General features: G+C 43.5%; 3 protein-coding genes across 14 annotated transcripts; all 3 read left to right on the top strand.

The window, feature by feature from the left end:
- The first annotated feature begins 4,059 nt into the window (after nucleotides 1-4,059).
- On the top strand, nucleotides 4,060-29,451 carry LOC311127661 (far upstream element-binding protein 3-like). 12 transcript variants are annotated; one of them, XR_014613129.1, is made up of 18 exons: nucleotides 4,064-4,222; nucleotides 7,844-7,955; nucleotides 11,123-11,156; nucleotides 11,892-11,941; nucleotides 12,086-12,157; nucleotides 14,401-14,458; nucleotides 14,943-15,105; nucleotides 17,508-17,606; nucleotides 17,824-18,031; nucleotides 18,287-18,387; nucleotides 19,076-19,217; nucleotides 24,507-24,667; nucleotides 25,352-25,425; nucleotides 25,614-25,690; nucleotides 27,031-27,102; nucleotides 27,217-27,347; nucleotides 28,035-28,405; nucleotides 29,119-29,451. XR_014613129.1 is itself a non-coding variant. In XM_084159515.1 (18 exons), exons 1-18 carry the CDS (start codon nucleotides 4,124-4,126, stop codon nucleotides 28,041-28,043), a joined length of 1,749 nt encoding a protein of 582 aa, XP_084015641.1. In that variant the 5' UTR covers nucleotides 4,064-4,123; the 3' UTR covers nucleotides 28,044-28,181. The 12 variants fall into 12 exon arrangements, 11 of the variants coding, with proteins under 11 accessions (XP_084015637.1, XP_084015641.1, XP_084015643.1 ...); XM_084159515.1 differs by lacking the exon at nucleotides 29,119-29,451 and adding an exon at nucleotides 26,363-26,431 and having other exon boundaries at nucleotides 18,269-18,387; nucleotides 28,035-28,181; XM_084159517.1 differs by lacking the exon at nucleotides 29,119-29,451 and adding an exon at nucleotides 26,363-26,431 and having other exon boundaries at nucleotides 28,035-28,181.
- Nucleotides 29,452-35,027: 5,576 nt separating this feature from the next.
- On the top strand, nucleotides 35,028-38,842 carry LOC311127130 (PR domain zinc finger protein 12-like; the record flags this gene model as incomplete). The annotated part of the gene is made up of 5 exons (XM_084158894.1): nucleotides 35,028-35,247; nucleotides 36,933-37,123; nucleotides 37,368-37,523; nucleotides 37,888-38,002; nucleotides 38,406-38,842. 5 exons carry the CDS (start codon nucleotides 35,028-35,030, stop codon nucleotides 38,840-38,842), a joined length of 1,119 nt encoding a protein of 372 aa, XP_084015020.1.
- A 4,391-nt stretch (nucleotides 38,843-43,233) lies between these two features.
- LOC311127259 (exosome complex component RRP4-like) lies at nucleotides 43,234-48,644 on the top strand. Its single transcript, XM_084159062.1, has 9 exons — nucleotides 43,234-43,390; nucleotides 45,323-45,424; nucleotides 45,613-45,658; nucleotides 45,764-45,853; nucleotides 46,288-46,353; nucleotides 46,568-46,636; nucleotides 46,740-46,916; nucleotides 47,119-47,247; nucleotides 47,487-48,644. Exons 1-9 carry the CDS (start codon nucleotides 43,263-43,265, stop codon nucleotides 47,565-47,567), a joined length of 888 nt encoding a protein of 295 aa, XP_084015188.1. The 5' UTR covers nucleotides 43,234-43,262; the 3' UTR covers nucleotides 47,568-48,644.
- Nucleotides 48,645-71,798: the final 23,154 nt, after the last annotated feature.

A 71,798-nucleotide genomic window follows, 5' to 3' on the forward strand; every position in this document is an offset into this window, starting at 1 on the left:
TACTAGACCTTAGTGCTGCCTTTGACACCATCGATCACCACATTCTTTTGGAGAGACTGGAAACCCAAATTGGTCTACACGGACAAGTTCTGGCCTGGTTTAGATCCTACCTGTCGGAAAGATATCAGTTTGTCTCTGTGAATGGTCTGTCCTCCGACAAATCAACTGTACATTTCGGTGTTCCTCAAGGTTCCGTTTTAGGACCACTATTGTTTTCACTATATATTTTACCTCTTGGGGATGTTATTCGAAAACATAATGTTAACTTTCACTGCTATGCGGATGACACACAGCTGTACATTTCAATGAAGCATGGTGAAGCCCCAAAATTGCCCTCGCTAGAAGCCTGTGTTTCAGACATAAGGAAGTGGATGGCTGAAAACTTTTTACTTTTAAACTCGGACAAAACAGAGATGCTTGTTCTAGGTCCCAAGAAACAAAGAGATCTTCTGTTAAATCTGACAATTCATCTTGATGGTTGTAAAGTCGTCTCAAATAAAACTGTGAAGGACCTAGGCGTTACTCTTGACCCTGATCTCTCTTTTGACGAACATATCAAGACTGTTTCAAGGACAGCTTTTTTCCATCTACGTAACATTGCAAAAATCAGAAATTTTCTGTCCAAAAATGATGCACAAAAATTAATCCATGCATTTGTTACTTCTAGATTAGACTACTGCAATGCTCTATTTTCCGGCTACCCGGATAAAGCACTAAATAAACTTCAGTTAGTGCTAAATACGGCTGCTAGAATCCTGACTAGAACCAAGAAATTTGATCATATTACTCCAGTGCTAGCTTCCCTACACTGGCTTCCTGTTAAGGCAAGGGCTGATTTCAAGGTTTTACTGTTAACCTATAAAGCGTTACATGGGCTTGCTCCTACCTATCTTTCCGAGTTGGTCCTGCCGTACATACCAATACGTACGCTACGGTCACAAGACGCAGGCCTCCTAATTGTCCCTAGAATTTCTAAGCAAACAGCGGGAGGCAGGGCTTTCTCCTATAGATCTCCATTTCTATGGAACAGTCTGCCTACCCATGTGAGAGACGCAGACTCGGTCTCAACCTTTAAGTCTTTACTGAAGACTTATCTCTTCAGTAGGTCATATGATTGAGTGTAGTCTGGCCCAGGAGTGTGAAGGTGAACGGAAAGGCTGGAGCAACGAACAGCCCTTGCTGTCTCTGCCGGGCCGGTTCCCCTCTCCACTGGGGTTCTCTGCCTCTAACCCTGTTGCAGGGGCTGAGTCACTGGCCTGCTGGTGCTCTTTCATGCCGTCCCTGGGAGGGGTGCGTCACTTGAGTGGGTTGAGTTACTGACGTGATCTTCCTGTCTGGGTTGGCGCCCCCCCCCCCTTGGTTTGTGCTGTGGTGGAGACCTCTGTGGGCTATACTCGGCCTTGTCTCAGGATTGTAAGTTGGTGGTTGGGGATATCCCTCTAGTGGTGCGGGGGCTGTGCTTTGGCGGAGTGGGTGGGGTTATATCCTTCCTGTTTGGCCCTGTCCGGGGGTTTCTTCGGATGGGGCCACAGTGTCTCCGGACCGCTCCTGTCTCAGCCTCCAGTATTTATGCTGCAGTAGTTTATGTGTCGGGGGGCTGGGGTTAGTTGGTTATACCTGGAGTACTTCTCCTGTCTTATCCAGTGTCCTGTGTGAATTTAAGTATGCTCTCTCTAATTCTCTCGTTCTCTCTTTCTCTCTGAGAACCTGAGCCCTAGGACCATACGTCAGGACTACCGGGCATGATGACACCCTGCTGCCCCCAGTCCGCCTGGCCTTGCTGCTATTCCAGTTTCAACTGTTCTGCCTGCGGCTACGAAACCCCTACCTGTCCCAGACCTGCTGTTTTCAACTCTAAATGATCGGCTATGAAAAGCCAACTGAGAGACCTGAGCCCTAGGACCATACGTCGGGACTACCGGCCGTGGTGACTCCTTGCTATCCCCAGTCCGCCTGGCCTTGCTGCTATTCCAGTTTAAACTGTTCTGCCTGCGGTTATGGAACCCCTACCTGTCCCAGACCTGCTGTTTTAAACTCTAATGATCGGCTATGAAAAGCCAACTGAGATTTATTCCTGATTATTATTTGACCATGCTTGTCACTTATGAACATTTTTGAACATCTTGGCATGGTTCTGTTATAATCTCCACCCGGCACAGCCAGAAGAGGACTGGCCACCCCTCATAGCCTGGTTCCTCTCTAGGTTTCTTCCTAGGTTTTGCCTTTCTAGGGAGTTTTTCCTAGCCACCGTGCTTCTACACCTGCATTACTAGCTGTTTGGGGTTTTAGGCTGGGTTTCTGTACAGCACTTCGAGATATTAGCTGATGTAAGAAGGGCTATATAAAATAAAATTGATTGATTGATTGATCTTCACATGGTCTCTCCTATCATTGCTATGCGGATGACACTCAACTACTTTTCTCCTTCCCCCTTCTGACACCCAGGTGGCGACAAACATTTATGCGTGCCTATTAGATATCTCAGCTTGGATGTCGGCCCACCACCTCAAGCTCAACCTCGACAAGACGGAGCTGCCCTTCCTCCCAGGGAAGGCCTGACCGCTCAAAGACCTCACTATCACGGTTGACAACTCCACAGTGTCGCCCTCCCAGAGAGCAAAGAACCTTGGCGTGACCCTGGACAACACCCTGTTGTTCTTTGCAAACATCAAAGCAGTGACTCGCTCCTGAAGGTTCATGCTCTACAACATCCATAGAGTACGACCCTACCTCACACAGGAAGCGGTGCAGGTCCTAATCCTGTTACTTGTCATCTCCCGTCTGGACTACTGCAACTCGCTGTTGGCTGGGCTCCCCGCTTGTGCCATCAAACCCCTGCAACTTATCCAGAACACTGCAGCCCACCTGGTTTTCAAACTTCCCAAGTTCTCCCATGTCACCCGCTCCTCCACACACTCCACAGTCAAAGCTTGCATCCACTACAAGACCATGTTGCTTGCCTACGGAGCAGCAAGAGGAACTGGCCCTCCCTACCTTCAGGCTATGTGCAAATCCTATACCCCAACCCGAGCACTCCGTTCTGCCACCTCTTGTCTCTTGGCCCTCCCACCCCTACGGGAGGGCAGCTCCCACTCAGCCCAGTCCATGCTCTTCTCTGTCCTTGCACTCCAATGGTGGAAACATCTTCCCCCTACAGCTAGGACAGCAGAGTCCCTGCCCATCTTCCCGAAAGCACCTGAAACCCTACCTCTTCAAAGAGTATCTTAAATAATCCCCCTCCTCACCTCGACCTCCCCCCCAAAAAATAAAAACTTTCCTGAATCAACACTTGCACTTGACCCCCCCCCCCCCCCCCCAATTCACCATGGTGATGTCACGATGGAAAGCTGAAACTCCCACCCATGCAAACCTGCTAAAGGTCCTGTGTAGATTGTATTTTCAACCAGCAACCACAGGAAATAACACTGATCAAATGTTTTCACACTTTTACAGTGTTAGTTTCATCAGCTGTTGTACAATATGATAAAAAACACAGGATAAAACGAATTTTTACTTCACTGGGTCTTTAAAGACACACATCAACTTGTACTTATTTTACTATTAAAAACATTCCTAAGATTATTCCAAAACATATAAACACATTCACACCTAATTCCTAATGTAATCAAACATTTTCATATTGCTCAACAAGCACTTTAAAAATCACTCAACCACACCAAGGTTTCCACTAGTTAGCACAGCCACAAAGTCGAAATTGTCTATCTCGTAAAAAGTCATAAAAACCTAAATGAGCTGTTTGGTCTTAATTCAAGGTTAGGGTTAGGCATAAGGTTAGCCGTGTGGTTAGGGTTTAAAAAGTAGACATTTTAGAAAAAGGGTACTGACTTTGTGGGTGTGGTAACTAGTGACGACCCCATACCAAAGATATATTTATACCGTCTGACTTCCAAGCAGTACTTCTTCCGGTTAAAATTGTCACGCTATCTGTCAAGTAACGCGTGATTTCAGAAAATACAGCTCTCCGAAACGAATAGTTCTGAATCTCGCGGTATCGTGTAGAGGGAGGCTTAACTTCCTCTTCCTGAGGTCGGTGCGTGCGCTGCTTGATTTGCTCGCTAGTCCGAAGTTTGTTTTTGGTGTGTTGCTGAGAGCTGCTGTAGGGATGATGATGATGGCGGAGCTGGTACAGGGACAGGCCTCCGTGGCTCAGCCTGGAACGAAAGCAGATGGCTTCGCCGACGCTTTACACCGGGCCCGACAGGTAATTCATTCCGACGAAGAGAAACCGAATGATTTCAGACGAGAAACGAGCAAGGCCATTCGGTGTGGTGGAGGAGTGCACTTTTTTTCTTCTACCAGCAGTGTATAACCCCAGACCCCTCTTTACTCAAAAAAAAAAAACTCCTGTATATATAGCTAGCTAACTGAAGTTAGCGACACAAGGTCCAAGTGCTAAGAGTTTGCGGGCCAAAAGACGCCCAACAATAAACAGTGAAGTCAAAGAACAATAAAATTAATTAGGCAAAGTGTGATTGGCGCAACTAAGAAACCCCTTGCATGAAACTGAAGTGAGAGTAACTTTATTAAACAAGGCATAAGCAACAAACTACAACCTGTTGTAAAGCCACGGAAGTTTAAGCTAGTTAGCACCACTAGCTACTTTACCACCACACTACAAGCCGATATCAGCTTTGGTTGTGGCCTAGGTTCGTGGTGAAGCCAGCATATCAGCTGATTTCAGCCACGCGCTGTCAAAAGTTAAGAAAAACGTAAACTATGTGTTAAATTTGCGAGTGTTTACAAGGCAATTTAAAACACAGTTGACGTTTTTCTGTTAGCAAGCTGACTTTTGACAGCGCGTGTCTGAAATCTGCGGATATTCACCACGATAAATTATAAGTTAACTACACCGCTGTATGTTAAACAACTTCAGAATTCAGTAGTTATAGCTAGCTAACGCTGGCTAGCTGCTAAACTATCGAGTGATTCAGTCTAGTAGTAATGTTAGCTAGCTAGCCTCGATTGTACATGTTAGCTAAGCCTAGCTAGTTACTTAGCGAACATGCGAGGAAAACTAGCTAGCATCGCAACGTCAACAACTAATGTTAGCTAGTTAGCCACCTAGCTTGCTGGAATGTTATCGCTGAACTTTTCTTGTTTGCAACAGGGTGTTAGCCAACTACTGCATTGCCTAATAATATCGTCTCTAACTAAAATTGTATTGGGACCTTATCACTCAGTAACGACTTGCTGGTTAGCTAATGTTAATACTCCAGTCTTGCGATGGAAGCTCATTAGCTAGCAAGCTAACATTATCTAGTTAGCTAGCTAACGAGTTGCAGCCTAAATATTACTTACGCATTGGTTGAACTAGCTACTTCTTGACATCTCAAAGTTAGCGTTAGTTATGTCATTTGGGCCTATGACCAAACGCACTGTATGTAGTTGATCAAATCATTTATTGGTCTGTAAACCCCCACACTGCCATATAATGTGTAGACTACAATATTACAATTGACCAAACCACACCACGACTGTGCAAATTATTCCATTTAAAATGCCAGTAGCATGCAAGCAACATAGTGAACGTTTCCTGAGATTACTATTCCAATCTATCATTTCAGGAAGTAGGCTATTGCACACAGTGAAGGAAAGCTCTGCCACACCGCTCCCCATTCCTTCCTAGTCAGTGTCTGCACTCTGGGCCGAGTTCTTGTGAAGCCTTGACACCCAGGACAAAAACACACCTGTTCTCACCTTATCATATTTCCTGGGCCCTACGAAAGTGTGCTGAACAAACTGCATATTTCAACTTAATATTTCAAAAGGAACTATTGGTCTTCTTTGCTTTAACTGACACAAACACAGATATTCATAACATATTCTCCCTGACAGGCAAAGACACTATCCTGCAAATAAACCCAGATGAGCATGTGGCATAAGCACATGTCTGGGTGCTCTAGTGTCCATTTAATAATGCCTTTGCTTTCTCTCCCCCCACTCTCTCAGCTGTGTGCTTATCCCAGGAGCTACAATCGCATGTGGCTTTGTACTCATGCATCAGGCTTGTGGGTCCAGTGTCAGTTTTCCTCAGATAACCGTGGCATCCAGGTTTCCCTTGCAGCTTCCCTATAGGTCCCAGGTCTGTGCTTCTGGGAATAGGACTGCCGTACCATTTGCCCATTTATCTTTTATGAACTCTGTAGGGGGAAAAATAGAACTGAGCCAGTGGCCAGGACACTGAACATTTTACTGTCTGTCTGCAAGGAGACCAAAGATATCAAAACACTGTTTCTATGAAGTGCTTCCTTTAAGGAGAACTCCACCCCAGAATAGCCCAGCCCTAGAACGTTATATTTTCTACGAACAGCGGATGTGTACAGATCATCTGTAGGCCCTATATATCGGTATCTGGTATTGTGACTGAACAGTGCTGGCATTCAGTGTTGCTGTTGAGTTGCTAATCTCTCTGATAAAGTAAAAACTTCTCGTTGCTCCTTAATTCAAGTACTCCTGAAATTTCAGCTCCATACTTATATTATGATCACATAGTGAGACTAGTCTAGTCACACTTGCCCCTGTCATACCCATGTTTTTGTGTAAATGTTTAGATTATCTTGTCAGTGTTGTTTTTTATATAATCTTGATGTTCAGCTGCATATTAATGTGAATGTTCATGTTGGACAAGTCTGCTGTGATAAAAAAAAAATACAATAGAAGAAAGTTAATTGTTGTCTTTATCACAAAATCAAAATGACTAGGACATCAATGAGCTTCCAATCTCTTTGATACAAATATATGCACTGAAATAACCATAACCCCATAGTGTAGTATGCAGAGATTGGGTGAATTTCCCCCTGGCTCTCCTCCATCATATGGAAGTGTTTGCATGGTAGTTTCAGTGCAAACAGGCCTCTCACCCACCCCGAGGGGATGTTCCCTGAGCGACAGAATATCCTCTGGCATTTCTTTCCTGGTGGACCTTGCCTGCCCCAAACCCCCTTGACAGTCAGCAGCAGTTGTCCTGAGAAGACTCGCCGCATTTGCCTCGTTCTACACTACTAGGCCCAAGCCTTTCCCCGGGTAGTTGATTTATTGTGTGCAGCTCACATTGCTGACATACCACCCCCAACATTCCCCAGAAAGAAGGTTTGGCTCTAGGCAAGAGGTGGAGCCCTCACTCAGCCCCCTCCGTGGCCCCCTACCCATTTCAGCTCTGCCTGGGATCAGGATCCATGTTGGAGGGCAGTTATTTTTTTCTTCTCACTTCCACGGCAGGCAGGCAGCTCAGTGTGGCGGCTCTGAAGTTGATAATGACGCCTGAAGGTGTTGCAAGGCTCCAATTGTCAGCCTTTAATTGGAGACATTGTATTTTCATATTGCAGAAATTACATCAATTTTGTGTAATTTTCTGAAACTATATACTTTTTGAATGGAGAGAGGTGGTTGCGGATGAGGGGTTTAGGAGAAACGGGCCTCAATGCTTTTGTGCAGCGTTTAGATTTAAATGTCTATCTCCGAAGAATACATGTAGTTAATTGGCGTTGGCAAGTGGCTAATTTTGGGCGAGGTGATGCAGGCAGTGTTTTGTAATGTGCATGTGTCGCAGCTAGTTTCGGGAGGTAGTTACTGCCTTTCAATTGCATTCAGTTGTAGCTGACTTGGAGAGTAAAAAATGGCTCCGTGTTGACAACTGAAATAACTTGATTCGCTATGAAAAGTAGTACTTCATTTTGGGTAATAGTTTGACCTTGTGACTGGAAAATAACGGTCAAATATAACCTTTTTAATGTAACTAGTTTATCTATCTAGAACAGGTTGTGTTGCTATCTGTTTGTTCACTCTAGCCCTCCCCCTCTTTCCATCACTCTTGTCTCTTCAGATTGCGGCTAAGATTGGAGGTGACCAGATGCCCCACATGAACAACTCCTCTCCAGTCCTAGACCCCTCTCTCTATGGCTACGGAGGCCAGAAGCGCTCAATGGATGATGGAGGTAAGCCAGCGGTGGCAGTGGATCTCAGTGGATGAGCTCAGTAGTGACGGCACTACATAATGATAGATCCTTTGACACTTTTTAATGTATATTCAATGTCATGTAGCCTAGCCTGTTTGTGGAAGTTGTAGCAGCTAGCCGGTATTCATGTTGAGCAATGGGGCCCTGTGGATAGCACGGCTGTTGAGGAATGACATGGCATTGTACTAGCAATGGGCTGGCCACGATCTGGCCTGGGCAAATGGGAGGGGGAATGTGGAGCTGGGAAGAGTAACCACTAGCCTGGAGTTAGGAAGTGCTTCAGACAGTCGGAGCGCTCTCTCCTCCTCGTTCTGTGTTATTTCAGGGCAGGATTACTCTCCACCACCACAAAGTTAATTAACTGTTAGGTCAGAAAAGGAGCGGATCCCTAGTTACCCAGAGGCCATTGATGGGATTTCTCATTCCAACCCTCCCTCCTACTGCAGTACAATGCTCTAGCTGCTACAGATATGATTGACACTGGTTGCGTGAGAAATCACGAGCTACAGGTTACATGCCTCCAAAGCTGTCGTGGAGAAAAAAAAGTGCAGCGAGCAGCAGCAAGTAAAACTGGTTTGTAAGTCCACCAAGTAGAGAAAAAGGAACTGTGCTTCTAGAAATGTAGATAATGCTGATTGAGCTTATTTCACTTGTTGCTATTTATAAACCAATTCCTTTTTGTAACTATTGTCGTTATTGACCGATTAAAACATTTGCATAGACAGCACAACTGATATCTGGAGTTCATTGGTTATTGAGTGAGCCCAACATTAATGAACTTGCTGCATTGGCTTCACATTCACGCTTCTATTACTATGGCAGTGGTTATAGGAATTGTGATTTCCAAGGTGTTAGTGTTTTTGTCCCATCTTGCTGCAGAATCAGTTCAGCAAATGGGCTGCAGCAGTCCAGCCCCTGAAGGAATTGCAGGGATAAGATGAGACCAGTTCATGGGCGAAAAAAGCCTTGATGTGGAAAATTCCGTTCTTACAGGCCCAGTAAAAGCAGGAGCAACATACGGCAGCTAAACCTTATGTAAGGCTTTACTCATGACTTAACTTCAGCCTCTCCAAGAGGAAGCTGTTCTGTCCAAGCATTTGAAATCGGGATTTTATAGAATAGGAAAGGGCTTGGCCTAATGTAATAAGGGGCTGAGAGAGGTCTTGTCTGATGGTCACGAGTCAGTGTAATCAAGGTTTACTATGCATTTTTGCTTTGAAGCCCTCTGTTCACAATTCAGCTCAATTCTGTTTGGGCTTGCCGTTTCAAACCTGGCAAACTAGAAATGTAACAAATATTTGCATCTGCTTTTTCAGTTAGGCACCTGAAATTGTAGTTACCCCGTAAGGGTGGGGCTTTGCAGAATGGTGCAATGATGCGTGTGGCTACCCGTATGCACCCAAAATGCAGATGTGAGCAATTTCATGTCCATGAAGCGGAAACTCCATTCAGTTATTGTCCTCTTATCTTGTCATGGTGTGGTATGATATTTTAGCTCCAAATGCATTGCTGAATAAGTTGTGTGCAATTCTGGTGGAGGTTTGGCTGGCTAACTCACTTGTTTTCAACACTTTGCGCTTTTTTGTTTCTCAAGGTTACACAATTTGAAATGTAATAGTCGGCTGTTACACTGTATAAATATTATATCTGTCATTACCATTAACACCATTTTAGGCTAAGCGCAAGTCCTTTGCAGTGTAATGTCATTGTGTGAATTGACACCACATCAGACACTTAATAGTTATAGGCATTCTTAGCCAGCAGATCCGACCCATTTGCTTACAGCTGCACTATTGTCCGACAGCATTCCTGTGTAGATTAAGACACCACAGAGCAGGCGCGAGATATGGCTCAGAAAACTAGCAGTCGTTCAATCTTCTCAGTGTAACAGTTGGGAGAATGGGACAATTCGAAGTACAACGCATTTCTTATCCCTGGATTGTGGTACTTTTCCCGAGCCATATCTTGTGCCGGCTCCGCGGTGCTGTCCGACCCTAGTGCAGCTTTAAGCAAGCGGGTCGGACCTGCTGGCTAAGGCATTTCACTTCTTTACCTCATTGCATTTCCATCAACCAAATATGTGCAAACGACGTAAGCTTTAGTGAACGTAGATATGAGTTTATGGTGTTCCGTCAGTAGCTCCATATCCTTTAAGCCCACTGCATATTGCTACCTGTCAAAATGAAAGTCTGGGCCGATAACCATTGACCCAGGTACTACCTCTCTGAACGACACCCATACACATCTCATTTCCATAGCAGTGCACCCCCCTGCTGTGTGTTGACACTGACACACTGGAAATTGCAAGGGACCTCACGATACAATATAATCACCGTACTTGGGTGCAGATACCATATGATTCTATATGCATTGAGATTCGATATTTTAAGATTTGATGTTCCAAACATATTGCTCACTATGTCTGCTGCAGAGCGACAAGAGATCATGAGAACATGAAAATAAAAGTGCTGAAAACATGTTGACTCACTGTTTAAAAAGGTGGAGGACAAGCTATAGGCTGAAAAATACTGGAGTTTTGGTGCAGGTACAGCTGTCTAGCGCTAGCTAACGCTACCAAACAACATGTATTTTTACTAATCAATACTTGGAGTCAAAGTATCGATTTACAATATTGTCCAAAATAATATTACGATATGTAACTGTATAGATTTTCCCCAATCACTACTGGATTGACAGAACCATCTCCATCTGTTTCCGTCCAATCCACCTTGTCACTCCTCAGTTCTGCAGCAACAATTGTTTTGACCTTGTTTTATTCAGTTTTGCAATGATTTGTTGGTGTCATGTAAATGATTTAGTCCAATGTTTAGTTTATTGAAAACATAATTAAATTTGCACAATGAGCACTTGTCAGTTGTTAGCTAGCAAATTTTAGCAATATTAGCATAGACGTGATATCAGTCAAAACACATCAAAACAAGACATGGTATCAAGAACAAGATCAAACGAGCCACTTACGATTCACCACATGGCAGTTTCTTGTCATTGTTGCTGGCTATCCAGAACCAAAGCACATGGCCTTCTGCCCCTTTGAAGCGAGTGAATGGTTTTTGTGATGTCAGCTAACCTGTCTATCGTTTTGCCCTTTTCTCTAACCCTCTCTATTCTTCCTTGTTGTTTCTCAGTAGGTAACCAGCTGGGTGGAATGGTACATCAAAGGTGAGCCTTATCTTCTCAAATGACTATTTGTATTGATGTGAACTTAGATATGGGGGGGGGGGTAGATATTGATTAACAGTAGCTCAATCAAGTTGCCACCCTCACTACTGCCTGTGTATCCAGTAACACGTCTCAGATAGGCCAATGTCTTGGCCTATGTGTTCTCCATGCAGCTCTGTGGTTTATCTTGTTACCAGACTTGGCACATAATGACATTCATTTAAGGGGTAGCTCTCCCCATCTAAGGTTTGTCAGAGGTTTTCATGCCTTAAAAGTGATCTCATCTCAGGGCTCCCGAGTGGCGCAGCTGTCTAAGGCACTGCATCTCAGTGCTTGAGGCGTCACTACAGACCCCCTGGTTCGATTCCAGGCTGTATCACAACTGGCCGTGATTGGGAGTCCCGTAGGGCAGCGCACAATTGGCCCTGCGTCGTCCGGGTTTGGCCTGTGTAGGCTGTCATTGTAAATAGGAATTTGTTCTTAACTGACTTGCCTAGTTAAATAAAGATTTTTAAAAAACATGTCGAGCAGAGTCCATGTTGTGTAGAGATCTGCAGGCTTCAATCCAATTGAATGGGGAATATGGGCGCCATCTAACAAGATGGATATTTGCTTTGGGGGTGAACTATCCCTTCAAGCTTTGAGTATGAGACGACTATCCTATCATTTCTAATTCGGCCATACATCACAGCAGATATTTACCCTTTTGTCATTGATTGTCTTTGTCTCTTGCAGGGCTATTATGACAGAGGACTTCAAAGTGCCTGATAAGATGGTTGGATTCAGTAAGTGAAGCTTTTGGGCAGTTGATAACAAAAGCTATTGGTTTACTCCAACTTATAGTACTCACATTTACTCTTTAGTGTCATTTTAAGCTAACTTGGGCTGGGATATTGACCTTTTGTAATTCCCCTCTCACCCACACTCAGTCATTGGAAGAGGAGGAGAGCAGATCACGAGAATTCAGTTAGAGTCAGGCTGCAAGATCCAGATTGCTGCAGGTAAGTTCTGCCTAAAGAGACACTGTCCCATTATGCTGTAGTCAGTTGTGTCGGTACTTCACGGAGTAGCTAGTTAGGTCTTTCCTCTGATCGGTGATAGCCAGAAGCACACCCGGAGTACGAGGCATGATAATGATATACCCTGCTCAACAGGTTCAGCTGAGAGAAACTGAAGCCTTGTCAAATCCCAAACATACGCCCCCAATGAATTCCTTGATGTGGTATTTTGTAGTGAAATTAGTATGTGACTTCATAAACATTCATAAATAATAAGAAGGTAGCACTTAGGTTGTTAACATGGAGGTTTATGTGCATATGTGGGTCTTTCTATAAACTAGGGTACCAGTGAGGATTTCCTGCAGTGGAAAACCCTTTCTCATGTTTTTTTTCTTATCTTGCGTTTATGGCAGTCTTTGTCGTTTTATATATGTATTATTTATCAGTTAAAATATATTGAATTTGATCCTGGTAAGAATCCCGGATTTAGCTTTCGTACAGTCTTTTTGTCTGGCTATCTCCGAAATGCGATAACTATACTGAGAAAAAATATAAATGCAACATTTTCAAAGATTTTACTGAGTTACAGTTCATATAAGGAAATCAGTCAATTGTAATATTCATTAAACCCTAATCTATGGATTTCACATGACTGGACAGGGGTGGAGCCATGGGTGGGCATGGGAGGCCCACACACTGGGGAGCCAGGCCCAGCCAATCAGAATGAGTTCTTCCCCACAAATGGGCTTTATTACAGACAGAAATACTCAGTTTCGTCAGCTGTCCGGGTGGCTGGTCTCAGACGATCCTGCAGGTGAAGAAGCCTGATGTGCAGGTCCTAGGCTTACATTGTCACATGTGGTCTGTGCTTATGAGGCAGGTTGGACATACTGCCAAATTCTCTAAAAAATCATTAAATTCTCTGGCAACAGCTCTGGTGGACATTCCTGCAGTCAGCATGCCAATTGCACGCTCCTTCAACTTGAGAAATATGTGGCGTTGTGACAACCACATTTTAGTGGCCTTTTATTGTCTCCAGCACAAGGTGCACCTGTGTAATGATCATGCTGTTTAATCAGCTTCTTGATATGCTACACCTGTCAGGTGGATGGATTATCTTGGCGAAAGAGAAATGCTCACTAAAAGGGATGTAAAATCCATATGTGTATGGAAAATCTCTAGGATGTTTCACAGTATGAAAAATGTATGCACTCACTAACTGTAAGTCGCTCTGGATAAGAGTGTCTGCTAAATGACTAAAATGTAAAAATGTAATGTTTTATTTCAGCTCATGAAACATGGGACCAACACTTTACATATTGCGTTCATATTTTTGTTCAGTGTATGTAACATTGAGTGTTTTCTTATGTTTCAGCTTGTAAACTGTTTTCATGGGCACACAAATCTAAAATAATGTATGTGATAGCCAAATCGACAGCTTCTAACCAATACTTAAAACCAAAATCTATACTGTCATTGACGTGGTTCGTCAATAGTTATGCATAATACTTGAATGCGCATTTGATGTCCAGCAGTTTAGTTACATTGTGATATTTTCACACTTCAGTTGATCCAGAGTGACAAACAGCTGTTGTGATACAGCACGCGATGCAACAGCCAAAGTGCAGGAAAAACAGTGTTCGCAAGTAATGTCCAGAATGTTTTGGTGTCTCATTCGTTATGTCGATGAAGACAGTTGTGCCGTGATCCACGATGGGTTGAATATCCCTAGCAAATTGATCATCTGTTGTCTGCTTGATTTACAGCAGTGTCTCGTTAGATTTAACAGAAAGCTTCATGTTTTCGTATGTTTCTCTGCTTCTGATTGGACACGGTCTACTGTGTTCATTTGTGTAGGATAGACTGTTGCGCAACACCTAACGCTATATTCCTTTCCATTATTCTGGATATTAGAATGACGACAAATGACATAGTAGCCTAGTGGGCTTATTCACAATATGATCAGGTTATGAAATGACAAATACATTTTGGTGTCTTACACCTGCTATTTTAAAGGATATTTATAGTCCTAGGCCGATGTTGGGTGGAGTTTTGGGCCAATTTGGTATATATGCACTTGTACACGTGGAACTGCATAAAAATTGAAGTGTTCCATTTATTTTTCAAACCATTTTGAAATGTTGATCCCAATGTCACACATTGGCCCGATTTTTATTTCTAGAAAGACAAATGTATGTGTGGGTGCATGTTTTGTCTGGTTAATGGAGCTGTGTGTTGTATAACAGACAGCGGAGGCATGATGGACAGGCCCTGCACCCTGACTGGAAGCCCAGAGAACATTGAGTAAGTCACACCACATTCCTCTCGGGAAGAATCTCAATTGCATACTCATTGTGTCTTCTCTTCGCCTCCTTCTCAAAACCCATTGGATGAGAACGCCTGAAGTCCCTCCCCTCTGACTTTCTCCTCTAAAGGGTCTTGAGAAGGAGGCAAGGAGAGGACGCAGGGCGTATGCAATTGAGATTCTCCCAGGGACTTGCAACCAAAGTTATGTATGTATGGCGATCAGATAGAAATGTTGCATATAGAGCTAACATGATTACTCTACTTGATGGACAATACATTTCTATCAGCAACGAGGCTGCCCTCAACTCGACCCTAATCACCTTCACCAGATTAATGTTGAGTTACCCCCTCAACAATCACTTCTTGACACTATTCAATATCTTGTTTTTGCAAATGGAGAAACCCACTATGTATAGTTTATGTATGATGTGGCTGACCATGAACATATACATGACGGTGGACTGTGCCCCTCTCCCACCAGGCAGGCCAAGAGGCTGCTGAGCCAGATCGTGGACCGGTGTCGAAACGGCCCAGGCTTCCACAGCGAGATGGACGGCAACAGCGCCATCCAGGAGATCCTAATCCCTGCCAGCAAAGTGGGCCTGGTCATCGGCAAGGGAGGGGACACCATCAAACAACTGCAGGTAGGGGGGCACTAGGTGCTTCGAGTAGATTATGTGGTCTGTGGATGACGCACACATGCACTTAGAACATACACTTTCTTAGTGATTTATTTAGTGGCTTAAAAATAATAATAATAATATGCCATTTAGCAGACGCTTTTATCCAAAGCGACTTACAGTCATGCGTGCATACATTTTTGTGTATGGGTGGTCCCGGGGATCGAACCCACTACCTTGGCGTTACAAGCGCCGTGCTCTACCAGCTGAGCTACAGAGAAAGTGTTCTTATGCAACTGCAGGGCTCAACATTAAGTAAAAAAAAGTTTAACAAATAGTCGGGACAAGAAGAATATAGATTTAAGTTGTCGGAATGGATAGAAAAATTATACATCACAATATCGAGCCAACATTGGAATAATATTCACACACAAAAATAATGTACATAAATAAAAAATCCTACGTGGCTACAGCCTCATGTCCAAACCGATGCGGACATGAGGGAGGCGGCAGAAAATGTAGCCAAACTTTAATGAGACTTTTAATTGAATAAATATAAGCTAAACGCCAGTCATGTTTGACAAATATAATGAAGGACATTAACTTCTAAAGGCTCGATTCTGTCAACATACTCGAGGCACGGTTCGTTCAGGTCGAATAGTCACAAGACCGGCGAGTGAAGGACGGTGCCTGTTGCACACCGCACGTCAACCACTTGGAATCTGAGCGGAGGCGGTCAGCATTTTGAAACTGTTTAACCATAAACTTAATTGTTTAAAACCTGGACGTTTCGTCAATTTGTGAAGCATGTCTTGTTTCAAAGTAGCCTAGCCAAAATATGACCATATAAATGTTGAGGGAGTTACTCTATAAACACTTGATACGCCATTGAAACCAGCATTTTTCTCATGTTGTATTGGTTTTCAAATCATCCAAATGTTATTGTCCAGCAGCCAAAGGCATAAGCCTAGTCATATTAGTAACCCATGCTAGTTGATGCATCTTTAGATCTCCCCTCTTTCTTAATTTCTAATGAATATTTTCATCTATGTCACATGAAACCTCTCGCGCTTTTGAGAATGGTGTTTTCCTGCTAATTGCATTTTGGCACATAATCTACAGCAGGGCTATTCGACTATATTCGAATAAATGTACAAAAAAAAAAAAAAAAAAAAGTTAGTTGCAGGGGTGCCGCACATTTTCCACATGTATAAAAATGCTAGAAACCATGGTGCTTGTCATTTTGGCAGTGAACGTCAGATTTTCACGTGTTTTTTTTTTTGCACGTCTTTTATTAATGTTCAGAGTTGATCAAAGGGCCAGTATAAATAAAGGGGCTGAATCTGGCACGCGTGCCGCCAGTTGAATTGCCCTGGCCTACAGCCATGTGCGCATTGTTGAGCTTATAATATGAATAAATAAAACTTTATCAACATTTTAAGCTGAACGGTTTTATCTGTTGCATCAGCCTGATTGCGTAATTATTTTTTGTGAATATGCAAAGAAGCCAATAGGCAGTGTAGCCTACATTTTTTGTCTCGTTCTCGATGGAAGAAAGTGCTGAGCCATTAAACAACATTTTCAACTAATTGACGACATCGTTCAGTTATTTGAATTCCATTTCGTTCAAGTCAATCAGATCCAGCCTGAACTGTGCGATGCAGTAGGGAGTTGTACTTTCCAACAGGCCAATATTCTACATAGTTTTGCGTATAAAATGTGGTAATTAAGTATAATTACCATAATCCATTGCGCATCTACTTGTCCAGTCTGTTTCTTTTACGCCTGCTATGGAAGAGAGAAGAGTAGCACAATCGTGAGGTGATAGAGAGCAGCTGTTGCTTCGCGAGTGATCTCTACCTGAAATACATGATCTAAGTGATTAATAGTTGGCATTTAGCAGCCATTTACTTTTTATAATAATAATAATAATATGCCATTTAGCAGACGCTTTTATCCAAAGCGACTTACAGTCATGCGTGCATAAATTTTTGTGTATGGGTGGTCCCGGGGATCGAACCCACTACCTTGGCGTTACAAGCGCCGTGCTCTACCAGCTGAGCTACAGAGGACCACAAAACTTTTCTAGACAATAGTGATTTTGTCAGACAGCATAGGAAGCAGCTCTATAGAGCTGAGATGACTTGGAATGAAATAGTCATCATATAAAACTAATGTAATAAACTGAAATAATTTAGGAAAGTAATGTGAATAAATGTTGGTTAATAAGTGATAAGCAGTAATGGGCAGTCACTACCATCATGGGACTTATATTAATTGTTTTTTGTTACAGTATTAACCCACATAATGCATAGTGCATTTAATGTTTAAAAAAATGATCAAAATCGAAAACCGTGATTATTTTTCAATCGAGCCAAAATGTGTGAATTTGTGTTGATCTTGTGTTCCCTGTTTGCGCCCCACAGGAGAGAACAGGTGTGAAAATGATAATGATCCAGGACGGACCTATGCCCACTGGAGCAGACAAACCCCTCAGAATCACTGGGGACCCCTACAAAGTGCAGGTCGGTCAGTCAGTCTCTCAAACCTGGCTACCCTCCTTCATATCCTCGCTCCATGCCTGCTTATAAAAACACGTCGGAGGAGAAAACATTGTAGGCCAATGTGTTTTAAGGAGGCAAGGGGAGAGGATTCAAGGTATCAATCAACCTTTTTGTATATCACAGTTAGATGTTCTAAGTTAACCCTCTCTGTGCTGGGGGGGGCGTGGGTGTTTTGCAGCAAGCACGAGAGCTGGTGGTAGAGATCATCCGGGACAAGGACCAGGGAGACTTCCGGGCCAACAGGGGAGACTTTGGATCCAGACTGGGGGGAAGCAGCCTGGATGTGGCAGTGCCCAGGTTCGCTGTGGGCATCGTCATTGGCAGGAACGGAGAGATGATCAAGAAGATCCAGAATGACTCTGGGGTCAGGATCCAGTTCAAACCAGGTGAGACCGCCCTCCTCTACTAAAGGCTTTTTCCATTGTGCTAGATGGCTAATACAATTGTCAAGATTAGTGATGGCCTCTATCTTAAATCGATCTCCAATCGGTCTTGTTTGCCGGTCTTGTTCTTCAATTGACTCAGACAAGGTGGTCTTGACGACACATGATGTAATACAATATGTGTGTGATGTCTGTGACATGACTAAACATGTGGTCTTCTAATGTAACAGTTCTGACTAGTGTCCCCCTCTCCTTCAGACGATGGCATCAGCCCCGACCGGATTGCCCAGGTGATGGGCCAGCCTGACCGCTGCCAGCATGCGGTTCACCTCATCAACGAGCTGGTACACACTGCACAGGTACAGCACTGCAGACCACTACACTTAATTATTTTTTAAATGCCCTGAAAGGAACAACAACCCCTTAGGAAATGTATCAGATGATTGGTTCACTCCTGCTGTATTTCTAAAGTAAGCCATGCCCCCTTAAACTCCCTTGTTGCCCATGTAGCAGTCCCCAGCCCAGTCCCTAGCTGGCTGGCTCCCGGACAGGTCCAGCCTGGCCCCCTCTCAGGCTTCCCTGAACCCCTTAGCCCTGTGGCTGGGTGGTGGGGGGGACCTTCTCAGACAGGTGTACAGACAGGTAAAAGGGCAGTGGGTCTCCACCTCATCACTAGTTCCTCTCTGTCACCTGACCTACTGCCCCTGAGCACAGAACGTACACTAGAAGGATGAGCCTAGTCTCTCTGAGGCATGTCTCCAACCCTGGAGCATAGTCCATACAGACTCCCACATGGTGGTACACTTGGTTTACTCTTTTTATTGAGCCCAAGGTAAAGTAATGCAAGTCAAATGCATTTGAGGAGATAAGAATGCCTGTCAAAATCGGAACTATTGCATTTTTTTTGTTTGGCGTCAGACACGGCTGCACTGGTGATACTTCGGCGGGGGAATGTTATAGGGGAATGGTTGAAGAGTGTAAGATGTGTAATGTCATGTTTGAGGTCTTCAGGAGCCTGTAGTCACTACTTTTTTTTCCTCTCTACAGGATCGGGATGGCTTTGGGGGTTCCGTGGGGCCCAGAGGCCGGGGCAGAGGCCGCGGGGACTGGAACATGGGCGCGCCCGGTGGACTGCAGGAAGTGACATACACGATACCTGCCGACAAGTGTGGCCTGGTGATTGGGAAAGGTGAGAATGCAAACGCCTTGTAAATGATTCAGCGAGTTTTACGTTTGGTGGTGTCAAGATCCATTACCAACAACAATCTTTATCAGTCATCATATGGATGCATTTCAGTCATCCAATAACCAGTTTAAGTATCCTTTTGAATGTATGGACAAATAGGTACTAATGTAGAGATGTGTAAAGGCACGTCCCCCAACTGTGCCTACTCAGGGAAAACCAACCTCTAATGGAGCACTTCATCTTTCAGTTCATTATTTCTTGACCAGTGGTCTTCATCACTTAAAGGTCCAATGCAGCCGATTTTATCTCAATATCAAAATATTTCTGGGTAACAATTAAGTACCTTACTGTTATTGTTTTAATTAAAATTGTGAAAAATACAGACAAATGCACTACATGGCTAAAAGTATGTGGACACCTGCTTGTCGAACATCTCATTACAAAATCATGGGCATTAATATGGAGTTGGTTCCCCCCTTTGCTGCTATAACATCCTCCACTCTTCTTGGAAGGCTTTCCACTAGATGTTGGAACATTGCGGCAGGGACTTGCTTCCATTCAGTAACGAGCATTCGTGAGGTTGGGCAATGTTGGGCGGTTAGGCCTGGCTCACAGTCGGCGTTCAAATTCATCCCAAAGGTGTTCGATGGGGTTGAGGTCATGGCTCTGTGGAGGCCAGTCAAGTTCTTCAACACCGATTTCGACAAACCATTTCTGTATGGACCTCGCTTTGTGCACCGGGGCATTGTCATGCTGAAACAGGAAAGGGCCTTCCCCAAACTGTTGCTACAAAGTTGGAAGCACAGAATCGTCTTGAATGTCATTGTATGCTGTAGCGTTAAGACTGCCCTTCACTGGAACTAAGGGGCCTAGCCCGAACCATGAAAAACAGCCCCAGAACGTTATTCCTCCTCCACCAAACTCTACAGTTGGCGCTATGCATTCGGGCAGATAGCGTTCTCCTGGCATCCGCCAAACCCAGATTAGTCCGTCGAACTGTCAGATGGTGAAGCGTGATTCATCACTGAAGCGTGATTCATCACAGCGCGTAAAAATAGTCTGTCCTCGGTTGCAACACTCACTACAGAGTTCCAAACTGCCTCTGGAAGTAACGTCAGCACAATAACCGTTAGTCGGGAGCTTCAATCCTTAGGCTTGTGTGCGGCTGCTCGGCCATGGAAACTCATTTCATGAAGCTCCCGACTAACGGTTATTGTGCTGACGTTACTTCCAGAGGCAGTTTGGAACTCTGTAGTGAGTGTTGCAACCGAGGACAGACTATTTTTACGCGCTACGCGCTTCAGCACTCGGGTCTCATTCTGTGAGCTTGTGTGGCTTACTACTTCGCGGCTGAGCTGTTGTTGCTCCTTGACGTTTCCACTTCACAATAACTGCACTTACAGTTGACCGGGGCAGCTCTAGCAGGGCAGAAATGTGACAAACTGACTTTTTGGAAAGGTTGCATCCTATGACGGTGCCGTGTTGAAAGTCACTGAGCTCTTCAGTACAGGCCATTCTACTGCCAATGTTTGTCTATGGAGATTGCATGGCAGTGTGCTCGATTTTATACACCTGTCAGCAACGGGTGTGGCTGAAATGGCTGATTCCACTAATTTTAAGGGGTGTCCGCATACTTTTGGCCATGTAGTGTAGCTTCTTAGCAAAGCAATTTCTCAAGCAAGAATTTTGCTGGGAGTGGTCTGAGTGGGAAGGGTAAAACTGAAGGTTTGGAACTCTTATTGGACTATTAACTAATTTACCACCTGGTGACGTCACCAGGCAGGCCAAAACTCCGTCCCATCAAACAGTTCTTACACTAAAAGGGCATTATCATTTTCACAGAATTAATCCAACCTCATAGTGTATAAATATACACTGCTCAAAAAAATGAAGGGAACACTAAAATAACACATCCTAGATCTGAATGAATGAAATAATCTTATTAAATACTTTTTTCTTTACATAGTTGAATGTGCTGACAACAAAATCACACAAATGATCAATGGAAATCAAATGTATTAACCCATGGAGGTCTGGATTTGGAGTCACACTCAAAATTAAAGTGGAAAACCACACTACAGGCTGATCCAACATTGATGTAATATCCTTAAAACAAGTCAAAATGAGGCTCAGTAGTGTGTGTGGCCTCCACGTGCCTGTATGACCTCCCTACAACGCCTGGGCATGCTCCTGATGAGGTGGCGGATGGTCTCCTGAGGGATCTCCTCCCAGACCTGGACTAAAGCATCCGCCAACTCCTGGACAGTCTGTGGTGCAACGTGGCATTGGTGGATGGAGCGAGACATGATGTCCCAGATGTGCTCAATTGGATTCAGGTCTGGGGAACGGGCGGGCCAGTCCATAGCATCAATGCCTTCCTCTTGCAGGAACTGCTGACACACTCCAGCCACATGAGGTCTAGCATTGTCTTGCATTAGGAGGAACCCAGGGCCAACCGCACCAGCATATGGTCTCACAAGGGGTCTGAGGATCTCATCTCGGTACCTAATGGCAGTCAGGCTACCTCTGGCGAGCACATGGTGGCCCCCCAAAGAAATGCCACCCCACACCATGACTGACCCACCGCTAAACCGGTCATGCTGGAGGATGTTGCAGGCAGCAGAACGTTCTCCACGGCGTCTCCAGACTCTGTCACGTCTGTCACATGTGTTCAGTGTGAACCTGCTTTCATCTGTGAAGAGCACAGGGCGCCAGTGGCGAATTTGCCAATCTTGGTGTTCTCTGGCAAATGCCAAACGTCCTGCACGGTGTTGGGCTGTAAGCACAACCCCCACCTGTGGACGTCGGGCCCTCATACCACCCTCATGGAGTCTGTTTCTGACCGTTTGAGCAGACACATGCACATTTGTGGCCTGCTGGAGGTCATTTTGCAGGGCTCTGGCAGTGCTCCTCCTGTTCCTCCTTGCACAAAGGCGGAGGTAGCAGTCCTGCTGCTGGGTTGTTGCCCTCCTACGGCCTCCTCCACGTCTCCTGATGTACTGGCCTGTCTCCTGGTAGCGCCTCCATGCTCTGGACACTACGCTGACAGACACAGCAAACCTTCTTGCCACATCTCGCATTGATGTGCCATCCTGGATGAGCTGCACTACCTGAGCCACTTGTGTGGGTTGTAGACTCCGTCTCATGCTACCACTAGAGTGAAAGCGCCGCCAGCATTCAAAAGTGACCAAAACATCAGCCAGGAAGCATAGGAACTGAGAAGTGGTCTGTGGTCACCACCTGCAAAACCAGTCCTTTATTGGGGGTGTCTTGCTAATTGCCTATAATTTCCACCTGTTGTCTATTCCATTTGCACAACAGCATGTGAAATGTATTGTCAATCAGTGTTGCTTCCTAAGTGGACAGTTTGATTTCACAGAAGTGAGATTGACTTGGAGTTACATTGTGTTGTTTAAGTGTTCCCTTTATTTTTTTGAGCAGTGTATTATAAAACACAGAAATTCTTCAAAAGCCTTGATTATGCCCAAAGTGCATCATTGCCAGTCCATTAGTTTGCTTTTTCTATCGTGGTGAAATGCCATTCAAAGTTGCACAATGAGACAATATGGTGTGCGTCCAGTTACCCATCCTCCCCTCCAGCCACCCCCTCACCCCCCCTCCCCTGGCTCATGTATACAGCACAAGTGGTATTCTGTCCCTTCCCTTAGGGCTTAATGACAGGGATAATGCATATAATGTGACATTAATTGTTAAAAGTTCATAATAACAGCCCCCACGTGGAAGGTTGCCTGTTATCTAATGAGGCCCTTTCAGCCCAAGAGAGTGGAGTGAGGGAATGAATGAGAGGAATTAGCTTATTGGCTATTCATGCTCACTCCGTTGCCAGCTATTTAAAAGTCATTGACCATTGCACTTCGGAGGAAACTCTGAGTGTGTCCTATGGATGGATGTGTGCGCCGTGGTGAGCGTGGTTCGAAGGGAGCTTTCTACCTATGATCGAAACAAGGCAATAGAAATGTCAAGTGGCTTTTGTGCGCGGGGCAAATAAACCTGGCCGTTGCCCCCCTCCCCCCCTCATTAGCATATGAACTAGTCCAATATGGCTGTGGGTCTGGGCCCTGTCAGCCTTAAAGACTGAGGTGATTCATATCTTTGCGATGCCTTTATGCAGCTGCTTGACCCACTGATTACACCCTCCCCCCAATTCACACACAGCCTGGTAACTTTGGTCTCCCACCCATACCCCATGCTTTAGCTTCTCAACTTTCAAACTTTTTATAACGGGTTGAACTACAGGCCTACTGGTTTTTTATTTAAATATTCAATGGTATAGTGTCCTGCATTTGGCTTTTACATTTCTTTCAAGACCCATATGTCAATAGTTTTAGATGAGTGGGTAAGCATGGTTTTTAAGTGCCTAAGAACTATTCTTCATGAACTTGTCTGTTAATTAAACCTCCCCCCTTACCCTAAATCCCTCACCAGTTGCACTTTGTATCCCCTCCTTTTGGTCCAGCTCACTAAACCAGTCTCGTTAAGGTCATATGATGTGGCCCCAGCGAGGTCCAGTCCATGAAATTAAGTGTGGCTCTTCAGTCCCCTTTGCTCTCTGACTGGGGGACCTCATAATGGCTTCATTAAGGCAGAAGTTTCATTTGGTTGACAATGGGTTAATGACCCATGTGTAGTCTATTGGCAACAGGAAGAGGCTACGGGAGGAGGAGAGGTTTGGATGAGCCTTTTCACTGCGAGGTCAGCCAGTGTTTGCTACCAGTGAAAAAATGTGTAATTGATGTTGGGACAGCCCTGGTGTCCCCTTGGGAAGCCCCCTCGCTCCTTTCACTGGGATGGTAGGAGAAGGGGGAAGAGGTTGTACCCCCCCCCTTCCCTTACCACACATGAGGCCGGGAAAGGAAAGGGCCAAAGGAGACAAACGATATCCAAAAAAGAGGATACGCTTGAATTTGTCTCTTCTCCCCCAGCTATGCTTAATTTCTTCCCGCTGGTTTAATTGCGCTCCTTAAGTCAGGAAGCTTCCGTCTGATTCGTCAGCATGGGGGAGGAAGGGTTGTCGTCCTTTGTCTCTGATTAGCACGGATGTTCAAATAGAATGGGGACGGAGCTGTAGGACATGCCAGGGTCTCTATAGGTATCACTACCAGTCTATCCTCCAGTCGGATGAGTTTAGGTAGGAGTGATGAAGCCTAAAGAATGGAATCAGACAGCAGAGTAAGCACTGTTTTAAGCTTTTCACTAACTGATTGGAGGTCAAATTGACACTTGTTGCTGACTTGCCATGAACTCATGTTTTGAATTTCCCCTTTCCTAAAGGTGGAGAAACCATCAAGAACATCAACCAGCAGTCCGGAGCGCACGTGGAGCTGCAGAGAAACCCGCCGCCCAACACCGACCCCAACGTGCGCGTCTTCTCCATCCGCGGCACCCCCCAACAGATGGAGATGGCCCGCCAGCTGATCGATGAGAAGATTGGGGTAGGTGGTCTTATGCCCCCCTCCTCCCCCCCAAATCTATTGTCTGGCCTGATATTCATGAGGGCACATGTCAAAGGGGGGTGCGACTGGTTCTTGTGGCCCTACCATCCACCAGTATGTCACCCGGGGTTAAACGATAGGCCTGAGCTCTGACGCCTGTTCATGATTGTCTTAGTGACAGAACTCAGGCCGTAGTGATTGATGGGGTTAAATTAGAGTTTCTTGAAGTACATAAAGGTGTTCCGCAGGGGTCGATACTAGGACCTGTTCCTTTCACTATTTATTCAAATGCTATAGGTCAATCTATTCATTGTAAATGTAATCTATATGCGGATGATACTATTATGTATGCAATTGCCTCGACTGTTGACCTGGTTGTGACAAGGCTACTGTCTGATTTTGCAGAAGTGCAGTAAGCCCTTACTGATTTTAAAACCCATACTTAATTTATTGTGTATATGAATGTGTAGGTAATGTGTTTATTGTATTGTGGTGCTATACAGGGATCATCTGGAAAAGAGACCTTGGTCTCAGCATTGACTCCCATGTCAAAAAAAAAAAAGGTTAAATAAAATAAAAACATGAAGAATCCATCAAATGGAGTGCGTCAGTGGCCAGCGCTGCCCTTTGGCCTTGCCTTTTCACCCCCCAGTTTAACCAAGTATGTTCCACTCTCTCATCTAGGCCTCAGGAATGGGGGGCAACAGCAGTTTTGGTCTGAACCCCTTCGGCCAAGGACCAGCTACCCCTCATCAGAAGTGAGTAGCGTCTTGGTTTCCCCACCTTTTACCACTGTTACATTTGTCAAACTTGCCTTGAACTACCTTCTTGGATAATACTTACACTGACCAAAGTATGAATTCAATGATGTAAACAATACCCAGGCTACAACAATTGATATAAATATGAAAACTGTCTAACATGCGTCTGTGTTTTGTGGTGGCAGTGGACCCCAGACATTCATGACAGGAGGATGGGGCACAACATATCAGACATGGCAGCCTCAGGGCCAGCAGGACCCCAGTAAGTCTACCTGCTTCTCTCAAACTAATGGCTGGGATGGCCTCATCCCATTGTGGTTAGGGTGGGATACCCAGAACACTTGATAGCAATATCAGCCTGCAATTTCACTGCAATGATTCCTTGATACATACGGAGTCTATGCAATCAAAATCATGTGGGGCATAACAGTCCCTCCCCAGTGAAAGGAAAGAGGACACATAAGTGGAAGGAGGACTAAAATTAGCCATGTTTCATGCTCTCTGCTCTGCTTGCTGAGCGGACTGAAGCAACACAATGTTATTTCTCTAACAAGAACAGCAATTTCTGAGGACACAAGGAATTGGAGATTCAAGACTTGTTTTGGCACTGCTGCAGTGCATTTAAATTCAACTCAAGACAACGGCAAGGTAGTTCTTGCATTCAAAATGTGGCTAACCGTCCAGATACTGGCTGGGGGGAAAAAATGTCCCATTCTGGCAGAGAGTCAAGTGGGGAGGAAACTTTTCAAAGGTAACTTTCACTCCATGGAAGTTCTAGTTAGTGTTTGGGTTAAGTTAGGGTATGGGGTAGAGGCCTAAATCCATAGGACATAGAGGGCCATGTCTGGATGGTAAGCCATAGCCTCAACCTCCACTGAAAGGTCCTCATGCAGTAACTCTGTCCTCCAACAGTGTTATCTGTGTCTGGTTGCAGGTCTCAATGGATCCCAGACCGGCCAGATGGACTATTCCAAAGCATGGGAGCAGTATTATAAAAAGCTAGGCAAGTGCCAGTCTTCTGGGGGAGAACAGAAGGGAGCTCAATACTAACATGGTCTACTAGCCTTTCTCGCTTGTGTAACATTACTAAGTCTTGAGTCACTGGTCCTAGCCTCTCTCTCAGGGCTTGTAGTTGCATAGTAGGTTTTTTGCAAGTGAGTGCTGACTGAGCCTTTCTCTTTGAGACTGGCTTCCTGGTTGGTTTGGGGTGCCTGGGGGCAGTTGGCCCCCACTGGTGACCCACCTGTTAAATACCTGTCTGTGCCCTGTATACACCTGAACCAGACCTCAAACCTTCCCTCTGCCCTCGTTTTAAAAAGTTCCATGCCAAGAGTGTCTGAGTAGAAATATCATGTCAACTTATAATTGATACGCAAGAACGGTTTTGTTTGACTGCGATGATTGAAGTCAAAAGTTGACCATTTTGGTTACATGGTTATGTTGCTTCTTGATTTGATCAGCAATGTAAATTGGCTTTTGTTTGATTAACTGAATCTATTTGAGTCGAAGAAATTGAATTTATGGAGCCGAACATTAATCAGGGAGGTATTGGTAGCCTGTTTGGTGTGTATCGTATTGACCCGGGTTTTATCTTGTGCACAGGTCAGCAGAGCCAAGCCCAGAGCAGTGGCCCTGACTACAGCAAAGCATGGGAGGAATACTACAAGAAACAGAGTAAGACTACACCCGTGTGGCCTCCACACTCTTCCAATAGACTGGTCTTTTGAGTGCATATCAGAGGATGTTCTTCTTCCCCTTATTCACCCTCTCCATCTCCCCTCTCCCCAGGCCAGGCAGCAGGCCCCGGCTCCCAGCAGAGCTCCCCTCCAGATTACAGTGCTGCCTGGGTGGAGTATTACAGACAACAGGGGGCCTACTATGGCCAAGGTGCACAGCAGACACAGGCCCCAGGCCTTCAGGTGAGAACCCATCCAAACGCTCAGCACCATCTCCACCCCACAACCCCCTGAGGGCTGTTGGGGCCAACGGAAGTCCTTTAGGAGGAAGGTTGAAAATGTTGAATGGTTTAAAGCAGGGTTCCCCAACTGGCAGCCTGCAGTGGTTTTATTTGTTGCCGTCTCCCCCCCCCCCCCCCCCCCACCCCCAAGCAAAAAAAATGTATATTTTTTTGTTGTATTTATTTATTGTTGGACATTAAAGACTGTAATAACACCATTAAATCAGCTCCAAGTGATTTTATTTTTGGAAATCTGTTCCCAAGTATTTCCACGCATAATGGAGAGATGGATGTAAGCAAGGTTTGAAATGATTGTTTTAGTCAAATATCTGTTTGGGCTTCTTGTGGTCAATTTGCAGTCTACAAATTATTTGTAATTATGTTTCGTCCCCCGACCATCCGCTCAAGAGAATCTCCCTGCGGCTGAATGTAGTTGATGATCCCTGGTTTAAAGGCAAGGTTTAATTCAAGTATGGAGGTTTGAAAGTACATTTTATGAAATGTCCCATGTAAATCCATTCTGGCATCAATTAGGTTAAGTTGAGTTTAACTATTGTTTCTGTAAGGATATGTACTGTAACTTGCACATGTAAATCTATGTAAAATGTATTACTGTGCTTGGTCACTGACGTGAACCTGTGTTTTGCAGGATCATTAGAGAGGACGCCCTTTAGTTGAAGATGTTTGAATCACTGAGGATGAAAACAAACCTTTTGTAACAGGTTTCTAGATTTGCAACGCCTTGAAGACTTACTTTTTTCTTAGTGAGAAACACTAGCTGTAGACTGACTTATACAATAAAAAATAAAAGAATATTTCTAAATCAGGAACATTTAATTGTTACTAAATACTTGTGTACACCATTATTTTGAATGGACAATTCCCGGGATCCCTTTTGGACTAATGCGAGAGCTGTTTTGTTTTCTATTTTTTCCTTTTTGATTCAAATTACATCGCCAAAACGAACCCCGGAGTTGTAACATTTTAGTAAATGCAATATAATCTATTTTTTCTAGTTCTGTTGCAATAAAATCGTAATTATGGGCTTAGCAGTCTTGAATACATTGTTTTTGTTTTGTCATAAGATGTTTTAAGAATGTGTAAAAATGTTTTATTTTCCTTTTACATAAAGCATTTTAATTCAGTGATGAAACTGTGATGTTTTGTTACAGGAACATATTATTTTGTTACAAAATACAAGGAGTGATGTTGGCAAATGGCAGTCAATTCCTAATTTAATTCCTGTTGTGCTTTATTTTTTTCATTGTCATTTTATTGTACTCTGGTTTAAAAAAGGTGCAATATCTTATTTCATTTTTGAAACAAAGATGGATTCTCTAATACTTTGACAGACATTTAACTTGTAGTTCTTTAGATTTTTTTTTTAAGGCATATGAAAATGTAATTGGTACTTTTTTATTACAATGATCTGATATGGGAAAAGGGGAGTGTTGCATATTGTGAGTTTTTTTGCCTTTGCTATCTTGTAAAACTATGTATGTATTCTCAGATACTTGACTAAATATTTTATTTAAAATATATATATAATTAAATCGAAGACATTTTTTTTTCATGGAGTCATTATCGCAGGAAAACTGTCCCTGTTCTGTTTTCATACTGAAAATGTTCAAAGATCGTGAATGTGTAATTTGAAATTTGATGTTGCATCTTGCTATGGACAAAAATGAGAAATGCTAGGTTTTTATGTATGTTCTGTACCTAAATAATTCAAGACTGCTAAGCCTCTGGATTCTACCTGTGTAATAATTAATTGTAGTTTTTTATATTCTAAGTATTACGATCAAAATTGTCTTATTTGGTACCACCCAGTTTCCCTAACGCCCCATCCAGTACACGCTGGACTTGTGTACAGTCCAATGCTAAACTTTTTAATTATTTTTCTTTCTACTTTGTGTGATCTCATATGTATGATTGATTAGTTAGAATTGAATCTAGTATTAACTTCATTGCTTAATGAAAAGGGATATTATAATTTGAAAATGTTTAATTTTAGTGTTTTTTTCCTTGTGTACAGGTAACTGTGTATTAAAAACGTCAAAAGACTACCTTTATTGTGTTCTGTTAAAATGATTTTATTTTTGTGACGTTTGAAAGCTTTTTGTCACGTTCCATTATGTGTTAACGTTACCATTGGTTTAAACTGTGAAACCCTTCCTCAGCTCTATTGTAAGACTAACGTAGTATCGTCTATCCTCAAGTAAATATAAAGGTAAAACTATTGTTTTATAAACAGATATATATTTTCTATTGAACATTGCTTTGCCAGTTCACAAATTCAAATAAATGTTCCTTCTGCAAGCCTCTCTTGTGGTTGAAGTATAGCATCTTTATTAGTTACTGTATGTCATAATGTTAAACTCAACACATGGTTAAAAAAATGTATCTTACGATCTCTCCATTGTTCTGCTTGGCAACGGGACTCCCTAAAAACACGCCACTTTTGAAACTGCTGCGACTGGAAGTGACTTTTCATAGGTTAAAGCATTTTAACTAACCCTTAATCTTATTCTCCTAACCTTCTGTGTTAGTTTTCCTAACCTGCTAAAAGTTTTCCTAACCTGCTACGGAAAATTCACTTTCTGTCGCAGTGGCTTGTTTTTAGGTAATCTCTTGACAACCATACCTTGAAAGACATGACACAACACGTGCCAAGTTTGTATGTCCAGAAGATGCTTGGTAATATAAAGGCAGTCTATTTACTGACTGTAAGGGAGAAGAGCTTACCCAATTACTGTTACTATATGTGCCATGATTGAATTAAGTCACAAAACATTCCCTGGTGACCGTTCAGAATACCAATAGTGTGTGTCTTAGTTGTCATGTATAGAATACGTTTGAAAAAGGGACTTAAATTGACGTCTTAATTTCATTTATATACAACCCCTCACTAAATGTAACTACCGTGAGTTCCCATATGTTTTTCCCCATATCTGATGACTGAAAAAGGCCGGATGGGATTGCTAAATTGAGTGGATGAATTCTGAAGGCTTTGGGTGTATTGGCATTGAAATATCAATTTGACTCAAGTCCACTGTCCATCACTTCTAATAGGTATTCATTGCTCATAACATTCAAAATCAACAGCAGGCAAGTCATTAACCCACAATGAACTACAAGTTCCTTAAGTGAGAGTGGACAAAAAAAAATATTTTAATAGGTCTGTATCACTGTTTTCCATGGCAAAAATGAAAACACGAAGCAGACAACTCTTTTGTCCTTTAAAAACCTGTATGTAACTAGTGTATGCTATAGCTTGGAAAATAAATAAAAGCAACTTTTGATGACATGTTTGTTTCCAACATTAGGGCTGTTTTCCTAAAGTTAAATCTGCTTCGTGTTTGGTTTCCTTGCCACGATAATGAGTATCGCGATACTGGTATCGTCCCGGCCCTAAAATGTAGCACTGTAAGAGGGAGTGTCTTCTAAGTGGATTTTTAAAATACAGATACACTTGTATATTTTAGCCATAAGGGTTCCCATAAACCCAGATAAAAGGTGTCTTTTTTTCTGAATTATTTTCAAAAACCTATTGGCTATTTAAAGCAATCCCAATATCTGGGAAAGGGGGTTCATTGATGAGTTCTGCTGTTTAGCCCATTTTAATGCATCATCACTGCAAGGGATCTTGTTCCTTATGTGGACAGATGAGCACATGCTATTTTCTTTCAACCCGAGTGTCTGTTCTTCTATAGGCTCTTCTAGTTTATGAGATGTGATTGGGACAGTGCTTCACATACCAATGCTTCCAGACCAGGAGAGGCAGAGAAAGGCTGGACAATGTTTTCAGGTATGGTAAAACACTTGAAGTGGAATTTTCCTGCAGTTCTCCCATAGCTCAGTTTGGATATGTTCTATAGCAAAGCTTAAGAATTCCCATTTAATAACGAAACCGGACAATACAAGTCTGAATGTTGTGGTGCACTCAAGTCGTTTTTATGCGTAGGCTGAGCATATTCTTGGATCACCATTTTTTTCTTCATAATCTTCCTTATTCTTTGCTTTAGTCTCCAACTCCTCATATGTTACCTCCCTTTGGGACCTGTCCAAAAGGGTGTCCCCAGCGCACCGTTATTGAGTATCTTTGTCATCCCACCTCTTTGCACTCCGCGGGGGGCCTCTGCCATAGTGGACCCTGCTCTGCCCTGGCCCTGTTCACCCCCCATTGATACTGTGCAGCTGTTTCCAAATCCAGCCCTCGATTTGGATCCTCTTGCTTTTTAATATGACGCCCCTGCGGACAGTCCCTGGCCTGGTGGTCCATTGTGAAGGCGTCAGAATTTAGTATTCCAGATCTCCAGCGGATTGGGGTTGAGAGCATGATTATGAATGGGGGGACCATTCATTTTGAATAGGGTCTCTACGCTGCTGTATATAAAACCTAATCCCTAGTATTATCACTAACTGTATATGCTGGGTTTTGGGTGTAGGCTGTGAGGGTCGAATGCGATGTGGACACTACAGTGTCTATGTATTATGGCTCATTCAATGTTCACAGTGTTGGTCCTGAATAGCTGCCCTGTACAGCAATGAATAGTTTATTCAATAGGCTTTATTGATTTGTTTATGCAGGGCTGTCCATAAAAAAATGTATTCAATTACATATGGTGTAATCTCTGTTTTCACCGGTCTGAGTAAATCAACAGTGTGAGAAAATGATTTAATGAAATGCAAGCCTTTTATTATGGTTGCTATAATATGTTTGGCCATTTTAACAATAAGTGTGTTAACTATAATAGCAGTATCATCAAGGCTTCTTTGATACTTGATTGGTTATAATTGTTACTGAGGATCTGAGGGAGGGGGGGGGTCTCTCTCTCTCACTCAGCACTCTCTCACTCACACACATCTGCATTCCTCCTCTTTGCCCCCCCCCCCCCCCCCCCCCCCCTCTTAAGCTCCAGTTTCGTTAAGCAGGTGTACTGTCCCATTCCAGGGAAACAAACCCCTTAAGGGAGGGACCTCTCTCACCTTTCCTGCAGATAAGCTGTTCTACTGTTTCCACCACGCTTGGATATCTAATAATCTCTTTCCAAGGAGGAGCCCAGTCTGCCAGTACCTCTCAGCTGATGTTATTTTGAGGTTATAGTTTGTAGAAGGAATGATTCAGCGTTGGAACTGATGGCAATTTGTCTTCTGGTTGGGAATGTTTGTGTTGGTTAATGTCTAAAAAGAGCTTAGTGTTTTTAATATGATTTATTCAGCGCACTTTAATGTTGAATGCTCGTAATATAGCATGGATGCATGGGTAACGGTTATTGTATTTTGTAGGACTGTTTTAAGGAGAGGATGTTGTCTGTAAAGAAAAATGATTTTAAAACCGTTAGGAAACGCTGATTTAGAGTTCTTGAGACAATTAGGGGTATTAGGTGCATGGTCTTTTTTCAGGGGTGAAAGCATTGAAGTGACATGAAATATTAAAGTAACATATGTACAATATTTTTCTTTTCAGCTATAGATTGATTATTGAAGTAAAATGAGTCGTTTTAAATGGAATTATAAAAAGGCCTACTCTATGTTTTTAGCCCAACTCATGTCTGCCGTTATGAATCATTATCAATAACCTATACAGTGTGTTTGAATGATATTGCACCCTTTAAAAATATATATATATATCATAATTTATAGCAATAGCCTATAAGAACCTTTTAGTTGTTGTAGGCCTAGAAGATTAATCTGAAATCCTGAGTTTTATTTCATACAACTACTTTGATATTTCTCCCTTCAAAATGTTGGCTAAATATTGGAAGGAAATGTATAGCCTATTTAAAGGCTATTGTTTAATTCATACACTTTAAATGAACAAATAGTGGCCTAAATTGTTTTTCAATATGATTGAGCAGGGTGATTGGCTGCTCTTGATGTGTCCATAGCTTTACCAGACATAAAAATAAAAGGTTAATGCGTAGATAAGCAAATCAAATCCATGCCTTACCCCATTTCAATTAATGTAATTCCTCTTTAATAAAGAATGGTCCCTACCCCCTGGCCCTGCCATTTAACTCAAACCTGAAGCCTCTTAGTGTAATATGCCGAAATGCATTAAATGTAAATAAATCTGAGAACGAATCCTATTCAGAGAGGGGGGAAATTTCATTTGGGAAAAGAGACAAATGTAGGAGTGGGCCCCTCCTAAAAAGCAGCTGTTTTCACAATCTTTTTTCGTGCCGGGTGACTCACCTTTTCACTATATCTGCGTTCAAAACACCCCGTTCAATTTAGAATCCATATATTTTCCATTTGAGTCCACATTCGTCAGAGCCCAACTTGCCCAGCTTTTCGGACCATCCCGTTGTAGTTGTTGGAAAGAAAGGCGGAGTGCATGGGTGTCAAAATGCCCTCAAAACACCATGAACTATTGATTTGCAGCGCTTTTCAGCCTCCTGACATTACTTGGAGAGAGCCGGGGACGGCATAAAGATGTTCTCTCTGCTGGAAGAGAAGGAAAACTGCTCATTTACCCCCAGTCCATAAAGGCCGAAAAATAGAGGAAAAAACAGACCTGTGGCTATTGAGAAGAAAGGGGCTGTATATACTCATCTAAATGCTGTCACAATATACTGAAGGGCTATGAACATCCATGAATATTAAACCGCTTACTTCAACAAGGGCTAGAGAAGTGAACCACGTCAAAGCAGCTTTGCATTGGGACAATGCGGAAAGCACGTTAAGCTTGTTTCTATTCCATTATTCCCGCACTACAACTCCCTGGAAGAAATTGTTTATTGCCGACCACGTGAATACAGAATGCCTGAGAAATAACGTTTAAGCAACTCCCAGACCCAATGACCTAATTTTGATGACAAACGTTTTAACTAATTGTTGAACCAGTTTAATGTTGACAGCATTTTCATTCTGTTAAATAAACGTGGGACTCAATACCTGAATTATGCTATAACCCATTTGAATGGAATATAAAAACATGATTCTTGCATTTTTAGTCGTATTTTATAGGAGACATTTGATCTAGGCTATGATATGTTATACATGTTCCAATTGTATTAATAGACCCTAAGTAACATAACAATGTTGATTTTATATGTCGATTTGTATATTCGACTAAATCTAGTGCTAAGCTGTCGACGAGGTTGTTTTTTTGGAATGAGTTTTATGGAAGGCAGTGTTGGACATCTCTAATGAAGAAAAATGGTATCTGGTTGGTGTGTGAAGGGATGTTGAATAATTGTCAGTGACTGAAACAAAATGTGTGATACTTCCCTAAATGATTTTTCTTCGTTTAGGCCTATTTACCATCAGATGCGCACAAAAATGTGCATGTGTGCAGTAGAGAGATAATCCATTAATATTGTTGAGTAGCCTCGGCTACTTGTCCCTCTCCATTTCACTTACTCACTATTTCAATTCAATTCTGTCACTCTCACACACACCCGCCCTCCGTCTCTCGCTCTTTCTCTCTCTCTCTCTCTCTCTCTCTGAAAGGGGAGGACCGCCTAATATAAGCGGCTTTTCTTTTGCTGGAGATGGTCCATACCAAAAGGGGAGTGTCATTAATAGCTAATTAGAGAGGGGTCAGACCAGCCACGTAGCCTACTGTATAAAGAGGACCCTCACTGCGAGGGGACGGAGCATTTTCCACCCATCACGGTTTGCAGTAGTTTGCGAGATGGGCTCGGTATTACCCGCAGAGGCTTTAGCCCTAAATTCTGGATTTAAATGTCAGAGTCGGTCCTTGTCTGATATCATCACCTCCGACATTCTGCACAGTTTCTTGTATGGACGGTGGAGAAATGTGATCGGGGAGCATCTGATGGAGGAGAGGCAGAGTAGCATCAGTCCTAAGACAGCCTTCACCGCTGAGGTCCTCGCGCAGTCCTTTGCCGGAGGTAAGTTGCCCCATGCAAATGTTGGTTCAGGAAAGTTTTTATTTTATTTGTATTTATTTGGGGGGAGGAGGGGGATTACTTAAGATACTATTTGAAGAGGTAGGGTTTCAGGTGATTTCGGAAGATGGGCAGGGACTCTGCTGTCCTAGCTTCATTGGGGTGCCAGGACAGAGAAGAGCTTGGAATGGGCTGAGCTGGGGGTGGGAGGTCCAAGAGACCAGAGTCTTATCTAAAACAAAAATGGCCTAGGTTTTCTTTTTTTATTTCACAATTTCTCTCTGTTATTAGCCTATGGCAAGAAAAGGACCCTCTTGACAATTTACTAAAAAGCGTAAAATAGGCCTTTGGTTAGAATTTATTCATCAAAAATAACCTTAGTGAGGTCTCATCATGCATGTCATTGAGAGTGAACCAAAAAAGTGGGAACGTTCACTCCTCTGTTCTAGATTTCTTCCCAAGGTCTCTGTGACTTTCTCATTAGGCCTACTGTTCTCCTGTATTTTCCTTCATTGTCCCTTTTATTTCCACCCATTTAACGCATTAGCTAATTTAGTGCTTTGAGACCTTGCATTTAGAAGCGTGTTAGGCGTGTAACTGTTGCTGAGAAGGGTATTACATTCATTTGGTTAACTTTGTGCTTGACCTGAGAAAGTTTCCACTTAAACCGAGGGGAGAGAAAGGTTCCCTTTCTTTGATGTCCCGGCATTCATCAATCTCCCGACAGTCTATTTTCCTCCTTTGGCAGCTATGGGGCTCCGATGCTTTTCTCTTTATGTTCCCCAGATAATGCGCCGTGAAGGCTAAATCTATTGCCATTCATACCATGTCAACCATCTAATCGCCTTTCCATTTTTTTGTTTGAGAAATTTCTGGGTCTTTTAAACAAGTCCTCATTTAATTCAGCGCAAATGTATTGCTACAAAGCTCTTAAAATGATAATGAATTTGGAATTAGCCGTTTCTTTCAGTAGGGTATAATGAATATCGCATCTGAAGCATGACCAATTGCTGGACCCTGAGCAATAGAAGACAATTTAACCTCTATTCGGCAGTCTTTTCGCATATTTAAATACATTTTCTTTTATTCTGACATTAAATAATCCCAAGAGTTAAATTGTTTACGTTTTGAATGAGGATAAATGCTTTCCGAGTTTTTCTTCTTCTTTTCAACAAACTTTCAATTAATCCATTTAATCAATTAAACGGTGGATTTGATGTTGCTTAATATTTCGTGACCAAAATAAGATGCAATCTATTTGCTGTGTTGGCAATTACCAAATGTTAAACCTAATTCGTGAGGAGTATAAATATTATTTAAGACCACCTATGTTTAAGATTTTCCAATTCGTAAAGTTTTATCAAAAGGTTAACAAAGCATCATATTTGGTGAATCTTTTATTCGAAAGCAAAGCATCATATTTGGTGAATCTTTTATTCGAAATATGTATATTATATATATCAACCATTTTGCTTTTTGGGCTTTATTTAAAGGACATGTAATAATATTAGCACTAATACACAATGCCTGACTTAAACCACTCCTATCCTCAATGTCTTTTAGGCAAATTGTTTAGCTTGGGTACTATTTCATGCATTTCTCATTCATGCATGGATGGATTGACGAAATTCACAGCTTTTATGAATTGTACACAGCAGTAAAATAACCTATTTTTCCCTTCCCTGCAGAGGTCCAGAAGCTCTCCAGCCTGGTGCTACCCAGTGAGGTGATCATTGCCCAGAGCTCTATCCCTGGCGAGGGCCTGGGCATTTTCTCTAAGACCTGGATCAAGGCGGGCACAGAGATGGGTCCGTTCACTGGCAGGGTAATCTCCCCTGAACACGTAGACCTGCTCAAGAACAACAACCTCATGTGGGAGGTGAGAATCAGCTGGGCAGCTATGTGGACTGCTTTAACAATTAGGCAGGGGAATAATGGAAGCAAGGCAGCAATGAATCTCTGTGTATGCCATGTTTTTGTGGAGGAAGCACAGGTTTAAGGGCGGCATAATCTGTCTTGTTCACCAGCTGTATGTATAAGAAGCTATATGTCAACATATACAATAATAATGACTTGCAATGACATTGTACCAGACTCTTAAGATCTTGCTGTTGTTCTTATAGGTGTTCAACGAGGATGGCACGGTGCGCTACTTCATCGATGCCAGCCAGGAGGACCATCGCAGCTGGATGACCTATATCAAGTGTGCCCGCAACGAACAGGAGCAGAACCTGGAGGTGGTGCAGATCGGCAGCAGCATCTTCTACAGAGCTGCAGGGGTGAGAACCAAGCCAGATACTGTCACTCCAAACTGACATGAAGCCTCTGACATGTCAGCGTTTTATTGTGGCTGAAATAATGACAAGTTCTGCAGTTAAGCCCATTCGTTTGTAGGTGGCTTTTGTTGGTGTCAAATCCATAGACTGACTGTTTAAGTCTTGAATTTCCCGTAACCTATATAGAAGTAAGGGCAACCTATTGTCAGCTGCTGAACAGCGCAACCTTCTGGCTGAAAAGAGAACTGTGACTCTTGATGTGTAAAGCAAGGTTGGCGGAGAGCATGATCGGAAACAAATAATCTCCACAGGTATAGTTACCACCTCCTGTTCGTTTTTAACATTTTCCCTCTCCTGCTCTCTACAGACTATCCCTCCAGACCAGGAGCTGCTGGTGTGGTATGGAAACTCCCACAACACCTTCCTTGGTATTCCCGGCGTTCCCGGTACTGAGGAGGAGCATCAGAGAAAGAGCTGGAATGGTGAGACTCTTTTCCCTCAGGCTATAGAGAGAGAGGGAGAGAGCGGGCGGGAGGGAGGGGAGGTGAGGGGGGATGAGGTTCTGATGACTATCAAAATCATCAAACAGAGAAAGACTGTCATTAGGGCAGCCACTCATTACCTCTTTAGTGCTGGTTAATGTGGCTGTGGATATACTGTTTGGGCCTATTGAGTATTTAGACAACCAGATAACTATCTGACTCAGGCTCCTTTGTCTGGTTATGGGCTCTGCTGCAGCCAACAGATTTACATCACTCTGATTTATTGCAAAGTACTGAAAATACACCGATTCTATCCCATGTTGAAATCGACAATAGATATGTCAGTCACATTAGTTTGTGAATCAAACAACTCCGTCTCTCTGCTTCTCCTTTCCCCTGACAGAGGACTCTCACTCCTGTGACGGCTCTTCATCTTGCTCCCCCTCATCATCCTCTTCCTCGTCTGCGACCAGCCGCATGCGCTGCGTCATCTGCCACCGAGGCTTCAACTCGCGTAGCAACCTGCGCTCCCACATGCGCATCCACACCCTGGACAAGCCCTTCGTCTGCCGCTTCTGCAACCGCCGCTTCAGCCAGTCGTCCACCCTGCGCAACCACGTGCGACTGCACACCGGAGAGCGCCCCTACAAGTGCCACGTGTGCCAGAGCGCCTACTCCCAACTGGCAGGGCTGCGGGCACACCAGAAGAGTGCCAGGCACAGACCAGGGGCGGCGGGCGCAGACACTGCCTCCCAAGTCTCACCATCTCCCCCACCGATCAGCAGCCTGTCCCAACAGCAGGTCCCCCTGGTTCACCACATCCCCACCATGGTGCTATGATAGTAGAGAGGAGAGAGAGACACTTGCTAATGCAAACTGCACTTTACCCATGCACACCTGGGTCACAGGTTGCGCTCTCTCTCATTCTCAGAGGATGGGCAGCCACTGTTTGCTCGTGTGTCTGGCATTGCTATAACTTTGTGTTGGGCCAGAGAGGATAACTGGGTGTATGTCTGGTGGGTTGAACTGATGGTACAGCCATTCTTAAATACTTTTTACTGGTTGCCTTATTTACAATGTAGTCTGCTTAGATTTACTGGATATTATGTTTGTAATTCTCACAATAAAGGTCTCATGTAGAGGGTCAAACTGTTCTACTAGTGCCTGCACAAAGAACCTGAACAAAGGACTGAATGTTGGTTTCAAGAGTATTTTGAGAGTAACTATCCGTTTCTCTTTGTTTGTATACTATAAACAGTATTGCGAGAACGCAGCAGACCAAAGGAAATAGTTTTCTATTCTAGTAAATAATTACATTGGTCAAGACAAGTACTCTGTATTTCAGATAATTATGTTTTACCATAACGGATTTAGTTTTTGGGTGGTTCCGTCATTAATTAAATTATCCTCACTCTACATCCTGTCATCGTAGCCCTACCAACTCAGGGAGAAGGTTGCTTGAATAGTAAGCCCTGTGTAGCTCAGTTGGTAGAGCATGGCGCTTCCAACGCCAGGGTTGTGGGTTCGATTCCCACGGGGGGCCAGTATGAAAATGTATGCACTCACTAACTGTAAGTCGCTCTGGATAAGAGCATCTGCTAAATGACTAAAATGTTTTTTTTTATGTAGTAAAGTAACAAAGGAGAATTCAAATGAAATGTACAGTGTGCAGAAATAGGAGAGCAGCAGTGTACATTCATTTCAGCCCTATCAAAATTTGACACTGTGTAATAGACACTTTATTTCTGTATATTCATGTAAAGCATTGTGTAATTCTGAACTGTATGTGAATGTAAATACATATGCGCTTTCCTTATATTCTAAATAAATAATGATATTAACAAGTCTGCGTAGTGGTTTTTACTTTGGACCTTTTGGTAGCCTACTATGAAGCCTCCTAGCATGTTGGGAATGTTTATTAGGTGTGAAGGAAGCAATAAACAAACATTAAAAGCACACGAGCAGATACACTACATGACCAAAAGTATGTGGACACCTGCTCGTCGAACATCTCATTCCAAAATCATGGGCATTAATATGGAGTTGGTCCCCCTTTTGCTGCTATAACAGCCTCCACTCTTCTGGGAAGGCTTTCCACTAGATGTTGGAACATTGCTGCAGGGACTTGCTCCCAGACCATTATTCCTCCTCCACCAAACTATACAGTTGGCACTGTGCATTTGGGCAGGCAGCGTTCTCCTGGCATCCACCAAACCCATATTTGTCCGTCAAACTGCCAGATGGTAAAGCGTGATTCCTCACTCCAGAGAACGCGTTTCCAATGCTCCAGAGTCCAGTGGCGACGAGCTTTACACCACTCCAGCCGACGCTTGGCATTGCGCATGGTGATCTTAGGCTTGTGAGCGGCTGCTCGGCCATGGAAACCCACTTCATGAAGCTCCTGACGAACATTTATTGTGCTGACGTTGCTTCCAGAGGCAGTTTTGAACTCGGTAGTGAGAGTGTTGCAACCGAGGACAGATTATTTTTACGCGCTACACGCTTCAGCATTCAGCGGTCCCGTTCTGTGAGCTTGTGTGGCCTACCATTTCGTGGCTGAGCTGTTGTTGCTCCTAAACGTTTCCACTTCACAATAACAGCACTTACAGTTGACCGGGGCAGCTCTATTTGATGAACTAACTTGTTGGAAAGGTGGCATCCTATGACGGTGCCATGTTGAAAGTCACTGAGCTCTTCAGTAAGGCCATTCTACTGCCAATGTTTGTCTATGGAGATTGAATGGCTGTGTGCTCGATTTTATACACCTGTCAGCAACGGGTGTGGCTGAAATAGCCGAATCCACAAATGTAAAGGGCTGTCCACATACTTTTGTATATATAGTGTATAATGGAGCAATAATAATATTTATTTGGGAGGACAGTAGCTCCTCCCTACTCCGTGCGTCTCTTAGCAAGTTGGTGATTTTCATCTTCCTCCCTGGGTCTCCTGCGAGAGGCAGGGACTCCCTGTGGACGGGTGTATGTGTTTCGACTCCCTGGCAGTGTTGAGTCCCTGGTGAGGGGTGAATAAGATGATCTCATCATACCTGGGCAACGTTAATCGTGATTTCCCTGTTCACATGTTGGAGGAACCTGTAGTGGAGACTGCATGGACTGTGGATGAGGTGCATCTGGAGGGAGGCAATGGTAGGGAGCCACATCCGGCAGTGTTATAATCTACATACATATCAAAATGTGTTTTCTTACCTGAGTGATTCCATCTGGAGGCACGCTGGAGCCTTAGTCCCTCTTCAATGAGATAAGGCCTGGAGGCCTTGTGGCGTTGGAATATCCTGGAGTGGATGGCACTGGCCTGAACAAGAGCCCTCGACCTGGGCACAGGGATCGTACCACAAAGCGTCTCAGTGTAGGAGGGCTGACCTCGGATCTGTCCATATAATATTATTAATTATGATTTAAAAGGCTAAACTGATCCATGATCAGCACTCCTACTCTGAGACGCTTTGTGGATACGGGCCCAGAACTCTCCCTGGGTCTCCTGACTCCAGAGCTCCCAACTGCAGCTGGAGCCAAGCTCCCAGCTGTCAATCAAGAGGAAGAAACTGTTAGACAGTGCAGAGAGAGGCACAATATGGTCACGCCTAACAGCAATACTGAATTCCACAAGATAAGTACAAATAAGACAGACAGAATATTCCAACAAAATGACATCAACACAGCAGAAAGACAAGCTTTGTCTGGGGTGTTCCCCATATTGGCGCCATGCTGAGGCATTGGGTCCAGTGTAGCAGTAACAGAGGGGCTGGAGACAGTAGCCGCAGGGAGGAGGCGGCTGGGACAGAGGCAGCTGCATTGGCAAAATCTTCTCTCAGCCTCATTGCAAAATGTGTAGAATTGCATGAGATTAGCTATAAAACTGCACACTTTCCCCTGCCCATGGAAAATGTGTAGAATTGCTGGAAATTTGCTTTAAAACAGCAACATTTTCTCTTAGCCTAATAGCAAAATGTGTAGAATAGCATGAGATTAGCTATAAAACAGCAAATTGTTCTCTTTGCCCCAAGGCTAAATGTGTACATTTGCAGGAAGTTGCCTCAAATTTCTGCAGGGCCACCCACCAACGAATTTCTTGCTACACTAGAAACTCCATCAGGACTAGTAGGCCAGTTTGGAGATGCTATCTGACCTGGTAATGAATGGCAGAGAAACGTGTAATTAACAAACCAAAACATGTTTCACATTTTATATTCCTTTTTATTCAAAAACGTCTTATTGATCACTCTGACACTTACTTGTCTCAAACAGACGTTGCCAGCGTGTTTTGAGTTTAAACACCACCGTGGCTTGCAGTTGGCCTTCATACACTCACTCTCTGCCAGAGTTTTTGGAATTGGAGACATTGGAATTCATTTTACACGACTTAAGCCTACTTAGCAAAATTGTGTTATGAATGTAAATGTTTCTGCTGAAAAATAAGCATGTTTGGTTCTGTTTCCCGTGGAATTTTAATTATGATGTAGCTAAAGCCCACTGGGCAAAATCTGGTTGAATCAACGTTGTCCACGTCATAAAAAAATTAATTAATGTGATGACGTTAAATCAAAGTGGAAAACTGATTGGGATTTGCAAAAGTCATCAACGTAAAGGAATTTCCTATTTTTTCACCCAACTATTAACCTTGCTGCCGCCTGATGGTGTCGTTTGCCATTGGAGAATAGCGCGGACTAGCGGCTGTCCAGGCTACTTTAAACCTAAATCCAAAGACATGGTGATTTTTCTTGTTTGTTTATTTCACGTTTGTTGACTCAACCAAATGTCAATCAAAACTAGACGTTGAAATGACGTCTGTGCCCAGTGGGAGGCTATTCCACAGAACTAGAATGAGATTCTAGTTTATGGGATAGTCATAAATTACAGTGACTAGGGTTAACATTGGTTTTGAAGAATACATACAAATAATACATTTATTGTTTTTATATCTGATTTTGTGTTTGTTTATTTAGTGCCCTTTTTACACCTAATAGGAATGAAAAATTGTCTAGATGGGTTGAAGTACCGCTTAAAGTTCACCTGATGGCGCGAGACACAAAACATATACTCCAGCATCCTTACGTAAACTATGTTTTTTTGCAAAGCAGTTTGAAATATTGTGAAATAAATTTATCATTTATAAATTTATAAATTATTTCGATTTTTTGGAAATCCGCTTTGGTAAATTCCAATGAGTGGTAAATTATGTAAGTATCCGATGACGTCAATTACAAGCGCCGTTTGAGTTTACAGAACAGAAGACAGAAAGCATGGCTGCGGACATGAGATTACCAACTATTCGGAAACAAGTATCGTTATCATCCTCTCTGTCTGCTTTGGATGGAAAAGATCTAGTTGTTCCCGGTGATGTGATCACATCAGATACAGGGTTTATGAGGTATGTCTACAAGCTTGTATGAACATCACGATAACAAGTAAACAGTCTGTCGACATGCTGCTCCCATCTAATACAATTTTGAATCTGAGCTTTATCTCGTTACTGTAACGTTAAATCAATATTAATCCACGTCATGTTTACCTCTTTGCTTTAGATAGGTAGCTAACTAAACTCAGCAAAAAAAGAAACGTCCTCTCACTCTCAATTGCGTTTATTTGCAGCAAACTTAACATGTGTAAATATTTGTATGAACATAACAAGATTCAACAACAGAGACATAAACTGAACAAGTTCCACAGACATGTGACTAACATAACTGGAATAATGTGTCCCTGAACAAGGGGGGGACTGCATTAAGTACTGCAGTGCATCTCCTCCTCATGGACTGCACCAGATTTGCCAGTTCTTGCTGTGAGATGTTACCCCACTCTTCCACCAAGGCACCTGCAAGTTCCTGGACATTTCTGGGGGGAATGGCCCTAGCCCTCACCCTCTGATCCAACAGGTCCCAGACGTGCTCAATGGGATTGAGATCCGGGCACTTCGCTGGCCATGGCAGAACACTGACATATCTCTCTTGCAGGAAATCACGCACAGAATGAGCAGTATGGCTGGTGGCATTGTTATGCTGGAGGGTCATGTCAGGATGAGCCTGCAAGAAGGGTACCACATGAGGGAGGATGATGTCTTCCCTGTAACGCACAGCGTTGAGATTGCCTGCAATGACGACAAGCTCAGTCCGATGATGCTGTGACACACCGCCCCAGACCATGACGGACCCTCCACCTCCAAATCGATCCCGCTCCAGAGTACAGGCCTCCGGTGTAATGCTCATTCCTTCGACGATAAACGCGAATCCGACCATCACCCCTGGTGAGACAAAACTGCGACTTGTCAGTGAAGAGCACTTTTTGCCAGTCCTGTCTGGTCAAGCGACGGTGGGTTTGTGCCCATAGGCGACGTTGTTGCTGGTGATGTCTGGTGAGGTCCTGCCTTACAACAGGCCTACAAGCCCTCAGTCCAGCCTCTCTCAGCCTGTTGCGGACAGTCTGAGCACTGATGGAGGGATTGTGCGTTCCTGGTGTAACTCGGGCAGTTGTTGTTGCCATCTTGTACCTGTCCCGCAGGTGTGATGTTCGGATGTACCGATCCTGTGCAGGTGTTGTTACACGTGGAGGACGATCAGCTGTCTGTCCTGTCTCCCTGTAGCGCTGGGATGTGCCTTAGGCAGCATGCCTAAGGCACATTCACGCAGATGAGTAGAAAGGCCTCTTTAGTGTCCTAAGTTTTCATCACTGTGACCTTAATTGCCTACCGTCTGTAAGCTGTTAGTGTCTTAACGACCGTTCCACAGGTGCATATTCATTAATTGTTTATGGTTCATTGAGCAAGCATGGGAAACAGTGTTTAAACCCTTTACAATTATGATCTGTGAAGTTATTTGGATTTTTACGAATTATCTTTGAAAGACAGGGTCCTGAAAAAGGGACGTTTCTTTTTTTGCTGAGTTTATATAGCTAGGAAACTATTGATTAGATATGTCAGGTCTCACTTGTTAGTGCATAAATACACTACACAACCAAAAGTATGTGGACACCTGCTCGTCGAACATCTCATTCCAAAATCATGGAACAGCCGCTGTCAGCAACAGGTGTGGCTGAAATAGCTGAATCTTCTACTTTAAAGGGGTGTCCACATACTTTTATATATATAGTGTAATACTCTTCAAGTGTCACTCGTAAAGTAGCTAAGGTTAGGCTTACCTATTCACTTTATTATTGTTAATATTTGCTGCACAATTTCAAGTTTCTCTTAAATGAATCATAGAACATCTGCCAATTATGTTGACAGGCACTAACTTACGTGCATACAGGACATTGAAAGTGGGTATATAATGAGTTATGACTAGACCAAAGATTCATTTCATTCTAGGGGTCATGGGACTTACATGGATGAAGAAAAACTAACAGCCTCTGTGGCTGGAGAGGTGGAGAGGGTGAACAAGCTCATCTGTGTAAGGCCGCTCAAGACCAGGTAAGTGGACCAGGTGCCACAGTAATGTCTAATCCTAGGCTTAGATTTACCCCAGTGGTTAGCTACTGACTCTGTTTAAGACAACTTTTCCATTGTGCAGCATCTGCTGTTATTGTATCACAGTCTGTTTGTCTAAAAAACCTTAACTTTTAATCACTTTTGCCATCTTTATCTGTTCTGATTCCCAGGTTCAACGGGGAGGTTGGAGATGTGGTGGTTGGGAGGATCACAGAGGTATGTTTCTGTTTGAGGTGGTGACCCAGTCAGTAAAGCTAATAGTGTCCTGGGGTGATCGTGCTTCTCCTGGTTGGAGCTTAGTGTTTGTCTGCCGTTTTGTAGGTGCAGCAGAAGCGCTGGAAGGTGGAGACCAACTCCAGACTGGACTCTGTGTTGCTGCTGTCCTCTGTCAATCTGCCCGGGGGAGAGCTGGTGAGTGGAATGGACAGCATATATCCGACTCCCGAGTGGTGCAGTGGTCTAAGGCACTGCATCGCAGTGCTAGCTGTGCCACTAGAGATCCTGGTTCGAGTCCAGGCTCTGTCGCAGCCGGCCGCGACCGGGAGACCCATGGGCGGCGCACAATTGGTCCAGCGTCGTCCAAGGTAGGGGAGGGTTTGGCCGGCAGGGATGTGGGTTTGTTTCCCACGTGGGGCCAGAATGAAAAAAAAACATGTATGAGCGTCTGCTAAATGACTAAAATGTAAATGAATATCTGGGGGTTGGGTAATGTGTGCTTGTTCCTCTTAGCACCTGGTGCAACCAAGTAGTGCTGACACTGTTGGTGAAATTTCTTTGGATATTTTTTTTACATTCTCTGTCTCGGTCTTACCATCAATCAATCTTTCTATATCTGTCCTTCTTAGAGGAGACGGTCAGCAGAAGATGAGCTCACCATGAGAGACTACCTTCAGGAGGGGGACCTCATCAGTGTATCCTCTGACCCTTATCACCAACCTGGGCCCTTTTGCCTTTGTAATGTCCATCCTACCTTCCAAACTACTCTACATGGAATCTTTATTATGTTTAGATTCCTTTCTTTGGCGCTACCATCTGCTAGCAGCAAGTGTCATACTATCATTGATCATGCATTCTATTTTGTACATGACTATGGTCAAAATTCTCCTTGACCAAGTCTACTCTCAGGCAGAGGTACAGTCGGTTTTCTCAGATGGAGCGCTCTCTCTTCACACCCGCAGTTTAAAATATGGAAAGGTACGATTATTCTATTTTTTCTGTGTAAATACCATTTTTTAAGTGATTGAAAATGTAAACCATTTACCTCATATCTTATTCCTTTGCACCTACATCACATCAGCTGGGGCAAGGAGTTCTTGTGCAGCTATCTCCCTCTCTGATCAAGAGACAGAAAACCCACTTCCACAACCTGCCTTGTGGGGCCTCCATCATCCTGGGAAACAACGGCTTTGTGTGGCTGTACCCCACCCCAGGACAGCAGGACGAGGAGGCAGGAGGATACTACACCAGTCTGGAGGTCAGCGCTGCCTGGGGCCACACAGCTGCGAGCGCGAATACAATGAATCCAACCTCTATATAGATACCATGAAGTGCTACTAAAATGTGTGTTTATCTTTCAACAAGACTAATAACGGTTTGACTTTTAATAGATTGTTATTATCTCCCCAACCCTTCTCTGTTTCCCCTTTTCACCATGCTGTAACCTCTCGCCCTCTCAGCCTGTCTCTCTCTCAGATCGGGAGGTGATCTCGCGGTTGAGGAACTGCTTGCTGGCCTTGGGGGCACATAAGGTGCTTCTGTACGACACCAGTGTGCTCTACTGCTATGAGTCATCACTCCCACACCAGGTAACAATGTCTATACTGATCTAGGTAATGGAAAAAGGATCTGAGGGAAGCAAACCTTTCCATTAGTTGTGCCTCAATTAGATAATTATTTTAAAAGGGACTCGACGCAAGCCATTTTGTATGACACATGATCTATAGCCATCCAAGTCCTGATGATGATATTGCATTTTTAGCTCATTTCATCAGACTTCAAAGGATTTACAAAGCATATGGAGTTACCGGTCTCTCTCTCTTTCTAGATCAAGGATATCTTAAAACCAGAGGTGATGGAGGAGATTGTGATGATGACACGTCAGAAACTTGTGGAACAGGAGGGTTAGAGTATCAGATGCAACCTTCCTTATCGCAATGGAAGGCTTGTGTTCCCTGCATTCCAAGTTTAAGCATCAAGGCCTTAACCACATTGGGAACTGAACCTAAGCCCAAGGTCTGAACTCGTCTCTCAACCAGAAGATACCGTGACCTGTATATCCCCTTTTTGATACAATCTTCTGGCTTGACCAGGATAGGTATTTCTCTGCTGTTTAGTTTATTTAACCAAACTACACTGAACAAAAGTATAAACGCAACATGTAAAGTGTTGGTCCCATGTTTCATGAGCTGAAATAAAAAAAAATCCCAGAATTTTCATGCGCACAAGTCTTATTTCTCTCAAATTTTGTGCACAAATTTGTTTACATCCCTGTATGTGAGCATTTCTCCTTTGCCAAGATAATCCATCCACCTGACAGGTGTGGCATATCAAGAAGCTGATTAAACAGTATGATCATTACACAGGTGCACCTTGTGCTGGGGACAATAAAAGGCCACTTTAAAATGTGCAGTTTTGTCACACAACACAATGCTACAGATGTCTCAGGTTTTGAGGGAGCATGCAATTGGCATGCTAACTGCAGGAATCTCCACCAAAGCTGTTACCAGATAATTGAATGTTAATTTCTCTACCATAAGCTGCCTCCAACGTCGTTTTAGAGAATTTGGCAGTACGTCCTACCGGCCTCACGTGTAACCACGCCAGCCCACGACCTCCACATCCGGCTTCTTCACCTGTGGGATAGTCTGAGCGGGCTTGAAATCCATAGATTAGGGTCTAATGAATTTATTTCAATTGACTTATTTCCTTATATGAACTGTAACTCAGTAAAAACTTTGAAATTCTTGCATTTATATTTTTGTTCAGTATATAAACTATAACTATGTTTCTAAACAGAAACCTATACTGGAGAGGGATAGTAATTGATTTACTGTATTAGAACGTTCCTGCATTCTGCAACCAAGGACCCAGCTGTTCCTCATTTCTTTGTGATTGTTTTATAGAGAACTAATAGAGGACTGTTGATAATGTGTCATACTTTTGTATGAATAACTACTCTTGTGAGAAATAAATACTCCAAGCTACTAATGCCTCAAGCTATCAGTGTGTGAAACCTTGCTCTTATAATGCTTGTAAGAAGTGTTTTTATTTAGAGGTTTCCCAATTAGATTATTTTACCTAGAGGGAACATGTTTTGAGGTTATGAGAGATCCTTGTGGAGGAATCTTAGACCGCCTCCCAATGTCCATCCAAAAAAGTGTTAATTATTTTTCTGTTTTGTTTACTCCTATTTTCCAAAGATGAGTTAAAGTCAGTAAATACAAAATAGGGAAGGAAAATGCATAACAGCTTGCAAAGCCTTCCTCCTAACGTTTTGGTTCATGAAAGCAACTTTACTGCCTGCCCTTTACCGTTAGTGAAACTGCTATTGATCAACAGTTGATACTTTGCAATCCTTTTATGTCAGTCTATGATTTTTGCTACATTTACATAGGACATTCAGTATGTCATGTCCCATAACCATCACAGAAGAGATTGTCTGGGCCCCATCTGCTAGTCACGCACGCATGCTCTGACGTAGAACGTATCCTCAACCCCATATTTTTGTAAACCACCTTGCGTACGGAAATATGGCGGCCTCAGCGACGACTTTCCGACCGGTGTATATTGTTAATATTTTATCGAAAGCGTAATGAATAAGTTTAGAAACCAGGGAGATAGCAACGACGAGCTTGTTTGTTGCACATGTTGAGAAGGAGCTGCGAAAACGTCCTGGCAACACACTGGCTGGCTCGAGAAGTTTGGAGGCTGCGCCTTGGTGAAAGTGCCTGGGTCGGGGTGCACGGGAGAGAAACTCCTCAAGACAGAAAGAGTGGACACGAAGTTTGAATAGGAATTGAATACCAATGGTTGGGGGGTGACACTGCACATTGCACCAAACCTGTATTCATGTTGTCAATATTGACTTAAACGAGACGACAAAAGTACTCAGCCCGAAGTTAGAACTGGTTAATAGCAGGTTGACTGTTCCGATGTGCATTAACAGGGTCTCGCGCTGCATACCACCATCTAGCCAGTAAGGCTAGCTCCATCGTTAGCTGAAGCTAGTTAGCTAGCTAGCATTCCAACAGACAGTGTTGCACTGCCACTCTTGCATCTTCATAGCTACTGAATAACATATTGTTCAGTTGTCAGAAACTTTATTCAAATACAGAGCGTGTTTAAACCATTTAAATTAGCTTTCTGGTAAAGCAAGTAGGCTATCAGCTAGCTAAGTTTCCTATGATTTGTCCTCAAACACATTTTATCCCATGCTAGTGTCTTTTGTCATGCCTAATTGTGGCCTGAAAAAACACTGCGAGATGGTCAGATGACAGCAAAATGTTAGATGAATGTCAAATATACAATCAGGCATGTCAAATCAGTGGATTGCATGGTGCTGAAAATCAATACGTTTGCTAAAGGGCACAATCAGAAGGCATATTAGATGGCATACATGCTGTTGCCTTGAAATTCAATATCCAAATCCAGTTATTGTAGTTGAAGAGGAAGTTACAGGGCCGTGTGCAGTATTGACATGATTACAACTGTTTTACAACAGTGCAGCCAGTATTTGACTAGGCAGGTGTTATCTGACTTGTCTACTGAGCTAGCTACCGAGCCAGGCAGATACAGGCTAACTAAATTAACCATTTGACCAAATATGGAACTGAGGTTTCTCAGCGCAGCTAGTAAATTTAGGAGTTATTGTGCCTTTTCTATAACTCTGTCCAATTCCTCATCTTGATGGAAGTTTTCTCAGCTGTTATACTTCGCCTTACTTTTAAAGCAACCATGTCGTTCTATTTCATGCTGGATGAATGTATGTCATCATAATTAGGCCTTGGCTCATCATGAATGTGTCTTGATTGGGGCTCCTCCAGCATCCTCCTGTGTGACTGCCTTCCTCTGTTAAATAAAACACACAAGTGCCGTTAGAGACCAGATCTCATCTGACAGTAAGACTCTACCAAAGCAGTCAATGCATGATCAAGAGGGTGGAATCAGTGAGAAGGACCTGCCGGCCTATTCGCAATTGCATTGACCTCCATTAAAAACCCCTGGATTGGTGTTAGCGGTGGGATGCAGAAGTGAGCATCTACCGCTTCCTCCACTTTCCAGTCATCAACTGCACCAGGAGAGGCCAAACTGACTGAGGGAAATCACACCACGGAGGGGGTGCCTGCTCTCCATCCCCTGCCCACCAGGTGCCCCACACCCAGGCGGTGAGAGAGGCCAGTTTGGATACCCGGCTGCGGCCTGGCACCCTGCCCTTATGGGGCAGCAGCCGGGGAAGTTTGTTGGGGACCAGAGGAGACCGAGTCTGCCGGCGCTGCACTTCATCAAGGGCGGGAAGAGGGAGTCATCACGACATGGAGCCCATCACTGTAACGTCTTCGCTGTGCACGGTAAGAACACACTGTTTCTGTACAATATCAATAACAATATCAGACTGAAGACGGCAAAGCCGTGCGGTTGAGTACGTTTCTGCGGAAACATGACTCTTAACAACGTGATGAGACTTTGTTGCTCCTTGCTAAAACAAGCGAGGTGTTGTAGCAAACCAGCACACACAGAAAGGTGCAGCAGCAGCACACAGAAATAGAAAATCCAGTTATTGTAGTTGAAGAGGAAGTTACTATAGGGCCGTGTGCAGTGTTGACATGATCACAACTGTTTTACAACAGTGTAGCCAGTATTTGACTAGGCAGGTGTTATCTGACTTGTCTACTGAGATACAGGATTGTTGCCTGTCAATTGAAATACATTCATTAGGCCCTAATCTATGGATTTCACATCACTGGGCAGGGGCGCAGCCATGGGTGGGCCTGGGAGGGCATAGGCCCACCCACTGGGGAGCCAGCTTTTCCCCACAAAAGGGCTTTATTACAGACAGAAATACTCCTCAGTTTCATCAGCTGTACTGGTGGCTGGTCTCAGATGATCCCGCAGGTGAAGAAGCTGGATGTGGAGGTCATGGGCTGGCTTGGTTACACATGGTCTGCGGTTGTGAGGTTGGTCGGACGTACTGCCAAATTCTGTAAAACTGTGTTGGAGGCGGCTTATGGTAGATAAATTAATATTCAATTCTCTGGCAGCACTCTAGTGGACATTCAGCAGTCAGCATGCCTATTGCATGCTCCCTCAACTTGAGACATCTGTGGCATTGTGTTGTATCACAGAACTAGCAGGTAGCTTAGTGGGTAAGAGCGTTGTGCCAGTAACCGAAAGGTCGCTGGTTCTAATCCCCGAGCCGACTAGGTGAAGAATCTGTCTGTGCCCTTAAGCAAGGCACTTAACCCTAATTGCTCCTGTAAGTCAATCTGGATAAGAGCGTCTGCTAAATGACTAAAATGTAAATGTAAACTACACATTTTAGAGTGCCTTTTATTGTCCCCAGCACAAGGTGCACCTGTTTAATGATCATGCTCTTTAATCAGCTTCTTGATATTCCACACCTGTCAGGTGGATATATTATCTTGGCAAAGGAGAAATTCTCACTAACAGGGATGTAAACAAATTTGTGTACAACATTTTTGAGAAATGTGCATATGGAACATTTCTAGGATCTTTTATTTCACCTCATGGAACATAGGACCAACACTTTACATGTTGCGTTTATATTTTTGTTCAGTGTATATACAGTGCATTTGGAAAATATTCAGACCCCTTGACATTTTCCACATTTTGTTATGTTACAGCCTTATTCTAAAATGAGTTTAAAAAATAATAATCCTCATCAATCTACACACAATACCACATAATGACAAAGTGAAAACAGGTTTTTAGAAATGTTTGCACATTTATTAAAAATAGAAATACCTTATTTACATAAGTCTTCAGACCCTTTGCTATGAGATTCGAAATTGAGCTTAGGTGCATCCTGTTTCCATTGAACATCCTTGAGATGTTTCTACAACTTGATTGGAGTCCACCTGTGGTGAATTCAATTGATTGGACATGATTTGGAAAGGCACACACCTGTCTATATAAGGTCTCACAGTTGACCGTGCATGTCAAAGCAAAAACCAAGCCATGAGGTTGAAGGGCTTGTCCGTAGAGCTCCGAGACAGGATTGTGTCGAGGCACAGATCTGGGGAAAAATGTATGCAGCATTGAAGGTCCCCAAGAACACAGTGGCCTCCATCATTCTTAAATGGATGAAGTTTGGAACCACCAAGACTCTTCCTAGAGCTGGCCGCTCAGCCAAACTGAGAAATCGGGGGAGAAGGGCCTTGGTCAGGGAGGTGACCAAGAACCCGATGGTCACTCTGACAGAGCTCCAGAGTTCCTCTGTGGAGATGGGAGAACCTTCCAGAAGGACAACCATCTCTGCAGCACTCCACCAATCAGGCCTTTATGGTAGAGTGGCCAGACGGAAGCCGCCACTCAGTAAAAGGCACAGGACAGCCCGCTTGGAGTTTGCCAAAAGGCACTTAAAGGACTCTCAGACCATGAGAAACAAGATTCTCTGGTCTGATTGAACTCTTTGGCCTCAATGCCAAGCGTCACGTCTGGAGGAAACCTGGCACCATCCCTACAGTGAAGCATGGTGGTGACCGCATCATGCTGTGGGGATGTTTTTCAGCGGCAGGGACAGGGAGACTAGTCAGGATCAAGGGAAAGATGAACGGTGCAAAGTACAGAGAGATCCTTGATGAAAACCTGCTACAGAGCGATCAGGACCTGAGACTGGGGCGAAGGTTCACCTTCCAACAGGACAACGGCCCTAAGCACACAGCCAAGACAATGCAGGAGTGGCTTCGGGACAAGTGTCTGAATGTCCTTGAGTGGCCCAGCCAGAGCCCGGACTTGAACCCGATCTAACATCTCTGGAGAGACCTGAAAATAGCTGTGCAGCGACGCTCCCCATCCAACCTGACAAAGCTTGAGAGGATCTGCAGAGAAGAATGGGAGAAACAGGTGTGCCAAGCTTGTAGCGTCATACCAAAGAAGGCTCGAGGCTGTAATCGCTGCCAAAGGTGCTACTCAAAGTGCTAAGTAAAGAGTCTGAATACCTGATGTAAATGTGATATTTCAGTTAATTTTTTATACATTTGCAAAAATGTCAACTGTGTTTGCTTTGTCATTATGGGGTGTTGTGTTTAGATTGATGAGGGAATTTTTTATTTTTTAAAATTCTATTTTAGAATAAAAGTCAAGGGGTCTGAATACTTTCCGAATGCACTGTATATATACATTCCATGACCGTCATAGCCCTAGTAAGGATGAAGTAGGGGAGCCAGTTCAAACAAAACAAAGTAAAAGGTACTGCCAGTAGATGGAAAGGAGAGCTGGAGTAATCTGGGTCAGTGGCAGGATTTTTTTGTTTTTATTTTCTCCTTCCTGCGATGAGTCGAATAGGTTACGAGGGGATGTGAGTCATGTAGCTAGAGGAAGGCAATGTCAGCACTCAGTCACTTACATACCATGTTGTTCTACCCGGCGCCAGCCAGCGCTAGCTAGTGAGCTGCTAGCCTATGCAAAGCTTCTCACCAGGCAGGTTTAGACTCCCACACGCAGCCAGGGAGAGAAGCAGAGAGGGGCAAGCAAAGACCTGTCCCCCCCTGCATGCGCTCACAAATATCTAAGTTGGGCTTCTAGAGATGGTAATTGTAGGAGGTTAGTCTTTCCTACATGATTTCCTCTAAAATCGCAATTCATATAACAACAAGTGATTTAAAAGCGTGTGTCATTTGAACCCTGGTCATTGCTGTAGTTCCGTATCCGCTCTTGTTTTTCCTTTCGAGGGCGCTTGCACCAGGGCATGACGGCTGCCTGCTGGGATGTTTTTGCGGCGATTCAGGAAATGGAAATGCTGTGTAAATGTATCTAAAGGGCAGTTGAGGAGATGCATTGTTTTCTTTCCATTTGTCCCCTCAAAAACAAGCCTAGAACAGGAAGGAGGAAAGCAGTGTGGGTCTAGGATGGAGGTTGTAGGGCTGTGAAAGGAGGAAGGCCATTCCCCCAGGTTCCTGACTTTCCATGCTATTTCCTCCTGATGCTGCTGGCTGCTAGTCTGACATGGTCCTCCTGCATTTATCTTTGCCTCTTCCCGGATTCATGTAGGCTAATACATAGGAAATATACTGCCATGTTATCAGGCCTACATCCTTGGGGAAAATTGAATGAGGCAGCCTGATTTAGGCCTAAGAATGATAAGAGATTAATTTATTTTGTCTGGAAAACATAAGACTGACATCTGCTTGGTCATATTACAATGCTCTATGCTCACTTCGAGGCAAGCAACACTGAACCATGGTTCAGTGTTCCCTGCTTTGTGTTGCTTGCCTCGAAGCGAGCATAGAAGGCATTTAGCTAGTCTGGTATGCTCGCATCACTGGGTAGCTCACGGCTGGGTTTCTCTTTGTAATATGACCAAGCAGATGTCAGTCTTATGTTTTCCAGACAAAATAAATGAATCTCATAATTCTTAGGCCTAAATCAGGTAAGTGGGGCTGCCTCGTTAGATTTTTCCAAGGATGTGGGCCTAATAAAATGGCATGAGAGCACCAGCTGTCCCAGACATTGGTGTGATCTCGCTCTCCGTAGCAAACACGTACTCGGAGCATGCGCTGATCAGCTGGGGTCGGCAATAGTTTTGGCTTTGGGCCTATTTTTGTTCTCTGCTAATAGTCGGTGGATCGGAACACAATAGCGGCCCAATTCATAGGCAAATTAAACACATTTTTTAACATCTGGTTAGTAGGCTATATAATCAGTTCAATGTCAATAACATATCCTAATATATTCAATCTGATTACTCTGGTAAAATCATCAATATCTCTATTCAATTGTTTTTTTATATTTCTTTGTGCGTTGATCGGAGAAAAACAGCTTGCAATCAAGAGAAAATGTCGCTCTGAAAAAGTCTCAAAAGAAAGGTGGATAATGAAAATAGAAGTTTCAGGGAAGGAATGGACAGAGAAATAGGCGTTCTTACCATATTTCACCAATGTCAAGCCAGAGTGTCTTGTTTGGAACGAAAGGGTTGCTGTTTGCAAATGATTAAATATTAGACATCCTTATGAATCTAAGCATGGCACTTTCAAAGGTTACCTTTCCACCCAGACCGAGGCTTGACTGACGCAGAAAAATGTAAGCTTCAACTGCTGGCTACTCGTCCATTGCTTAACCCAACAACAGAAGTGCTTCCCTAAAAATGTTCTATTTTCAGAAAGTGAGAAGCTCAATTAATAGGGACAGAATAGCAAAGTCCATTTTTTGTCTCCTCCAATATTGAAGGCCGCAGCTTAGCTTCAGAATGTCATAGAGACTAATCAATATAGCCCCATATGCATCAGTCACGTCTTTTGTGGCCATTTTAAAGCTTGTTTCTAGCATAAGGCATCACTGAGTTAAGCATTGTTATAGAACGCTTTATATTATCTGGATACTTTTTATTTATGTATTTCATAATATAAAGCTAACAATAGGTATCCTTTTTGCCCTTTTCGTTAACAAAGGGTATGGCATATCCTCACTCAATTTGAGCCATGGTTTTAACTGAACACACCAAGCCCTTCCCAGACACGGAGGTGCTGGATTTAAGGAGTGCATAGTGATAGTATTGGAGGATTTGGCTTTACCGACAAATCTATGGATAGCATAATTGCGTCTGTCAAACATGTAGGCCTACCTCTTATTTTTTTTAATAGAAAGAAATAGGCTCCAACAAAGCCCTCTAATTAAAATGAAGACAATTGTTTAAATTAATTACTTTCAGCACCATTTGCTGTCCACCTCTGTTTGATTATGCCACATCCGCTCCAAAGCTGATGTCTAACCGCTTGCCTTTTTAGTTGACTTTCTCCTGCACTCTCTCCTCATTAATAGGTTAATGATTGAAAAAGTGTCTGTCTAGTGACATTGAAATACATTTGGTCTCCAGTCTATGGCCTACATAAAAACCACATAGGCTACTACTCTTTCTACCATAGGCCACATCATTTATGTTAAATTAATTTGGTGGAGCGCCGCAGCGCTGCGTCTCTCCAACAGCACCCTGGAGGGGTGCGCTGGGCATGGACAAGCTAAATATTTTGTGCCCCTGCTTTTGACAAAGTGGGCACTGCTTATCATGGGGCGGCTTCAGCGCTCGCATAAATAGCCCTCATGCCACTGGGTAAGAGAAGTTATCATTGTTTTTGGACAGAATGTGAATTATGTGTTGTTGGAGGTGCGTCTTGGTCAGTTTATCTCGGGAAATGCCGCCCTCGTCAAACTGCCTAATGGGCGGGCTGGCAGTGGCTATCATATAATTATATTTAGAATCCCTATTAATTCAATAGCATCTCTGTGGGCCTATAGTCATAAATATTTGTCATTTAACTTTTTAAATATATTACTTTTTATTGTGGCATTAACACAACCAGTCATGTTTTCATCTGATTGTCAAACGATCACTTCATAGTGCTCCTTTACGTTCATCCACAAGCAACATATTCCCAGCCTCCAAACAGTGATGAATGGAAAGAGACATCCATTACACAAAACACCAAAAAGTGTAATGACATTTGGCAATTGTCATTAGGCTAGAATGAATGCCTCCACTGCTGTCCATGCAAGTCTCTGTGTCGGCCACTCATCTCTGCCTTGGCAAAGTTTCAGTGTTCTCGTCAATCCACATCGCATTTTGGATCATAGGCTATAGGCCTACCAGTGGAGGCTCCTCAGAGGAGGAAGGGGAGGACCATCCTCCTCAGTGAATGTCATAAAAATAAAAATGGTAAAACATTTTTTACAAGTTATCCTTTTTAGATAAAACTATACTAAATATATCTACGTCACCAAATAATGTATTAAAACACACTGTTTTGCAATGAAGGTCTACAGTAGCCTCAACAGCACTCTGTAGGGTAGCACCATGGTGTAGCCGGAGGACAGCTAGCTTCCGTCCTCCTCTGGGTATATTGACTTCAATACATGGTTCTCGCCCCATTCATAGAGTTACACAGTAATTATGACAACTTCCGGAGGACGTCCTCCAACCTATTAGAGCTCTTGCAGCATGAACTGACATGTTGTCCACCCAATCAAAGGAATAGAGAATGAATCTAGTACTGAAAGCATAAGCTACAGCTAGCTAGCACTGCAGTGTATAACATGTGGTGAGTAGTAAACTTAAAGAGAGAAAGACAATGAACAGTTTTAAACAAATTAATTTCTTCCAAAATGAAGGAGAAGGAAGAGAGCAATAGAGAGCGAGATTTCGTATTTTTTTTCAGTTTCACTTCCTTAGCTAGCAAATGCAGCTAGCTAGTTTAGCCTATTCAAACACCCTGCTCAAACAGAGGGATGCTATGTTAGCTAGCTGGCTATGACTATCCAACACAACACTGGAACTCTTCCAAGTCAAGGTACGTTTTTGGTTTTACTAATTTATTGCCACCGGGGCCCGCCGGTGTAACTGCTAACTGAGTATATACACTAAAGTTACTGCATGATTGTAGTGGATTTACTAACGCGTTACTTGTAGTTCTATTAGCTATGTTGACTATGACGTTACTTGAACTAATATGGTGACAACGATGTAGGCTGTGTGTGGAAAGTTTTTTTTTGCCTAGTCACATACAGCTGATGCGTTGTACATTGAAATCCACAAATTAAGGGTAAAGGTGAGAGGAGGAGAGCGCATAGATGCGAGAAGAAATGCAACGTGCCTGCTATGAATGTGAACTGTGTTTACGCGTGACCAGGGGTGTATTCATTCTGCCAATTCTGTTGAAAAACATTTCTTAAACGGAAGCGAACGAAACAGGGATAAACATATCTGAATTTGTCCAATATAAACTATTTCAAGATGGACAAACTACTATTGCTGCGTTTAAAAAAAAAAAGGGAGAATGCGAGCACACTTGTTCGGTTGTCGGCTAGGCGCCAGCCGAACCGAAGCATGCGGAAGGCTTTAGTGTAGGCATGTTGTGATATCACCCCCACTTCCTGGTGTCCTATGCCAGGGATCTGGGCTAAAATAGCAGCTGCATTCAGCATGCATGGAGGAGTCAACCCTAGTGTTTTGTCCCCTCTCTCTTGGCTGGAACTCGTCGAATCTGTGCAGTCTAGACATCAAAGCTCCCCAATGATCCCTGTGGGTCCTCCAGACGGGGGGGGTATTTTGGACCTGGGGGGCGCTCTAGAGACATACACCACTCTGATGTGTTGTCAGAGGCAATAGGCCTATACAAGGCTGTTTTGGCTGTGTTCACACAGGCAGCCCAATTCTGATCTTTTTTTTTCACTAGCCTTTTGACCAATCAGATCAGCTCTGAAAATAATGTTAAAAAGACCAATTTGTGAGGGGAAAAAAGGATCAGAATTGGACTGCCTGTGTAAACGCAGCCTATGACTCTCTCTGTTACTGTTTTACTATCTGACAATGTTTAGATGCATAATAGCCTAGATGGGTCTTTCTATAAGCTAGGGTACCAGTGAGCATTTCTTGTAGTGGACAACTGTTTGGAGCTGTTACAAAGTCATTAATAATAATTAGATTTTTGTTTTATGTGAATACATTAAGATATAATGGGGGAACATGGATACAGGGCTTGACATTAAGATTTTTTGCCACTTTTAGTTGTATGATGCAAGGAACCACTTCACAAAAGAACATTAATTATTATCACTGGTATTGACAATGGAAGGCTGCTGGTCTCTGATCCCATGTATTATACAGTATCTCCTGCCATTGTGACCTTCAGCAAGGCACTTAACCCCAACAAAGTAAAATACTGCACCGATAGGCTACGGTATAAAACGCATCTGGAGAGCTACTGTGTGTGCAGGCTTTTGATCCAACCCTGCTCAAACACACCAGTCAGATTATATATATATATTTTTTTTAAATTTTATGCCATTTAGCAGACGCTTTTATCCAAAGCGACTTAGTCATGTGCGTATACATTTTTACGTATGGGTGGTCCCGGGGATCGAACCCACTACCCTGGCGTTACAAGCGCCATGCTCTACCAATCGAGCTACAGAGGACCACAAGGTCCTGTTGAGCAGCGGATTTTTTACAATGCGTTGTGTTAAAGCAGGGCTGGAGCAAAATCCTGCATTGTTGGCCACCCTGCAACATTACAATTACAACCAAATACTTTCTATGTCTTTATAATAATTCCCTCATTCAATGAACCAGGGATCAAATGGCTAAGGTGTGTGAGGTAGCTAAATAAGATGTTTATATATTTGTAAGGTATATATATTTGTATTCAGTGTTCAGGGGAGATCTTGACAGCATAGGAGTTACTTGTCAATTAGGCTATTCTAAGAATATATATATTTTTAACTTTGTCAGAATTACATGGCCAGTATTGAATAGAGGAGAATCTTAGCCAATTTTGAGCACTTGAGAGACGGTTTTACAACTGGAGTATGCAGCAGTGGTTTCATAAACTGCCATTTGCGGTTATACATGAGTGCCGGTGGAAAGTTATTTTAGGACATTGGACATGACAATTACATTAATACATGCTAATAGTTAACTCGCGAGATAACCAGCCAAACTACACAGTGTTTTGAATTGGCTAGTTAGTCTGTCATTATTTTACCTGCTGCGCAAATGTCGCGCTCTCTTTTTCTCCTCTGGCAACGGCCCATTGGCACACGCAGGTGATGCACACACCATGACTTTTCCAGAATTTTCATTGCTGACTAGCAGAGTATGTGAACAGAGTTGAATGATCAGAAATCCCGCTCATGTTGCGCACTGCTCCAGCGCTCCACATCCTTTCCAACCGCTCTGCTAAAAAACAGCCGCTCCAAATTCGCTCCATTCATTAAAATCACAATGGAACCAACACCTATCAATTTTTGTGACTACCAGGACCTACCATTTGGTTTTGAAGTATTGAAACCAAACCATATGATTTGAATGAAAAGTGTAATAAACATGAAAAGGGAATGTAAGAAGCGCTCATCATTTCAAATAGGCTACATGTCATATTAAACAGCATACAGTGGGGGAAAAAAGTATTTAGTCAGCCACCAATTGTGCAAGTTCTCCCACTTAAAAAGATGAGAGGCCTGTAATTTTCATCATAGGTACACGTAAACTATGACAGACAAATTGAGAAAAAAAAATCCAGAAAATCACATTGTAGGATTTTTTATGAATTTATTTGCAAATTATGGTGGAAAATAAGTATTTGGTCACCTACAAACAAGCAAGATTTCTGGCTCTCACAGACCTGTAACTTCTTCTTTAAGAGGATCCTCTGTCCTCCACTCGTTATTAATGGCACCTGTTTGAACTTGTTATCAGTATAAAAGACACCTGTCCACAACCTCAAACAGTCACACTCCAAACTCCACTATGGCCAAGACCAAAGAGCTGTCAAAGGACACCAGAAACTAAATTGTAGACCTGCACCAGGCTGGGAAGACTGAATCTGCAATAGGTAAGCAGCTTGGTTTGAAGAAATCAACTGTGGGAGCAATTATTAGGAAATGGAAGACATACAAGACCACTGATAATCTCCTTCGATCTGGGGCTCCACGCAAGATCTCACCCCGTGGGGTCAAAATGATCACAAGAACGGTGAGCAAAAATCCCAGAACCACACGGGGGGACCTAGTGAATGACCTGCAGAGAGCTGGGACCAAAGTAACAAAGCCTACCATCAGTAACACACTACGCCGCCAGGGACTCAAATCCTGCAGTGCCAGACGTGTCCCCCTGCTTAAGCCAGTACATGTCCAGGCCCGTCTGAAGTTTGCTAGAGTGCATTTGGATGATCCAGAAGAGGATTGGGAGAATGTCATATGGTCAGATGAAACCAAAATAGAACTTTTTGGTAAAAACTCAACTCGTCGTGTTTGGAGGACAAAGAATGCTGAGTTGCATCCAAAGAACACCATACCTACTGTGAAGCATGGGGGTGGAAACATCATGCTTTGGGGCTGTTTTTCTGCAAAGGGACCAAGACGACTGATCCGTGTAAAGGAAAGAATGAATGGGGCCATGTATCGTGAGATTTTGAGTGAAAACCTCCTTCCATCAGCAAGGGCATTGAAGATGAAACGTGGCTGGGTCTTTCAGCATAACAATGATCCCAAACACACCGCCCGGGCAACGAAGGAGTGGCTTCGTAAGAAGCATTTCAAGGTCCTGGAGTGGCCTAGCCAGTCTCCAGATCTCAACCCCATAGAAAATCTTTGGAGGGAGTTGAAAGTCCGTGTTGCCCAGCGACAGCCCCAAAACATCACTGCTCTAGAGGAGATCTGCATGGAGGAATGGGCCAAAATACCAGCAACAGTGTGTGAAAACCTTGTGAAGACTTACAGAAAACGTTTGACCTGTGTCATTGCCAACAAAGGGTATATAACAAAGTATTGAGAAACTTTTGTTATTGACCAAATACTTATTTTCCACCATAATTTGCAAATAAATTCATAAAAAATCCTACAATGTGATTTTCTGGATTTTTCCCCCTCATTTTGTCTGTCATAGTTGACGTGTACCTATGATGAAAATTACAGGCCTCTCATCTTTTTAAGTGGGAGAACTTGCACAATTGGTGGCTGACTAAATACTTATTTTCCACACTGTATGTATATATATATATATATATATATATATATATATATATATATATATATATATACAATTTATAAAGCCAGGCACATTTAACAGTTAGGCCATTGATTATAGACCTAATTAAGTTGGTTGCCTGTCCTCACTTTTCTTAGACAATTAAGGCAAGGGCTGTTTTCTCCTCTCCTAACTCTGCTGCTGCCTCCGCCGCTTTGTTCTCAACACCAATATGCTGGTTAACTTTGCCATTATGCACATAGCAACATGGTCTAGGTAAAGGCGCCAATTCAACAGTTCACTGATGTGTTTCAAAACCGTGTACAGGCGACAACTATCCAATGCAGGAGAAAGCGCATTTGTTATAAAATAATATTTTGTTGTGTTGCACCATTCTTACATAATATAACCATATACAATTTCAGTAGCAAATGTCTTAGACTGATGGACTGTGCCATCCCCATGGCCTCCACAATGGATCATTCCACTAAGACAGCCACGAATCAGACAGGTGTATTGTACACCATGATTTAAAAAATAAACCAAACAATCGACCAGTCAACTAAATGGGGTCAGTCCTACATCCTATGACTGTGCCATGTTGAAAGTCACTTAGCTCTTAAGTATGGGCCATTCTACTGCTAATGTTTGTCTGTGGAGATTGTATGGTGGAGCAGTAGCAAAAAACATATTTTTCTTCATGGTGTAGCCTATAAGACACCAGTCTGATTCGCGCCTGTCTGATTGGACTAATCCATTGTAGAGGCGTGGGGATGGCAACATCCATTGCTCTAAGACATGGGCTACTAAAATTGTACATGGTTATATTACGTCAGAACAATGGTGCAACACTAATAAAAACGATATTATTTTATAACAAATGCGCTTTACATTTACATTTTAGTCATTTAGCAGACGCTCTTATCCAGAGCGACTTACAGTTAGTGAATACATATATTTTTTTTATACTGGCCCCCCGTGGGAATCGAACCCACAACCCTGGCGTTGCAAACGCCATGCTCTATCAACTGAGCTACATCCCTGCCGGCCATTCCCTCCCCTACCCTGGACGACGCTGGGCCAATTGTGCGCCGCCCATGAGTCTCCCGGTCGCGGCCGGCTGCGACAGAGCCTGGATTCGAACCAGGATCTCTAGTGGCACAGTTAGCACTGTGATGCAGTGCCTTAGACCACTGCGCCACTCAGGAGCTTTCTCCCGCGTTGGATAGTGGTCACTGTCCACGGTTCTGAAACACATCAGTGCGGTGTTGAATTGGCACCTTTTCCTAGACCATGTTGCTATGTGCATAATAGCAAAGTTAACCAGCAAATTGGTGGTGAGAGCAATGCGGCGGAGGCAGTAGTGGAGTTAGGAGATGAGAAAACAGCCTTTGCCTTAATTGTCTAAGAAAAGTGAGGAGAGAGGAAACCCCAACTTAATTAGGCCTATACTCAATAGCCTAACTGTTTAATGTGCCTGGCTTTATAAATCATCCATAAAGTGCCTTGCATATGTATTCACATCCCTTTGCTACAAAGCACGTAAATAATATCTGGTGCAACCATTTACCTTCAGAAGTCACATAATTAGTTAAATAAAGTCCACCTGTGTGCAATATAAGTGTCACATGATCTGTCACATGATCTCAGTATATATATATATATATATATATAACTGTTCTGAAAGAGCCCGGAGTCTGCTACACCACTAAGCAAGGGGCACCACCAAGCAAGTGGCACCATGAAGACCAAGGAGCTCTCCAAACAGGTCAGGGACAAAGTTGTGGAGTAGTACAGATCAGGGTTGGGTTATAAAAACATATCAGAAACTTTGAACATCCCACAGAGCACCGTTAAATAGTTATGCACGGTCAAGTTTTCTGTTTTTTTGTCTTATTTCTTGTTTGTTTCACTAAAAAAAAAAAAAAATCATCTTGAAAGTGGTAGGCATGTTGTGTAAATCAAATGATACAAACCCCCCAAAAAATCAAAATATAAGCTGGTTGAGAGAATGCCAAGTGTGTGCAAAGCTGTCATCAAAGCAAAGGGTGGCTACTTTGAAGAATCTCAAATATAAAATGTATTTCGATTAGTTTAACACTTTTTTTGGTTACTACATGATTCCATATGTGTTATTTCATAGTTTTGGTGTCTTCACTATTATTCTACAATGTAGAAAATAGTAAAAATAAAGAAAAACCCTTGAATAAGTAGGTGTGTCCAAACTTTTGACTGGTACTATATACAGTTGAAGTCGGAAGTTTACATACACCTTAGCCACATACATTTAAACTCAGTTTTTACAATTCCTGACATTTAATCCTAGTAAAAATTCCCTGTCTTAGGTCAGTTCGGATCACCACTTTATTTTAAGATTGTGAAATGTCAGAATAATAGTAGAGAGAGTGATTTATTATAGCTTTTATTTTTTTCATCACATTCCCAGTGGTTCAGAAGTTTACATACGCTCAATTAGTATTTGGTAGCATTGCCTTTAAATTGCTTAACTTGGGTCAAACGTTTCGGGTAGCCTTCCACAAGCTTCCCACAATAAGTTGGGTGAATTTTGGCCCATTCCTCCTGACAGAGCTGGTGTAGCTGAGTCAGGTTTGTAGGCCTCCTTGCTCGCACACGCTTTTTCAGTTCTGCCCACAAATGTTCTATAGGATTGAGGTCAGGGCTTTGTGATGGCCACTCCAATACCTTGACTCTGTTGTCCTTAAGCCATTTTGCCACAACTTTGGAAGTATGCTTGGTGTCATTGTCCATTTTTAGGAAGACCCATTTGCGACCAAGCTTTAACTTCCTGACTGATGTCTTGAGATGTTGCTTCAATATATCCACATAATTTTCCTTCCTCATGATGCCATCTATTTTGTGAAGTGCACCAGTCCCTCCTGCAGCAAAGCACCCCCACAGCATGATGCTGCCACCCCCGTGCTTCACAGTTGGGATGGTGTTCTTCGGCTTGCAAGCGTTCCCCTTTTTCCTCCAAACATAACGATGGTCATTATGGGCAAACAGTTATATTTTTATTTCATCAAACCAGAGGACAGTTCTCCAAAAAGTACGATATTTGTCCCCATGTGCAGTTGCAAACCGTAGTCTGGCTTTTTTATGGCGGTTTTGGAGCAGTGGCTTCCTCCTTGCTGAGCGGCCTTTCAGGTTATGTCGATATAGGACTCGTTTTACTGTGGATATAGATACTTTTGTACCCGTTTCACAAGGTCCTTTGCTGTTGTTCTAGGATTGATTTGCACTTTCCGCACCAAAGTACGTTCATCTCTAGGAGACAGAATGCGTCTCCTTCCTGAGCAGTATGACGGCTGCGTGGTCCCATGGTGTTTATACTTGCGTACTATTGTTTGTACAGATGAACGTGGTACCTTCAGGCGTTTGGAAATTGCTCCCAAGGATGAAAAAGACTTGTGGAGGTCTACAATTTCTTAGGTCTTGGCTGATTTCTTTTGATTTTCCCATGATGTCAAGCAAAGAGGCACTGAGTTTGAAGGTAGGCCTGCTCAGCTGCGTGAACGTGCCTTAGGCATGCTGCAAGGAGGCATGAGGACTGCAGATGAGGCCAGGGCAATAAATTGCAATGTCCACACTGTGAGACACCTAAGACAGCGCTACAGGGAGACGGGATGGACAGCTGATCGTCCTCGCAGTGGCAGACCATGTGTAAAAACACCTGCACAGGATCGGTACATCCGAACATCACACCTGCGGGACAGGTACAGGATGGCAACAACAACTGCCCAAGTTACGCCAGGAACGCACAATCCCTCCATCAGTGCTCAGACTGTCCGCAATAGGCTGAGAGAGGCTGGACTGAGGGCGTGAAGGCCTGTTGTAAGGCAGGTCCTCACCAGACATCACCGGCAACAACGTCGCCTATGGGCACAAACCCACCGTCGCTGGACCAGCCAGGACTGGCAAAAAGTGCTCTTCACTGACGAGTCGCGGTTTTGTCTCACCAGGGGTGATGGTCGGATTCGCGTTTATCGTCGAAGGAATGAGCGTTACACTGAGGCCTGTACTCTGGAGCGGGATCGATTTGGAGGTGGAGGGTCCGTCATGGTCTGGGGCGGTGTGTCACAACATAATCGGAATGAGCTTGTTGTCATTGCAGGCAATCTCAATGCTGTGCGTACCAGGGAAGACATCCTCCTCCCTCATGTGGTACCCTTTCTGCAGGCTCATCCAGACATGACCCTCCAGCATGACAGTGCCACCAGCCATACTGCTTGTTCTGTGCGTGATTTCCTGCAAGAGAGATATGTCAGTGTTCTGCCATGGCCAGCGAAGTGCCCGGATCTCAATCCCATTGAGCACGTCTGGGCCCTGTTGGATCAGAGGGTGAGGGCTAGGGCCATTCCCCCCAGATATGTCCGGGAACTTGCAGGTGCCTTGGTGGAAGAGTGGGGTAACATCTCACAGCAAGAACTGGCAAATCTGGTGCAGTCCATGAGGAGGCGATGCACTGCAGTACTTAATGCAGCTCGTGGCCACACCAAACACTGACTTACTTTTGATTTTGACCCCCCCTTTGTTCAGGGACACATTATTCATTTCTGTTAGTCACATATCTGTGGAACTTGTTCAGTTTATGTCTGTTGTTGAATCTTATGTTCATACAAATAAACGCAGTTGACAGTGAGAGGACGTTTCTTTTTTTGCTGAGTTATATATACACACACTACATGACCAAAAGTATGTGGACCCCTGCTCGTCGAACATCTCATTCCAGAATCATGGTCATTAATATAGAGTTGGTCCCCCCTTTGCTCCTATAACAGCCTCCACTCTTCTGGGAAGGCTTTCCACTAGATGTTGGAAAATTGCTGTGGGGACTTGCTTCTATTCAGCCACAAGTCCATTCGTGAGGTCGGGCGCAGTCAGCGTTCCTATTCATCCCAAAGGTGTTCGATGGGGTTGAGGTCAGGGCTCTGTGCAGGCCAGTCAAGTTCTTGCATATCAATCTCAACAAACTATTTCTGTATGGACCTCGTTTTGTGCACTGTCATGTGCACTGTGCATTGTCCTGCTGAAACAGGAAAGGGTCTTCCCCAAACTGTTGCCACAAAGTTGGAAGCACAGAATCGTCTGGCGTAGCGTTAAGATTTCCCTTCACTGGAACTAAGGGGCCTCGCCCATACCATGAAAAACATCCCCAGACCATTATATAAAGTTGTTGGCACTATGCATTCGGGCAGGTAGCGTTCTCCTGGCATCCACCAAACCGAGATTCGTCCGTTGGACTGCCAGATGGTAAAACGTGATTTAACACTCCAGAGAATGCGTTTCCGCTGCTCCTGAGTCCAATGGTGGCGAGCTTTATACCACTCCAGCCGACGCTTGGCATTGCGTATGGTGATCCTAGGCTTGTGTGCAGCTGCTCGGCCATGGAAACCCATTTCATGAAGCTCCCAACGAACAGTTCTTGTGCTGACGTTGCTTCCAGAGGCAGTTTGTAACTCGGTAGTGAGTGTTGCAACCGAGGACAGACGATTTTTACAGGCTACGTGCTTCAGCACTCTGCGGTCCCATTCTCTGAGCTTGTGTGGCTTACCACTTTGCGGCTGAGCCGTTGTTGCTCCTAAACTGTGAGCTTGTGTGGCCTACCACTTCGCGGCTGAGCTGTTGTTAATCCTAGACGTTTCCACTTCACAATATCAGCACTTACAGTTGACCGGGGCATCTCTAGCAGGGCAGATTTTAGACTGACTTTTTGGAAAGGTGTCATCCTATGTCGGTGCAACGTTGTAAGTCACTGAGCTCTTCAGTAAGGGCTTTCTACTGCCAATGTTTGTCTATGGAGATTGCTTAGCTGTGTGCTCGATTTTATACACCTGTCAGCAATGGGTGTGGCTGAAATAGCCAAATTTAAAGATGTGTCCACATACCTTTTGTGTATGTGCAGTGCATTCGGAAAGCATTCAGAACCCTTGACTTTTACACATTTTGTTACGTTACAGCCTTTTCCTAAAATTGATTAAATACTTTTTTTTACTTTTTTACACACAATACCCCATAATGACAAATCAAAAACCGTTTTTTATTTTATTTTATTTTAGCATATTTATTAAAAATACAAAACTTAAAAATCACATTTACATAAGTATTCAGACCCTTTACTCAGTACTTTTTTGAAGTACCTTTGGCACAGATTACAGCCTCGAGTCCTTTTGGGTATGACGCTACAATCTTGGCACACATGTATTTGTGGAGTTTTTCCCATTCTTCTCTGCAGATTCTCTCAAGCTCTGTCAGGTTGGATGGGGTGCGTCGCTGCACAGCTATTTTCAGGTGTCTCCAGAGATGTTAGATCGGGTTCAAGTCCGGGCTTGAGACTTGTCACGAAGCCACTCATGGGTTGTCTTGGCTGTGTGCTTAGGGTCGTTGTCCTGTTGGAAGGTGAACCTTCACCCCAGTCTGAGGTCCTGAGTGCTCTGGAGCAGGTTTTCATCAAGGATCTCTCTGTACTTTGCTCCGTTCATCTTTCCCTCGATCCTGACTATTCTCCCAGTCCCTGCCACTGAAAAACATCCCCAGAGCATAATGCTGCCACCAACATGCTTCACTGTAGGGATGGTGCCAGGTTTCCTCCAAACGTGATGCTTGGCATTCAGGCCAAAGAGTTCAATTTTGGTTTCATCAGATCAAAGAATATTGTTTCTCATGGTCTGAGAGTCCTTTAGGTGCCTTTTGGCAAACTCCAAGTGGGCTGTCGTGTCTTTTACTGAGGAGTGGCTTCCGTCTGGTCACTCTACCATAAAGGCCTGATTGGTGGAGTTCTGCAGAGATGATTGTCCTTTTGGAAGGTTCTCCCATCTCCAAACCTGTTGTCACTTGGTCATTATGGGGTATTGTGTATAGATTGATTGAGGATTTATTTTATTTTTTTTCCATTTTAGAATAGGGCTGTAATGTAACAAAATGTGCATGAAGTCAAGGGGTCTGAATACTTTCTGAATGCACTGTATAGTGTATATCACGATTTATCACAATTCTGTATGTATTCTGATTTGATGTTCCAAACATATTACTCACTATATGTCTGCTGCAGCGGGACAAGAGAGCCATGAGAAAACTGATTTTGATCAGATGTGGAAATAAGTGCTGAAAACTAGTGCCGGGACGATAACAGTATCGTGATATTTTTTCCATGGCAAAAATGAAAACACGAAGCAGACCAAACTCTTTGGTCCTTTAAAAACCTACTGTATATATAATATTGTCTGCTATAGCTTGGAGAAAAAAAAGAAAAAAGAAAATCTGGAATCCAACATTAGAGCTGTTTTCCTATTGAAGTTAATGCCGCTTTGTGTTTTGTTTCTTTGCCACGATACTAACATGTTGGCTCACAATTTAAAAAGGAGGACAAGCTATAGAAAGAGAAATACCTGAGTTTTGGCGAAGGTATAGCCAACTAGTGCTACAGTAGCTAACGTTAAAGAAAAACGTCACTCAAAAACGATATTCAATTCAAATGTTTTATGCCACATACTTCGTAAACAACAGGTGTATACTAACAGTGTATACTTACTTATGGGCCCTTCCCAACAATGCAGAATAGAATTGACCAGGCTGTTGATTGTGGCCTGTGGAATGTTGTCCCACTCCTCTTCAATGGCTGCGAGAAGTTGCTGGATATTGGCGGGAAGTGGAACACGCTGTCGTACACGTCGATCCAGAGCATCCCAAACATGCTCAATCAGTGACATGTCTGGTGAGTATGCAGGCCTTGGAAGAACTGGGACATTTTCAGCTTCCAGGAATGGTGCACAGATCCTTGCAACATGGGGCCATGCATTATCATGCTGAAACATTAGGTGATGGCGGTGGATGAATGGCACGACAATGGGCCTCAGGATCTTGTCACGGTATCTCTGTGCATTCAAATTGCCATCGATAAAATGCAATTGTGTTCATTGTCCTTAGCTTATGCCTGACAATACCATAACCCCACTGCCACCATGGGGCACAGCCTTGACATCAGCAAACTGCTCGCCCACATGACGCCATACATGCTGTCTGCCATCTGCCCAGTACAGTTGAAACCGGCATTCCTCTGTGAAAAGCACACTTCTCCAGTGTGCCAGTGGCCATCGAAGGTCTACATTTGCCCACTGAAGTCGGTTAGGACACCGAACTGAAGTCCGGTCAAGACCCTAGTGACAACGACGAGCATGCAGATGAGCTGACAGTTTGTGCAGAAATTCTTCGGTTGTGCAAACCCACAGTTTCATCAGCTGTCCGGGTGGCTGGTCTCAGACGATCCCACAGGTGAAGAAGCCGGATGTGGAGATCCGGGGCTGGCGTGGTTACACGTGGTCTGCGGTTGTGAGGCTGGTTGGACGTACTGCCAAATTCTCAAAAATGACGTTTGAGGCGGCTTATGGTAGAGAAATGAACATTCAATTCTCTGGCAACAGCTCCGGTGGACATTCCTGCAGTCAGCATGTCAATTGCATGCTCCATCAACTTGAGACATCTGTGGCATTGTGTTGTGTGACAAAACTGCACATTTTAGTGGCCTTTTATTGTCCCGAGTACAAGGTGCACCTGTGTAATGATCATGCTGTTTAATCAGCTTCTTGATATGTCACACCTGTAAGGTGGATGGATTATCTTGGCAAATGAGAAATGCTTACTAACTGAGATGTAAACAAATTTGTGCACACAATTTGAGAGAAATAAGCTTTTTGTGCGTATGGAACATTTCTGGGATCTTTTATTTCAGCTCATGAAACATGGGACCAACACTTTACATGTTGCATTTATATTTGTCTTCAGTGTACATGGGGTACTAGTACTGAATCTATGTACGAGGAAATTGAGGTAGATATGTACATATGTGCTGGTGCGCAACTTTGGTTTTAGAAGTGGGGGGGACATAACTATTACACTTTTTTTTTTAATCCAGTCGGATAAACACTCCAAACAGCCTACCCGACCGCTCTGAGGCGTCTGCATGGTCCTAAAGCACACCGTTGCCTCATTTTGTATCACATTTCAATGATAAAATGCAGTTTCAGAATGTCCCCCCCTGAGCTGTAGTCTATGAACAGCATTCTCATATAGGTGTTCCTTTTGTCCAGGTAGTAAACTGCGTTGTGGAGTGCAATGGAGATTTGTGTCATCTGTGGATCTGTTTGGGTGGTATGCGAGTTGGAGTGGGTACAGGTTTTCTTGGATGATGGTGTTGATGTGAGCCATGACCAGCTTTTCAAAGCATTTCATGGCTTCATTTAGACAGATTATCTTGGCACAGGGATTATGGTGGTCTGCTTGAAACATGGAGGTATTACAGACTGGGTCAGGGAGAGGTTGAAAATGTCAGTGAAGACACTTGCCAGCTGGTCAGCGCATGCTCTTGAGTACGCATCCTGGTAATCCATCTGGCCCTGCGGCCTTGTGAATGTTAACCTTTTTAAAGGTCTTACTCACATCAGCTATGGAGAGTGTGATCACAGTCATCTGGAACAACTGGTGCTCTCATGCATGTTTCAGTGTTGCTTGCCTCAAAACGAGCACAAAAGGCATTTAGCTCGTCTGGTAGGCTCGCGTCACTGGGCATCTCTCGGCTGGGATTCCCTTTGTAATCCGTGATAGTTTGCAAGCCCTGCCACATCCAACGAGCGTCGGAGCCGGTGTAGT

This window comes from Coregonus lavaretus (genome assembly GCF_964263955.1).
Source record: "Coregonus lavaretus genome assembly, chromosome: 4".
NCBI lineage: Eukaryota > Metazoa > Chordata > Actinopteri > Salmoniformes > Salmonidae > Coregonus > Coregonus lavaretus.

Excerpts from the sequence above, each read along its gene's own strand:
- LOC311127661 (XM_084159509.1), top strand. The coding sequence starts at position 4,124 with ATGATGATGATGGCGGAGCTGGTACAGGGACAGGCCTCCGTGGCTCAG. Across the intron at positions 11,157-11,891 it reads GGTGGAATGGTACATCAAAG|GGCTATTATGACAGAGGACT; the intron begins GTGAGCCTTATC and ends TGTCTCTTGCAG. Across the intron at positions 18,388-19,075 it reads AGCTGGTACACACTGCACAG|GATCGGGATGGCTTTGGGGG; the intron begins GTACAGCACTGC and ends TCCTCTCTACAG.
- LOC311127259 (XM_084159062.1), top strand. The coding sequence starts at position 43,263 with ATGGCTGCGGACATGAGATTACCAACTATTCGGAAACAAGTATCGTTA. Across the intron at positions 46,354-46,567 it reads AGGAGGGGGACCTCATCAGT|GCAGAGGTACAGTCGGTTTT; the intron begins GTATCCTCTGAC and ends GTCTACTCTCAG. Across the intron at positions 46,917-47,118 it reads GATACTACACCAGTCTGGAG|CCTGTCTCTCTCTCAGATCG; the intron begins GTCAGCGCTGCC and ends TCGCCCTCTCAG.